Below are 71,940 nucleotides of genomic sequence, written 5' to 3'. Positions count from 1 at the left end.
GGAGCAGAGGGTGGTGGGGCTGTTCTCAGCCGGGCGGGGAGAAGAGGGGGGCAAGATGGGAGTGAGAGACGAGGAGGAGAGAGAGGAAGGCAAGCCAGGGGAGGGAGTGAGCGGGGTGGCGGGACTGGAAGGAGGGAACGAAGATGGATTGGAGTTTGTTTCATCAGTTGAGCTCAGCGATTCACTCCGAAAGTGGGTGTACTTGGTTTTTGGGACAAGCTCCATAATGAATCTGCAGTGTCAGTTTTTATATCCGCGCAAGTCCACACAGGCTCTAGTGAGTCAATCAAAGTCTCTTTGTCTCAGCATTCAAAGTTTTTCTCGGAAAGGACACACAGCCATCTGTCTGTCTCCCTCAGCGTAAGAGCTGCATCCATCTGTCTGGTTGTCTGTCCTCCACTCATTACCAGGCAGCCAAAACCAAACTGCTTCAAAAAGGGCTTCACCCACAATGAAAGCAGGATGAGAAAAGGTGCAGAGGAAAAGTGGGGTGTCCCAGTTTATGGTCGAGTGCAGATGAAAAAAGTTTTTTAGTGCACCACTGCAGATCATGTTGTCATCAGATCACTTTTAAATCTGCATCACAGTTCATTGTGTTCCCAGGGACTGATGATGACATGGTCTTAGCTCTCCACAAAGAGTTCATCTTAGTGTTTTTGCCATAATGTAAAACAATATCTGTGAGTATCTTGTCCCAGTTTAATAGCCTCTCAGTGAGGGCCAGTTATCCAGCTGTCGCCAGCACCATGGAGAATCAACACAAGTGATTGTCTCTCAACGCCCCCTCGTGTCTTACTGCGCTGAGGGGTGCGCACTTGTACGTGATGTGTTTACATGTGTGTGAGGCAGTATAAACCTTCCCTGCCCACAACACTTCTTAGATTATGTGTGTATGTGTGTGTTGGCGTGTGCACATGTGTGCACGTGTGAAGCAACTCCCCTCGGCAGCTCTATCCTGCTTGACACAGGCCCATAAAAATCCTATTAGCAGCCAACGAGGGGATCGCAAGGGGGCCGCGCGCACTAACACGGCAGCAACACACACACACACACACACAATACACAGCTCCAATTGGTCGATACTACAGCGAGCACCTGCAGAGCTCAATGAAGCCCACTGCTAAAGAAGAGAGAGGAGGCTTACTGATGTATGGCTAGTATCCAACGCAGCACGCTTTCTTTAACGCCTACTTTTCAAGTGCATCGTATTCTCAAACCTTTCATCAGATTGCCCTTTTACTCCCTCTCCCTCTTCCTCCAAATGGTTTCATGTCCTCTCTGAATAGCCCTCGCTCTCTCCCTCCCTGCGTCTCCTTCTTCTTCTTCTCTCCTCTTCCAGATTACTTCTGGCACAGCCTCGTTCCCTTTCTCTGCACTCTTTCCTCCCCTCTCTCTGTCTCCTCTCTTCTCCTGGAAGCCCTCTCGCTTCCTCCACACGATGTACTCTGCCAACCTCTGTCTCTCCAACGCCTCCGCCCTCTCCCGCGCCACCACTTCCTCTCTCCTCTTCCAGATGATCTCTCGCTCCCCCTCACCCCCTCCCTCGTCTGCTCGCCCGTTCTCCAGGCTGTCCTGTTTAACAGTCCCTCTGTCTAATATGTTAATGGTGAGCCCTGTCTTTCTGCCTCTCTAACTGTAAGACTGGGGATGGCTAGAGGCTAGGCATGGTCACCTATTTAGACACCAGTAGAAAACAGAAAGAAAAAAAGTTAGTATTTAAGACTGGGCCAGCAGAGTTGGGCCCGTCCCTGACTGAAGTTCCTGATATGGCTAAAACAAGTGAGGCTGCCTTGGTTCAAGTGTGTTCCATAAAACTGGCCACCTCGGTTGGGATGGGTTTTTTTTCTGGAGCACCATTAGATAGTGGTAGGTTGATTCTGAGATGTTGTCTGTGTCTGGCACAGTGATACACACTGCAGTAGCACGGTGGTGATGTAACACCGGAGAATGTAGGTCATTGGCTGATGACGACTACCGGTGGGCTTGTTGTGATGGTAATGAGACCTGATTGGTCCGGTTTGAACTCCCAACTCAGGGTTCCCTGAATGGTGCCGGAGGCTCATCAGAGTTGAACGTGAACTCGTTCACTCAGCTGTGAATGCTCAGTCGAAACCGATTGATCTCTCCATGCACCTCTCTTCTTACCCTGTAACTTTATTACTGCTTGGTTCAAATAACAAGCCCAGATAGTAGTCAGTTACCTGAGAGAAGAGTGTTGACACAGCCCCATATGATATGAACAAGCCAAGTATTTCGTTGTGGAACCGCTTCCTTCTTTATCTAAGGCAGAGCTTATCAAGCAGCAGGCTAGCTGTCAGTACTACAAACTACTGTGCAAACAGCACATAACACCTCATATTCTGCATAGACCAACCTCGAAGGCAAACAACAGTCTGTTTACGTTAACAGTCTCTTGCAGAGTCCCAAAGCCGCACAAACAAAACAGTCTGGAGCAGTTTGACCTCAGTAGGAGGAAAGGCTGCACCTATAGTCCTGCAGCAAACCTGCTGGCCTACACCCCAGTGCTATTGAGGCACTAGTCATATTTACAATCTGTTGACCTTTACTCCGTCAAAGGGAAGCAAGGTTTACACACACCTCGCCTAGAACACTTACACAATGTTGTAAATTTGGCATCAACGTTTCAGTGATGCCAAGCGAAGAGGCTGATTTTTCCACGCGCTAACATTTCAGAACTTAACTATTTGTGAAGTAAAGCCGGCCAGCTTGTAGTGGGCGCTGGATGCATGGCAAAAGAACAGTCGCCTACACCAGTCTAGCACCACAGAGGGATTGTCTAGCAATTCTAGCTAGTCATCCATCTGGTCTTGTCCGAAAAGCACCATGGAGGATCCAGTCACGCTCACGCACTGCCAGACAGGCTGTGATAATCTCCAGAAAGCTGTAAAGAAGTATGGCTAGAAAAGTCACAAAAGACACCCAGGATTTGGACAATCAAAGAGCATGCAGAACAAACAAAACAGTCTCTCACACCCTTAATTAAACAAGAAATTAGTCTTGAGAGGGAAATAGCACTTACAAAAGGCAAAAGATCCACCATAAATAGACTTGTTAACACTAGAGAGGGAAATCCAGGTGTGTTCTCATACACAGGGCTGCTGAAATGCTGTATGAGCAGAGTTAACCCTCACACTGCCCGAGGATGTTTCAGTGCACAGAACACAGTGTAGGTCAGGTGACTGCAGAGGAGATGACCCTCTACATGAGGAGAAATCCTGAGTCACCTACTCACAGGCAGTAACAGGAACAGACTGTCACAAACATAGCATGCCTAATGATCAATGATTAGTGGCATCGAGGCCAAGCAGCTGCACAGAGTGGTATGTACAAGTGAAGCCAGTAACATAATCTCATTTATCCAGTCATTCCTGATAATGGCACATCAGCTTGACTGATGAAGATGGTAGTTGCCGTTGATAAAGGTGAGATCAGGACAAACCGGGCTGAGCTGAGGCGCCCAAGACGACACACAGGATGGGGAGGGGGAGACAGGTGACCTGAAACAACCCTGAATCTCGGAGACTGCTGAGCTCCGCATAGACAAAGACTGTCTACTAAAGAAAAGAAGTCCCCGTCTGAGAGAGAAAGTCTAAAAACTGCACACAACCACAGACTAATCAAGTCCACTGCTTCTTATCTACTAAATATATACAATTACCTAATGGAACAGCACCAGTTTTAGGAGATAAGATGAGAAAAAACAACTTTACATCTTGTTCTGTCTGGAGCTGCCGCCCGTTGCTATGGCAACAGACATTAAAAGAGATGCCTGCGGAGGATATACACGGAGAAGTCCCGACAGCCGCAGAAATCTTCAGACAAAGAGATAACTGCTTTGTTAAATCACATGGCAGCAATTAGCCGCTGCATCAAAGGCTCCACGTTAGAGCTTCTTTTCTTCCAGCAGGAGGAAAAACGACAGACTCCTAGAAGGATCAATAGGTTTCAGGAAATGATCAAAGTTTGACCGGCGTCGCGCCAGCCATAAAACCCAATCAATGTTGACATCCCATGTCGGCTGCATGCACTGACTCCAACTGGGGCATGTAAGACTGTATGTCTGATATTATTTCAACAGAACAACAATCGCTTTCCTAATAACAGTACAAACAACAACAACAACACTGACCATTCACTTCTAAGAAAAAACACGGATGTTTAGAAAAACTTGCATAAAAACAACCTGAATATTCTGTGCAGCAGCTAACAAAGATAATGATTGTATAACATCCTGCAGAGTGGATCTTATACTCAGAGAGAATAGAAAATCAGAAGTCACAAAGAGAGTCTATATTTACAAAAAACAAAAAAGTCATTCAAACTGTTTTGTATAAAGTGGGTCTAATCAATGTCCCTCAGAGTTCTTTATTTTTTGTTAATGAATGCCAAAGCGTAAATAGTAGTTCCTTTTTTGGTTTAAAAAGCATACAGCTGATAATCCAGGGCGATTCATCTAAAGCTGGGCTCACATGAGAGCCACATTAATGTTTAAACTGCCACAGACTGTCCGGTCACTCGTCCTCTCCTTCCCTTTCCTGGCTCTCTCGTGCGTCCACTCCCTGAAAAAAAACGTGCTTCTGCTCTGATCCGCTCTTCCGCTCGATTAATTCACAAAGTCACTGCCGGCAGCTCCTCTCCATTTATCCTCTCCTCCGTTTGGCTGCCTCCTCCTCTCTTCCCTCCTCTGTCTCTCTCTCTCTCTCTCTTTCAGCAGATGGTGAAAAGCCAGTGCTGCCAGGATGGACAATGGCACTCCTTCATTGTGCTCCTCTTCTCCCCTCACGTCTGTCTCTCATTCCCACTTTCCTTCCACCTCTGTCTGTTGGAGGGACGATCACGCTGTCTGTCCTCCCCTCCTCCCAGTCTGGGTGGGTGATGCTGCCTCCCATTTTCTCTTTTACTGTCTCTCTCTCTCTCTCTCTCTCTCTCTCTCACACACACACACACACACACACGCTAGCGGCTGCTGCCTATGCCCTCCCCACCTCCCATCCTACCTCCTTCCTGTTTCCTCCCCTTCCCCCCACCTCCTCTCTGCAGCCTCAGTCATTTAGCAGTGTACATGTGCATGCACAGCAAGATGCTGCACTCCTGCACATTAATGCACACACTCCAAGGGGAGATGTGGAAGAGGGGGGGAAGGGGAGAAAGCGAGAGAGTGTGTATGTTTGTGTGAGCATGTGTGAGGAGGAAAGGTTGTCCATGTTGGCTATTCAAGGCTCCTCCCTTATTCATGTTTGGTAACCTGAGAAACATAGTGAATGGGGGGGAGAAAGAAAGAGAGGGAGGATGGAGACAGAAAGAGGAAGAGGTTTCACCCTCCCTCCACGGACTGCACAGAGAGTGACATGAGGTCACTCTGTGTAACCTTGATGAAAGTGGACAAATTCACAAAGAGAGAAACCGACTGGCATTCACATCACACATTTTCCCTGTGTTAGTACATGACTAGAGCTCTCTAGGGGGAAAGGACAGGTCATTACCAGGCAAGCACAAAAACAACAGAGTGATTCTGTGAAGGCAGACAGAAAGCAGAGATTCCACAGATTGGACCTGACATTCGAGCGTATCTGATGAGAAGGCAGCGTTGCAGAAAGCAGAGGAAACCACCCATAGAGTGACACAGGAACCCAGCAGAGTGGATATGCAAGGAGTCCTCAAATGACACCCCAAAATACAGTCCCTGCAGTACTGCGTTTGTCCACTGCACCGTCATCATGCTGTCGGAGTAGTGCACTCAGGGACATGAAGGATCAAAAACAGAGAGCTGCAGCAAACAAGAGTGTCGTTCTATCACTGCACACCACATGGTGATATGACTGGAAGTGATTGGTTTGACAGTGATTAGTGAAGGCAGCCCCCACCACCCGTAGCCTGCACCATTGCCTGTAACCAGTGAAACACATGACACACCGTGGCTTAGGGTTGACAGAAAGATAATACTGCTTTCTTTCATTTTTCAAGCGATCCTGAGTTTATACTGAAAATGTTCAGTTCACAGCTTATTTGGAACAAGTCTGATGCCATAATGCAGGACTGCATTAGGTGTACCAAATAACCGGGCAACTGAGCGTCATTAACAGTATCTCACACAAACCGCAATAAATTTACATGCACAGGGCTGCACAATTACTCATGCATGACTACATGCTTAGTCTTTAGTTTCCAGTTTCACAAGGATAGATGTGAGTTCCAACTTTTAAGATCTCTGCTGAGAAAAACTTTTAAATGATAAAAGATGCCAAACATGTCGTAAAAATAGTTTGTTTTCTCAAATCACTGGTAGGGGTGCAACAATATAATGTATCATGCTGAACTGTTTCTTATGAGACTGCGCTTTGTTCAAACTCTGTTGAATAATGCTTCTGTTTTCTGTTGCTGCTGAGAAACCAATCTAAATGGGTCAGGCAAAGCTCCCCTTTTCATTTCAAAGTCTCAAACATCACAATTCAATAAAGTTGAATTAGAATAAATTGAAAATAGAAAATGAGGGCACATCGCAGGGAGGCCTTATTTCATGATCTATTGAAAATGAACCAAACTGTGAATTTTGTGAATTATGACCATATTCACCATATCTAGACAGCTAATTTAGAGCATTTTTACTGTAATCATGCAGCCCTAAAGTTACAACTATTCATTCGCTACAAGACTAGTGTTTAACCCTCCTGAAGACGAGTGGGCTAAGCGATTACTTCCCAGAGGGCTTCTGTAAATTAATCTATCCTTTAAACCTCTCATCAGTCTCTAAATACCATAACGACAGATCTTCATATTAGACGTGAGAGTTTTGACCTTTCGATTTGGCACTACATTGTGGTGAGAAGATGCAAGCCCTTTGCCACCGTGTCACAGTGTGTTTTTTGATTAGCTGGCTGTATCATTTGAATGTCTTACCATATATTCCATTGGCCAACACAGGCTGCCTGTGAGTCTGTAACCCTAAAAACACCAAAGCGCACATCAGCACACTGACTGTGCACACACACACACACACATACACAAACTCAAGGAGCCAATCACAGCGCGCTCTGATGCTGCCCTTGCAGCTACTTGTCTCCCAGCATGCTTTGCTCCCAGGATCAGCTGTGGAGAGGGTCATGGGACCTCCTTGATATAAACAAGCCAGTAGATTAAGCACACAGAGACACAGCATTGACATAAAAGATCGAGCAAGAGTGGGAGAAAGTAACGGAAAGTGAGAGAAAGAAAGAACAAGAGTGATTGGAGAAAGGCAATAATCCAGTGTGCATGTTGAAACACACTCTGTGGAATGAAAGGAATTAACTGAAAGGACAGCATGTGTAGGATGTTTGTGTCTCAGCTTGCCCGACACGAGTTAGTGAGTGCGTGTTTTGTTTCGACGCATGAAGTACGATGGAATAACTGTGTGTGCAAGCTGCAGCTAGTCAGTATTTATTACATGAAACAGTCAGAGACGGCCCGAGACGGAGCTCTGGATCTAATGCACACGCTGCAGGGCCACATCTGCTGTCTGCTGTCTGCTTTTAAACTGTGCATGTGTGTGTGCGTGTGTGTGTGTGTGTGCATGTGTGTGTGTGTAATCTGATTTGACCTGCCTCACTCCTCACCCCCTTACGTACACTAAGCAAAAAAAATAAGCCCAGATGAGTAAGCGGGCCTAGTCACTGACCTTTTCCCTACTGGACCATCGCCAGCCTGAGATGCTGTCTAGCATCAGTTCACATTACGGAGACAAGAGAGACAATGATGAAGACGATGAGTGGAGCTGGGCCAGCGAAGGGAGCGCAAATGACAAGGGAAAACTTCTCTGACTGGAAAAGACGTGCAAACACAAATGTATGTATGGGCGGCAAAACGGCTATCAAATTTTGAGAGTGAACATTCGATTAGCCTGGCATTTAGCAGGAGGCCTTTCTGCTGGTTTCATAGCTTACCACGCACACAGCAAACATGTGAGCTTGCTATTTTGGGTTGTACCAGCCCCCCCCCTCCACCACCCCCTCTAACCACACTCCCACATCTCTATCTCCTTCCATCATTCCCTTCCTGCTACCACTGTCTGCCTCTCTCCACTTACAACTTCCCCCTTGCTATAACTGTTTATGTGTCATAGACAGTGTTGTTTCTTCACTCAAGTCCCCTCCAAAACTTTAATATTAAGTGGCAGCTTAAATGCCTCCGCACACAACCCTGATTCCAAAAAAGGTGGGACGCTGTGTAAAACATAAACAACACAGAATGTGTTAACTTGCTAATTATTTTCGATAAACACTCAATTTGTAAAACTGTTGTAAGTGAAAACAATTCATTTGCAACTGATTGCCTTCTGTGGTTATTTAGGTTTTACACAGTACAAGCTTTTGGGAATCAGGCTTGTTGCATTGTTTTGGTATAGCGACCAAAACTAAGGTACATTTACATTTTACAATCCAAGCCACAGCAGAGGGCAAGCCTTCAAGAATAAGTGCCATCTATTGTATTGACACAGTATCAACAAATGAAATGATATGCAGTCCGATTCGATTTCCACATTAACTATTAACTACTTATCAGATTGAGGTGAACATTAACACAACTCAAGACTTGTTCCTGCTCCAAAAAAAACTGAAAGGAAGCTCTGCAACACTGATGTTATGACAAAATCAATTTCATTCAAAAGTAGATTTGGTAGTTTTTCCATTGCACACGCTGTGTACCACCCAGTATCACACCAAAGCATGTGAAGCACCTGCTGCTCCGCACCCGTCCACCATGTCTGTGTCACGCTCTGCGTCAGCTTGGCGTCAAACAAAACCTTCTCATTCCGCAATTATAGCAATGATAAATATGCAACATCGTGGTTACACTTTCACAATAAAGCTTGCTGGGAAACATTTCAGGTGACGGTTGCGGATTGGTTAGGTTTAGGCACCAAAACTACCCGGTTACATTTAAGAAAAGATCATGTTTTCGCTGCAAACTGCTTCCTTAAAGCAATCAGCATTGGTTTCACACAGGAGTCGTTCCCTGGTCCCCTGTGTGAAAGCCGTGTGTGTACGGTCCACCACTCTACACCGACCTCCACCCCTGGAAGGACTTTGCTGCCTTTTATACTACATTTGTCCTTTGCTACGTCATTATCGGCTCCTGCTGGCACTGCACCTTCAGGCAGACCAGGCAAACCGTCTCACTGACACGCTCTTTTCTAGCGGTGGATCGATGGATCTATCACACGCTTTGCCGTGAGACTGGGCTTATCCACGCCATTTAGGTTATGTCACCTAATTTAAGTTTATCTCGCAGTGTTATCTTTACTGTTATAGCTGTTCAGATGGCAGAGCTGCTTTTAATGCCTCCCGTTTTATGGTTTTATGTTCTATCTACAAAATTAAAACAGAATGCTTAAATGCTGTATCTTAAAAGAGTTATGTCTCAGTATTTGTCGAGCAATTAAATATTTCAATATCACAAGACTGATGAATTTTTAATCTCTAAAATCAGTATAAAGGAACAATCTAGAGCATTAACAGTGATAACAGCTCTGCCAGGGACGGACCAGGAAATTTGGCCTGCTCTGGACTTGATATCGACCAAACCCTAAAGTGAACTTAATTGGCAGAGGAACAACTTCAGTCTCACACCCAACACATTACCCAGGCCAAACAAGGGTGGAGGAGCCCTGACGTGCAAAAAGAGAGGTGACTTCTACAAATGCAATCTCAGCTTTCTGCTTAAAGGGAGATCGGCCATGATAAAGACAAAAGAGACATTTATCAACTCAAAGCCCATGACCCAACAGATTCCTACTGATACACTGCACGCGTCAAAGCCAATATAACGATCAGAGGCTGCCAACGCAGAATCCAAAAATACTAAATAACTCTCACTTCTCATTTTCGACATCACACAGGACGGGATTTTGATGAAACTGCGGTCCACGTGGTTATTTTGCACTCAACCGAGCGGCGCAGGAGGAAACACAGCTGAGGCTCGGCCCCATTGTGTAGGGGTAGAGACGGACAACCACATGCTACGACCTCGAAAACAAACTCCCACAGTTTGTTTCCAGAACACACACACCATACACAAAGGCGAAGACAAACGCACCCCTACACCGGCAGACATACAGACGCAGTATACACATCAGACAAAGACACAGACAAACACATCCTCACATGGACAGACACTCCCACACATTATGTCTTGTCAACAGTCTTGACGTGTTTAAAGCAGCTTAGTGCCTCGCCACTGTGTTTTATCAATAGCCAAGTTTGAAGTATCACAAGGCTAATTCAAGGCCAATATCAGTGCTAACATTCACCGCTTGGGGGGAAAAAAAAAAAAAATCAAAGCTTATTTCTGCAATGACTGTACGTGTGTGTGTGTGTGTGTGTGTGTGTGCGCGCATGTCTGTGGGTGAGTGTATGGCTACGCACACAGGCGCACACACCTGTCACCTGTCAAAGTGAAGCTGTAACAGTCACAAGTGTCACACTGTGCCGTCACTCAGGACTAAAGCTTTCACCGGTGACTGATACGGTTTGAGCAGAATTGGACAGATCCAATTTTAATCAAGTGGATTTTGGATTGCGCCAATGCTGTGATGGAGCGGACGAGATGCTCCGCTTTGACTGACACACTGTGTATCTCCCGTCTGTGTTGGTTTTGTCCTGGTATATATGTGTGCAGGTGTGTGTGTGTGCGCGCGCGCTTGTTTGTCTGGCTCCTGACATGTGTCTGAATCTACTGCCTTTTTTTCTCGGATCAACTGTTGATTGGACCCTCTCTTCCCCACCGTTTCATCAGCGGAGATAACTTCCCCCATATAATATCACGTCAGGGGCTGCTGGTCTGAGCGGTGTGGCTGACTCTGATAAGAGCACTGAGCCCACTTTCTCTCAGTCGCCTCAATCATCCAACATACACCTTTGAGTCCGCTTCCATAAGCCTCTGTCTGTCTTCACTCGTTTGTGGTGAACTTTAACTCTGTCACAGTGACCCAGTTTCAACACATCTGAGGCGACTTTTGCTGATCGCTCTCCATGGATATGCTTGAAGAAATGGTGATGCATGACGGTAAGTTTACCGTGTGATTGTGTTCAACACAAATGTGTTTGTGCATGAGTACTTGTACTATGGTGAGGACTGATTTTTATTTTTTTTTTAACCTACAGAGTGAGGACATTTTTGGAAAGTGAGGACATTTTGGCTGGTTCTCACAACTTCAAAGAGCTGTTTGAAGGTTCAGACTTGGTCTGATGGGTTAGGTCAGATTTAGGTTTAGGCATTTAGTTGTGATGTTTGTCCTCACAAAGACTGCAGTACAAGTACACTGGACTCTGAAGCTTATCTCACTGGACTGAAGAGATTCAGCTTGACTCTACCAGGACACTTTTTGTTACAGATTTTAGGGCTGCAACTAATGATTATCCTTATTAAAAACATCAAAGAATAGTAAACAATCACAACTTCTCAAAGGGGACATTATTCAGAAGACTTGCTTTGGCTGACCAGCACATTCAGGTTCACTGTCATGTAAAACGAAGACGAGCAGAACATCTGTACACTGAAGAGGATGGAGGCTGCAAATGTTTGCATGACAAATGTCTCAAACAGGTAACTGGTTGTCAAAACAGTTGTTGAGTAATTTTCTATGGACTCGTCGATCAATCGACGAATCATTTCAGCTCTGACTCATTTTGAGAACATTGCTGTGTCTAACAGACACGGGTGAGACATTTAATGACCTGTTCTCTGTTCGTTTACAGGGATAGACATGAGCTTGGGGCCACTCAGTTGACTTCTCATCATTGCCTATTTTAAACTAAATACAGCCTTTTAGTGGTGGCTCTTACACCATAGTGTTGCTCAACCGGCAGCTACTGAGACTTCAGCCTCAAATGACAAACGGTGAGAAGTCGTCTGACAGCGGGAGGACAGACAAAGTGAGACATTTCGCTACAGTGTCCACAGCTCAGTCTGAGCATGAGCTACATTTTTACAGTAGCCCGACAGGCTTCAGCGCACGGTGCTGTCTTAATATAACACAAGTTTTCAAAGGCCGGACAATGCTTCCCTGTGGGCACCGCACACACAGAAGGTGAACTATTTCCTCAAACTTCTGAAAAGTACAAGTGACGCACAGCACGCACACAAGCCAAAACCATGCCCCAAAAAAGTGTGGTCAACTTTAACGAGCAACTTACCAGCTCTCTTCCTCCCTTTGCTTCGAGTTGCCCCTCCTGCCCACCAAGTTGTTGCACCGCAAACTTCAGCCTAATTTAACCGAGCGGGACGAAAAGTCGATGTTTTTGTCCGCCAGGCGCCTCACAGCTTTGTTTAACTTCATAAAAGATGACTTTAAACTTCTTCTTTCCTCTCCCCTTCCTTTCCTTCCCTTCCTCCTCCCCCTGCCTCCCCCTCCTCGGCCACGACAGAAGCCACTTCCGCGAACAAATGGCAACGTCATCTGGCCGCGGATGCTGTGTGCGTGTCTGTGTATGTGTGTGTGCGTGCGCGCGCGCGCGCGTTTGGCCCCGTTTTGCACCTGGCCCATTCAGTGCAGATTGCGCAAAAGTAGAAATCCCAGGTTGCAAGCCAAAAACATGAACACGTAAATTACCTTAAATAAATACCACATGCGAACAACATGTTTTGTCCTTCAGTCACCACAAAGACCAAAAGAAAAATCTTATCTTCACCATAACAGCTTCGTCACATTAATGTATTCCTTTATTACTGCTGTTGGGTGTGTGTGATTTATTATGATGTTGTTACCATCGAAATGTACATTTTTAATCATATTTCTAAAGCATACAGCAGTATGTGTACTTAGATGCCAGTTTATTAGGTACAGCTAGCTGAAACTAATGCAGTTAGAGAGAAATCTTACCTTCATGAAGGTGGTCATGTTCGGTTGTGGTTGAAGTTGTTTTGGAGAAGTGTTGATTCAACTCTATTGTCATTTTGGAGGATGTAGTTTGTGGTATTGTTCAACTTTATTGCATTATACAGAGAGGTGTTTCTGTTCTTTAGTCTCACTGATTTTATTATTCGTTTTGTTCACAATAACCAGCTAACTGAATGCATAGTTGTAGTCCTCCACTATAGATGCTTTAAACCATATGGTTTCCTATAACAGCCAATAGTCCCCAGCCATCAGCAGTTTTCATTGTCTGGACACTGATTTTCATACAAGGTCCATACATTTTTACATCCATGAAGAACCATTTCATGGTGAAAAGAGATTAAAGCAACACCTTAAAACCTAAAAATACCAGCAACAGGTGAACTTGCCTTTGAGCAAGGCATTTGATTTAACCCCAGCAGCTCCAGTGGAACTGCTCATGTGCCCCCTAAGCTAGATCTTCATATGCATAATAGACCATTTTTCACAGAAAGTATTTTGACGTGATGCAGAAAGAAAAGCACAGGTGTACATAATTAAATGAATGATGGCTGCATTCCTTTTAGCTGCTCCAGTTTGAGGGTCCTGGTATTGTTCATGCTGGCTAACTGTCACACTGTTTTGTCTTACTGGGACACTTTAATACAACAGTGCCATCATTAATATTATCAGTTACACCTACGCTTTTGCTTTTCAATATACATCATGTGTGAAATAGACCTATCTTTAAATTATGGAAGAATATCTTTGCTAGGACAGAAAGTGGATGAAAAGTTCTGGGAATGACAAAAATAAATATACTCACATTAAGTAAAAACTATTCTATACTAAATTCAGCAATTTTATCTTTCCTAACTTTACATCATTTTATTTCCTTTCCTGGAAAAAAAAATGTTGTAACTTAAACCATCAGTATCTTCTCAAGCAAATGCAGTGCTGCGGAAAAAAAGCAATTCATCTTCCACTTTGTTTCGATATAACCCAGTTGTACGTGCGCCACCCATAGAAAAAACAACCAAACAGCAGCAGACGGTTTAGGTCCTGTGAGGGCTGTCATCGGTCATTGACTCCTCCAGCCAGCAGAGGCAGCAGAGTTCGAATAATCTCAGTATCTCTTTCGATTTGGGCAAAAGAAAAGAAGTCGTGTCTTTGCAGCTGTTAGCATCATTCTCTCCGAATGGAGGTGGTGCAAAGTGGCACCTGGCAGATAGACGAGTTGCGGGCACAATTCGTTCAGCTAAAATTTATCGTATGTATTTTGGCCAAACGACAAATATGGCTGCGCAGTTATTTGTTGATTCTAGCAGTTACTTCCGCGGACACGAAAGGCTGACCTTTAAGACCCACTTCTGTAAACGTGATTGGCTCTCGTACCTCTCGGGAACCCTTTTCTAATGTTTGATTGGACGGCTGAGGACATTATTTTTTGAGTGACATATAGCTGGAAGCGGTCAGATACGTAAGGAGGGCATATGCGGCTCTGGAGTAAGTAATCCCGGGTATAATGAGTTTGCTTACCTAATTCTAAAAAATGTATATTGTGCATTTCTATACAGTTTATGCCAATGAAGAGAAATCGACAGCATAGACAGAACATAAGCCACTATGTAAGTGTATGTTATTTGAATGCTAATGGTCGCTGCTCGTGCCTCTAACACTGGCTTAACGTCAAGTAACCTAGCAAGGAGACGTGCTACATTTTGCTAAGATTGGTCATACAAGTACCTGACACTTTTATTGACCTTAATCCATCATTTGTGATAGTTTTTATGAAGGCGAACGAATGTGCACGAGAGCAATGTCACTATTTCGTCAGTCAGTTAATTTAAATTGTTATAAAGTAGGGTCAAGTGGAGGTAGTAGCATGCTGCTATACGTTAGTTTCCTCTGTCTGTAGGATACACTCTAGGAAGGCTAAACATTAACACACACACACACACACACACACACACACACACACACACACACACAGCTGCGAAAGTACACTGTCCCCTATGACCGCTGCACTCAGCTGGTAGCTGTCCATTAAACCTTTGATCCATTTTCTAAATCCTCAGTTTCTCGGTTCCTCGCAAATCTTAAAAAAGTTTTCTTCACTGCGTGTCCATGCCAGCGAATTTGTCTTCACGCTCAGCATGTTTTAGCATTATCTGCCGGTTCTTAAGATCTGCCTCAGACAACAGACGACACACAGCTTGGCTATCCAGTATTGTTAGTTGTCATGATTTATACAACCTTCTCTGTTATTTCATTTTTTTTGCTTGTGTCTCCTTTAAGTTACTCCCTGCTAGGAGGCTGGTTATGAAGGAGAAGAGGACCTGAACTGTACTGAAACATTTGGGATACTCCGTATGGATTCTTCATGTTGATGTAAGATTCAAAGGGAACTTTACAGATCCTCATAGGCACAATAGGTCATCACAGTTCAACAAAAGGTATATAGAGAACACCTTAAAAAGTAAAGTTAAGATACACTGGATTTTGCTGTATATCATGATAGAGTTGTTATTGACGCAGGAGATTTGTGATGTGAAATTATTCAGCGCAATAACATAACAAACCGTGTCGTAAGCATTTTCCTTTTGTCCTCTAGCTTTGATTTTCCCAAGCTGAGTAGAGCAGCGGTGCGTGTGAGGAGACTGGTGGCTCAGCTCAGCAAAGCAAGCATGTCCACAAACCACCAGGGTTCCAGTCCGTCCTCTGCAGCCAACAGGGATGCTCCCACTGCAGCCATTCTCATCATTGGAGATGAGATACTCAAGGTGACTAATTGTTGACCAGTGCCTCTGGTTTGTTGGACTTTTAAGCTGTTTTTGTACAATTCACAGTAACCCTCTGACAATCCTTGAACAGAGAAATTCTTTGTGGATATAAAAAAATCTGCACACTTGAAAATGCGATTTTATGAATATATACATTCATCAGCATGCGTCAGCTCTGTGGACCGCCTCAGGAAAGACCTATGATGGTTATTTGACGTGGCAGCAGTGCTCAGTTGACATGATCATGATTTAAACATGAAGATTTTGTTTTTGTCCGATGTCGTGTATCACTCTCAAAACATGCTCACTGTGAGTCATTGAAATCACATCAAGCAAGACCTTGGAGTCATTGCCAAGTCTTTGAATGTAACATCCAGCTGACAGTGGAGATACCGAATTGTTACTGAGTGTCTCTTCTCGTCTTTGGTCTCTCAGGGTTACACAGTGGACACTAACAGTGCCTTTCTGACACGAGCACTAAGGAAGCTTGGAGTGTCCGTGCAGCGCATAACGGTCATACCAGACACACAGGAGGTCATTGCCAAAGAGGTGGCCCTCCTCTCAGCTCAGTACACACACCTTTTCACTTCAGGGGGCATTGGCCCTACTCACGACGATGTCACTTTGGAGAGCATCGCCATGGCGTTCCAAGAGGAGTTATATCCTCACCCTGAGCTCTCCCAGCTGGTTAAGGAGTTCTTTGGGGTGGTGGATGAGAGCAGTGCTGCTATGAAACTTGCCATGGTGCCTCGCTCAGCCAAACTCAACTACGGAACTGACCCTCAGACCGGAGAATTGCTCCGCTACCCAGTGGTGAGTGAAAGCAGGATGGAGGGAGATTAGCTTCGTTCTTTCATCAAGCGCCAGTTGTTAAACGCAGTCAATCACTTTGTCATAAAACACTAAATTAGATCAAATTATACAGAGGCTATAAAGCGTCAGTACCCACCGCCTACTCACTGACTCCCTGCACTCTTTGTTGAAATTGATGTCCCAAATATCTGCTGTGCTATGTATTACCTTTTCAGTTGGCTTTTTGGGGCAAATAAAAATTGTTTAGCTGACATAACTCTCAGGAAGATGTTCACTCACAGGCACATAATGTTGTGTCAAGGGATGCATCTGTCTGATACTGCTCACACATTTGGAATTGTACTCATGAAACTTCTCCGATACTACGCCACCCGATACCGCTTTATGGCAATGCGGCATTAACCTCTCGTCAGGTGAGCAGGTGGGCGGAGGAGGAGCAATGTCAGCAGCAACCAATTTTGCAGCAAACATTGGAGATGAACAACATACAAACACGGACTTATCTAGAATTAAAATGAGTCATTAGTGCCAGTAATTACATGATGTAGCTACATAAATGTGTGCGTTCACTCCATTCATGCATACAGTAGGCCATCCTAAACTTGACATTGATTGGACTATAAGACGCTCAGAACATGATTGACAAAGAGCCATGGCTTCCCTGACATACTGAAGTCATCAGATCAGACAGACAGAAAACAATTGACCGCTCTGGTCCAATTTAAGGAAAAACATATTTTACAAGTAGAATAAATAGGACACACAGCAACAGACCTAAAATAGGATAATTAAGAAGACTTTTTTACTGCCTTATAAACTGTATAAACAAGAAGGACATAAGATTAGTTTCTAGACGTTAACTGCCTTAAAAATACATGGTATTTTAAGTTTTGGTTGTTGTAATGAAACATAAAATACACACAGACAGATCGAACCTTTCGGTTCAGGAGAACACTGACTGTCGGGCTCATGCTTTCAGTGTCTGATGTGTGTACCTTCTTCTCCAAGGTCAGTGTGCGGAACGTGTTTATCTTTCCTGGGATCCCATCTCTGATGGAGAGGGCTTTCAGTGGGCTGGAGCACCTCTTCGCTGGGTCAGGGACCAGGTTTCACTCTCATGAGGTAAGCCATCACCATATCTATCATTTCTAAATCCACCTGAATACTGTGTTTTGATAGCATAAGCAAGCTAACTGAACATCTTTTGCGTTAGGTGTTTGTGGATGCAGATGAAGCAGATATCGCCCCTGTGCTGACCAAACTGCAGGCTGATTGGGGCCGGAAGGTGGCTCTGGGCTCTTACCCCAACTGGTTGAGCAACTACCACAGAGTCAGGCTGGTCCTGGACTCCGATAACCAGGAGGCGGTGGACAAAGCCCGGGCACAGCTGGTAGACAAGCTGCCCAAGGGCAGCGTGGTGCCCTTAGTGACTGACCCGGTGTCCATCGCCCCTGCTGAGGTGTACACACTGGCCAACAGCGGTGAGTGGGAGACAGAGGGTGGTGGAAGATTATAGTTAAAGTATGTCAACTTAATATAAAATGAATATTGCAAAGAACTCCACTTTACACAGGCATTGGGAGCCATAAAGGAAGCAAAAAGATTAAAGTAATTATCACCATAAAATCATAGTGGATTATTAAAAAGAATATAACTGGCATGAGACTGAACAGAGAATAGAATGGAGCATCAATAAAATAAGACAAGCAGATATTTTCACTCTGAATTTGACATAAGAATGAGGGATAATTTAGATTATAACTAACTAATTTTAACTACTGTACATTCACTGTAAAACGTCCTGTTGATTTCTTTTTCCCACAGGCACACCGTTGGGTGAGAAAGTTCTGTCTGCGCTGAAAACGATAGAGGCTGCACTGGATCAGTATTCAACAGAGGAAGTCTGCGTCGGCTTCAACGGGGGCAAAGACTGCACGGCGCTGCTGCATCTCTACCACGCAGCAGTGAAACGGTAACAAGAGGGGCGAGGACGATGATTATTTAATCAGGACAAAAGCAAATGACCTGAGAGAGAGGAAAGATGAAAGGGAGATTCAAATGAAAAGAAAAATAATGATGCCACTTCTGCTCGGTGGGGTGTCATAGTAAGAAGTGAAGAAGAAAATGAGTTCAGCAGCAACTACAGAAAAATCTTGGACAAGACAGACCACCGTTTGGACTTTTCTTGACCTGCAGTGAGATGGTGATGAGGATCAATTAAGAAGGAACTTATTTATCTTTATGTTTTTGTATACACTTTCTTATCTCTTGTTTCTCTCCACCCTGCTGCTCTCAGGCAGTATCCAGATGGTAAAGACAAGGTGAAAGCTCTGTACATCCGTATCATCTCTCCCTTCCCAGAAATGGAGAGATTCCTTCAGGACACAATAAAGAGGTGAGCAACCAATCCGTCCTATTGCACACTGTCGAGAAACACCTTTCAAGTCATCGTTTTTTGCAAATTAATTTCATGTGTTTTAATACATAGCAGTCCAGATGGTTGTATATTAAGTTGAAAAAGTCTCTCAGTCCTCTATGTTATAGTACAGCAACTCGTTATTTGGCGACGTGTCTCCCATAGATATGACCTGGAGCTGTTCTCTGTGGAGGGCAGTATACGGCAGGCACTGAGCGAGGTGCAGGAGAGGAAGCCGGAGCTCAAAGCTGTCCTGATGGGAACCCGGAGGAGTGACCCCTACTCACATACACTCACCCCCATGTGTCCCACTGACGCCGGCTGGCCAAACTACATGAGAGTCAACCCGCTATTAGTGAGACACGCACAATATACATAGATACGCTGTCTCATTGTGTCTTGGTGTTTCTCCTTTATCGTGTTTTTCCTGTGTCATGTCAGATCATCCACTTGGAGTAAAAGAAATGAGCTGAAAATCAACAATCGATTCATTCATAATGAATCAAAAATACATCCAAATCACAAGTTAAACTTCAGTTACAGCCAGACACACCTGGTTTTATCTTCAGCACCTGCAGACATTAATTATAAGAATAAGAACCAAGCAGCCCCTCAGTTTCCCCACATTTTTAAAGCTACAGCGTGCACGGTGCTGTGGGAGAAACTGCTTTTTTGACTGGTAATACAAATCTGTTTTCACTGCGCCAGCCAGGCAATTTCCCCTTGTTACACTTAATGTTATTTGTCATCTCGACTGAAGTTCCAGAGTGCAGATCTACAGGGGTGTGAACAAAATATCACAACACCTGCACAGTTTAATGCACATCAACGGGCCTGCAGTAATACTGCATTTGTAAAGCTTTAAATGATATTATGAATAGTTTGGACCCAATATTTTGCCCCTCACACACAAACAAAAAGTAGGTACACCTGCACAATGTAATAGTCAACACCTCTAACACATTCTCAGCAGATGTTTAACATTAAAAGCTTCAGATTCTAGCAGTTATTGCAGGTCTGTTGTGCTGGACTGAACTACATCGTGCAGGTTTTTAATGACATAGTCCGTCTTTTGTCGGCAGAAACCTCCTCTTCCATCTGTTTACTGAAGAGTAGATGCACATGAGCAGAAACACAATGTCACCCGCTCTATTTTAAATTTGTTCATGTGTTTAAAAATGACAAATACTTGTAGAATAGCTGTTAGTGGTTGCACTGTGACAGCCGCAGTGGGACATGTGATACATACACTGCAGGCGGATGCTCAGCAGTTGACCTCATTGCACGATAATTTATGTGTGTGCATCTCAAAGGAATCCACGGAGGATGAGTTCCCCTCAACTGAACTAATCATGAATCAATCACAAACCAATTAAGTTTTATGTGTCCTAACGCTCCGCAGGACTGGACGTATCACGACATCTGGTCCTTCTTGAGGACGTTATATGTGCCCTACTGTATTCTCTATGATAAAGGGTAAGAGTACATGCAATCTTTTCCACATTCTGTACCCTCCACTTGTTCAGGTTTGCACAACGTCACACCTGAATTCTTGGTCTGAGCCCTCTCTGTCCACCTGCAGGTACACTTCACTGGGCAGCATGGACAACACCTGTCGAAATGCGGCCCTGCAGATGGTGGATGGGAGGGGGGTGACGCGATACAGGCCAGCCTACCTCCTGGAGAACGAAGAAGAAGAGCGAAACTCCCGCGCCTGATGCAGTCTCGCTTCTCACTGTGTCACCTGTTGCTGACGGAGCCAGACTTTCAGTACTCAGATCACCTCCTCACTCTGCACGTACAAGTCTGGAAAACCTAACACAGACATTTGATCAAGTCGCCACGTGAATATTTGTAGAAAATCTGCAGAATGAGCTTGTGAAGGAAGTCTGCGTGTGTGTTTCTGCGTGCGCTGTTTGTTTCAGTCTGAAGTAATGGCTCTCTGTGCTGCTGAATAAAACATCAATCTGTGTCATCTTTTTCCATTGTCATGTTACTATTTTAAGAGGAGTCTGGCATACAGATGGCAGTGCGTGCAGGGCTTTCAATATTCCTCTTGATTTATCTTATTCATGAATCCATTTGTCTTGTTTCTAAATCCGATAAGAACAATCTGCCCAGAAAGACAGCCTCCATCAAAGTGTATTAGTAAATAACGTAGAAAGGTTTTCTGTCAAGGTGAGAAAATCAGCTTTGAGAAACTGAGTGCGCAGCAGCACGGACGAACTGCTGAAGGTCAACCAACAGGCTCATATTGATTCATCTGCGTCTCACACTTTATGTCCATAATTGCACAGTGCGACGTGTTTAACTGAGCGTCTCTCCACTGGAAAACCTCCACCCTGGTGGTGCAGTTCTCCTCGCGCACCTCACGGGCGCGTTGTTCTCACTTTTTCCACTTAGCACCCGTGATTACAAAAAAATTACCTCCTCCGTTTCCAGACATGATTGAATCGAGGCTCATCGATCCGCGCTCTCTCTCTCTCCTCCCGCCTGGAGATTAGTCAACGCCGCGCAGAGAGGATCGATACCGGCCGATCTAATAAAGCGGGTCGCTTACGAGGCCACCGCGGGGTTGCGCACACTGTTACACCAGCAATTACCACCTCCAGCCCGGCCCCCCATGCGCCCTAACTTATCTGTCCGGGCTTCACGGCTTGCTTGATTTATTAATAATAACAGTAATAAAAGAGGCAATGAACAGAGGCTTTATAATCACAGCAGAAATGTAATGGCGTGGCTTTGGTGGTGCGATAAAAACACCGGGACATTGTCTGAAATGATGATATTTGTGTGGAAGAAAATTGCATTCCTATAGACTTGCAGTGTGTCTGAGGCGGGCCTCCTTTATGGGACTCAAACTTTGTCCTACTTGAAGGAATCTAATGTAATAATTTGATTTTAGCTGATAAATTATTAAACTTTTGTATTTCAAAGTTGTTTCCTCTGAGTTTATTGTGACTAAGGTTTCTCATTACCTTCTAATGTCTCTAATATTTCTGTCATGTAGGTTTATTGATAAATCCACCAACAATATCTCACAGTATGCTCATGTGTGACCTTTTTTTTTTTTTTTTTTGCTCTTGACCTACATTTGCATGGAAAATAAGTACTCAAAAAGCTACTGTTTAAAAGTACTTTGAGGTACCAGTACTTTACTTGACTGTTTCCATTTTATGTCATTTTATACTTCTAACCCACTATTTTAGAAGGAGATACTGGACTCAATAATCCACTTCTATTTATCTGACAGTTATAGTTATGGATTACTTTTCAGTTTGAGATTTTACCTAAAAACACTCATGATAAACTTAGAAAACCCAATATATTACAAGTACATTGTGAAGGATTACACCGGTAGTTCCCACCCTTTCTGACTTGTGACCCCATCCCTGCAAATACATTTCAGATGAGATGTTAGCTGTTAGGCTACCTCCCATATGGTTTCATTTAGATAACTGTTCAAGGCCCGAGCAAAGATAAGAGAGAGAGAGAGAGAGAAAAACAGGGACATTTGTGTTGCAGAACTTTTTTTTTCTTGTATCCTACCTCATTAATCATGTTCGCACCCCCTCAGATTTATCTTGCGATATTTCCTCAACATAATATAAAGTATTCAAAGCCAGCTCCACCTTGACCGGCTACAACAGAACAACGCAGGAGGAGCTCGGAATGCTTCCTCCACTGCAGACCAGGGATGCTGAGTTGATCTTGACATTTGTATAATATCTTTCTGAAGTTTATTACCTCTGTCCCTCTGTTCCACTGTCTTCCGCAGTTTCATCTTCATCCTCTTTGCGTCCTCTTTGTGTCTGTCACTCCATCGCTCTCACTTGCCCATTTCATCCCTCATGTCTGTTGTGGCTTCAATACTGTATCCAGCTTCTATCAACTGTAGTCATCACACCACTTCCTTCCCCACTGCCTTCTCTGTGTATCAGAAGTCTGGATTTTTGTCCGTCTTATGAATTTCAAAATGATGTTTTGATCGAGTCAGAAAAAACATCTTGGTGACATAGTGAGAGGATATGGGTATTGACTAGGGGCCTAAACGTATCTGGACTAAAATGCTTTTTTTTTTTTTTTTGATGTGGTCGCCAACTGCATATTTATGGATTTATTTGTTTATTTTTTTAATTTCACACTGCTGCGCTTTTGAAACAGGGTCTGTTTGAAATCCACAAAACTGCAAACAAAACATTCTCAAAATTCTGATGCAGCAACTCTTGAGTCATTTGAGACAAAGTGGAACAAGCAGGAATAAAAACAAGTGGCTATTTTTTTCCCTCCTGTGCATATTTGAACCTAATTGGCTCTCCAAAGACAGATTTCAGGTCAGCTGGAGGAAGTATGATCCCTGCCAGGGATAAGAAGAAGCATTCGGTCCATAACTCCTCTGCTGATACACTCTATTGTTCCTCTCCAAACCTCCCAGGTGGGACTCTAAGGTACATCTGAGTCCACAGCTAATGGTGTGTGTGAAATGGACTCAGCATGACTTAAGATCACTTGGTGTGACTTTGTATGAAAACATGTGACAAGCTTTGATATCGGAGTGAACTATCCATTTCAGATGCGAGCCTGCCATGGCGACTGTGATGCTTTTCTCTAAAGGAATATGTTCCTAATCCAATTCCTAAGCAGTTCCTGTAGTGTAAAACGAGACTTGAAGCAGCATGAGACAGCAATTCAGGCGATGTCCTGGGAGGGATGCTTAACACAGAGGATGAATAGACACTCCGTTGTCAGAAAGCATCAGGAGAGAAGGGAGACCTTTGAGTCTATGCAAATTACCAATCCATCTGCATGTAAAGCCAATCGACCAGAACACGGGAAATAGGATGTTCAGTATCAAAGTGTCACACATTAAAAGTGGATGAAAGTAAGAGAGACAGAAAGGAAGGGAGAAAGTGGGAGGGAGAATGAGGGAGGAGGCTGCTTTGCTTGCTGCCATGTGTGACTGACTTAGCTCGTTTGTGTCTGGTTTTGGTGCGTTCAAATAAAAGCTGGTCTCATAATCCTGAGTTTGTCACAGCTCGCAGTCCCGTACACAGAACCAAGACCCCCCGCTCGCAGCCGCACACATGGGATGCATTCAGAAACGCCTTTCACACAGCGGGCTCGCTTTAATATAAAGGGGCCGGGGTCTGTGAAGCATCAGCCGGCGTGCTGAAAACTGATGAGAAAAAAATCAGCTCAGCTCAACTCAACTGGAGCTCGTTTGCACTCAACAGCCATAACTTAAACTTAAACATGATGCAGGGAGTTAGAAAGATGTTAGAAAGGCCCAGCCAATGTCTACTGATCCCTGAAAGATTAAAACTGGATTTGAAGTATTCAGAAAGTGCTGCTATGACTGACACCAGTTTAATGTATAAATCAATGTAACATATCCCATCGATGTTTACCTCTTTCAGATGACATCTTGATCCTCTTTTTAGTGTTCAAAGTTAGCACTTGCAGTGTTTTTCAGAGTGTCCTTGGGTTGCTCTTAAATATGGAAGGTGATATTAATGAATGTGAATGAGAGCACATTGACAGAAACAGGCAGTGCCTCGGTTGGCTGTTGACTCTTGGTTGAGCCTAACATGAAAACACCTTTCCTCCTTCGTCACAATCTGGTCCATCCACATTCACCACAGTTCTTGCCACACACTGGAAGAGCCTGCTTCGTGAGCACACAGCAGAAATAAGTACATTGTTACTGACTGCTTGACTCATAAAGGATGTGAATAAGAGTAGCAGACGTGGATAGTTTAGAACAAACTGTGCTCATACCCCAAGAGGAAATAACAGTCTCACTTGTAAATTAAACAGCACACCAATTCATCAAGGCTACGCAATTATTCAGCGATAATCATCCGAGGCTTTCACAACCAAGAAACAGTGAGCAACGCATGAGGCTATGTGTTTTTTTTTCTGCTTCTCACAGAGCTCCTATCGTAGATGATGCAGTAAATCATTTCATGTAAATACAAACTGTATAAAAAAAAACTAATAGTGTTAAAAAAACAAAACAAAACAACAGATTTCCTCAAAGATCGGTGTGTTGTGATGTGGCATCTTCAGTAATAAATGTGTAAATGCAAATGTGTTATTTCAAGAGACTCATCTATTCCAAATGATTTTCTTCAGCGGTTTTTAGGTGACATTTTGATTCTGCAATTTGAGAACTGATTTTAAATATGTGCTTTTTTTTGAGAGAGAGAGAGAGAGAGAGAGAGAGAGAGAGAGAGAGAGAGAGAGAGAGAGAGAGAGAGTTTGGGGGCTGTTTAATGTCATCATCATAGTCAAACTTTTAAACCAGCAATGATTTACTGTCATAATTAATTAATAAGTCAATAATTATCGCATAATGATCGTAAAGCTGCATCTGTACAGTGACTCTCTATTGATATCTACATGATTCAAGACAAAGTGACTGCTGTTTTAGGTAAAGTGTGGTATAACTATTGACCAGCTCGGAAGGCCATTGAAAATACTTCTAAATGTGTCACTGGGAAAACAAGTGAAGTGAAACCTGCCAGAATAAATAAAGGGGGATATTCCTCTTTTATTCTCAAGCATCTAAAGGCATTTAAGTAGTGGGTCTGCTTGTTATGAGCCACTTCACATATTTAACATCTTAAGTCAGTTTTTCACTCTCCACTGCATGAAGAGTCAGATATTCACCCTTGGAAATATATACTGTATCTGATTATAAAGTGTTGAAAAAGCAGACGCAATATGTGCAAGAGATGGCATTGGTGGAGACTTTAACTTAGTTCTTGATCTTGACACAGTTGAGAGCTCTTCTGCAGGACAGTGTGGTGTTGTACACACACTGAGACGCTACCTCCAGGAGTAAATAACACCCAGTGCTGCTTACAGACACGTGGAAGCGATAAAAACACTTTTCCTTTTCGCAGAGCTTCTGCTTCTGTATGTGATGGTTTTACGTGCAGAGCTGTGGGATTGAAAGGTCAGGAGATTCAAACTGCGGCTCAGTCCCATTTCCTCATGCAAAAAGGTTTTTTGGAGGTAGGCAGATGTGGGCAGTTATGGGCAGAAATGACAAATATTAGATTAGTGAGCTGGAAAGATCAGTGGAGCTTACGTTTTTGGCTGCTAAAGTCTCTAGCTGGCTCTGGCCATCACTCACTCTCACTCATTTAGGGCCCATCTCGGCGAAAACAATCAAAACACAACAGTGAAAGCTGTAAATTAATAAATCCTGAACTGAAAAAAAGCAACATCATAACAAGACCAAGCTTGCCTAGAATAACATATTTAAAGCACAGTTTCAGTGCTGGCTATGTTATATTCTTCTGAAAATGTACCTAATGAATCCTTTTAAGGACAGAATGGTCAAAGAAAGCCAGCCTCGCCTTGGATCACTTATTTTTATGGATGCTGTGACTTCAATAAAACTAATGACCTCACCTTGAGGCACTACTTTACCAAAGTATTCAGAAGGGCACTCCCTGCAACAGGGCACCCTCTCACCTCGGTTCACCTTGAAATATGAATTGTGTGAAATATACACTGGTCAGGAGTCACAACAAGAATGCCGCTACTGATCAAGGTGTTGATTACACGCTGGGAAACTTATTACTGTGAAAATCTTCCTTCCAAAAATCAAGAAAAGGCTTGAGAAGCATGTGTCCAAGACATCCACTCTGTGCCGAACTCTGAAAAGAAGAAAGCACGATGATTTCATTTACTCTTATACAGATAAAATACAGCTTTCTGTGAAATGCATTCAAGTATTTAATTAGATTTTCTCATAAAATGTAAAAGATGACTTGTGAGTATCCCCCTTAAGTATATTATTCAAATTATTTCAATGTAACTATATAAGCATTGTTTGCTTCTATTCATAGCCAGAGTTTTGTATGTCGGAAGATGTAATCAACACGGCAATCTGAGCTTTAAATATTCAGCTGAGGTCCAATTAGCTATAGGCCAACTTGTGGCAACTGAACCTGCTGTGTTGAAATTTGATACAGTGTAATTACAGCATCACGGAAAGGGAGAGCTGCAATATGGATATGCAATGAGGCCTTCTTTTTTCTGTCAGACAGATAGTTAAAAACTAAATTCGTCATCCCAGAAATTGTTTATGATCCCCCAGAAAGCCTCGGACGAAGCTTTGACGTGGGATTTTCATGACCTTCTAAATGCATATATGGCAACATCTGTTCACAATTATGACGTTTGTTTTGGAGGGCGAGCTCAGCTCCGGCTTTACATCGACACACAGCGGACTTGTTCAAAACATCAACACTGTCAAGTGCAAAGATGTTCTGAAAATCTCAGAAATTCCTGCTATGATTGTTCAAGCATTTCCTGTCTGGAACCAAAAATACAACGTATAAAAAAACCCAATATCACACTATTACTAAAAGCTTTGGTTTGTGCATGCTTTTCTTGGGGTAAACAGCCACACAGTTTTCACACAGCTGAAAGGGAAGTGGACACAGTGGACACTGCTTTTTAAGTCCTTTTCCTTTGACACCGGTCTAAAAGTATCCCTGATTTCTGCTGATTTCAGTCTGCTTACTTCATCATTCACTACGGAAAAAGAATGAAAAAATGGGCTTTGGAAATTTCGACGTGAAGGTCAGAATCAAAGGCAGTTCATAACATGCCTCAACAGTGACAAACATGTCATCAGAAGAGATCATAAACCATGAAATAGAAGCATTAGCCCTATTATCCAGGAAATTGCCTTCCTGGCTTCACAAGAGGTTCTACATTACAGCCGACATAAATGGAAATGCATTTACAGCTTATTTGGATGTACACTCCTACATCTAAAGCACAAAACAAAAACATCTCCTCTTGCTCCATCTCAGTTCTGGGTTTACTGGAAATAAATACAGTCACTACTTTACGGTCAATATATTGGTGATGAATCTTCAGGGTCTATTAATATCGGGACTCTATTGGGTGTCTGAGTCTTATCAGACGTTGGCCGTCCATAGATAAAAAAATCAGCTCAATATTCCACTAGGTTGCTCACATTACAGTGGCCTCTTACACCACAAGGTCACGTCAAGTCCCCAAAGTCTCTTTTTCTCCAGACTCCTGCGTATTACACTGGATGTATCTGTCCTGCAAATAAAGTTGCTTGTGTTGTCACCGAGACCTGCGGTTACTTGGAATATCGATACTTTCGAAAATTAAAAGACGATCGACTCGAGGCGTTTAAATGCAATCGTATTTATTTTGTTGTCTTGCCGCGTAAAAAAAAGGCTCAGACTGCAGTTGGCTCTTCACAGAAGAGGCTACATTCTTCACTAAAATGTGAATGCAGAACACATTACATACATACACACACACACACACACACACACACACACACACACACATAAACAAACAAAAAAAAATCCTAGTATACATGATTGCAAAATTCTACAACATCAAAATGATTTAACAAATCTTCAAAAGGAATTTTTGGAAATTAACATGAAAAAACCCATAAAAAAACAACCAAATGGTATGACTGGTGTGATTTACAACATGACGCCCACACATGCAGAGAGGAAATACATCAAGTGCGAACAATGTAGTTTGTTTAAAGGTAGAATAAACTGTAATAAACCGAAGGATTTTGTGAGCTCAAGTCACTTGAATATTGTGGGAAAATAATTAGAGAACTTTATAAATATATAAACGAAACGTCGCCTAATTTCAATGAAATATTCACACCCACATGATCTCCAATTTCAATTAAAAAAAAAATCTGAAAAGTTAATGAACAGCTAATTCATCATGGTATTTTTTTTAAATAACTATTTGGCAAAAAATGAAATTAATTCCACCCTCAAATCATTTAACCTGTGAAACTACATTGCAGCAGAGCATATTGAAAATGATCAGTATTTACACATATATCCAGAATATAAATCACCGTTTGTGTATGCAAAAAAGTCTTTTTTGTCTGTCTTTTGTCCTTAAATACCAGAGATCAGTTCTCACTAAAACATTGAATTATGTAGTTAATATATTTCATTTTGCAGAATATATTAACTTTACAGTAAGACCTAAAATCAAAGATCCTGTTTAAAAAACAAACAAACAAACAGCAACAAAAGGAAGAAAACGCTTATGTGCACAACTGGTTGGTCAAGAGGAGCATCAAGCAATGAGACTCCTCAGTGGTCCGCAGTGTGTATAGTGGAGTGAGAAGAGCTGGTGCTCTCCATTTACCCATAAACCCCTCTGTTCTGTGCTTTAATCTGAAGCAGGCAGAGAGGTGTAGAGGCAGAACAGCAGGGGCCCAATCAGAGAGCACAAACTCTGTCCAAGGTCCCATTTTTACCAAACAGCACCAAAATCTAGTGTCCAGTTTCTGACCTTATGGCAACCCAGTCCAACTCCAGTTAAACCAGTTTAATCCCAGTAGGGGGCGCAGCAGCCCTGCCGGACTATTCCAGAATATTCCTCATTTCTTCTTAAAACAGCAAAACCCAAAAGTTTAACACAGTTATCTTACACAGATGCAAATAAGGCAGTTTGAAATATGTGTCTGCCCATGAAAAGAGACAAAAAGTCACCAGCTAACTGACTGATCTCCAGTCAGTTAGCTGAAGCCACAGTACAGCAGTTTGTGTTGGTTTGGCCACTTTTTAACTGGAGGCAGGCTCTCAAAAAGAAGTAAATCCAACACAAAGCATAGAAAATGAGAAACAGAATGAGAAACAGAGATGAGAAGGAGGGAAAACTTTGTCTGGACAGACTCATTGTTCTTCTGGCATCAGAGTCGGATATGACTCTTATGACTAGCTCTACTTACACAACAGGCAGAAGAGGAAAATAACAAAAAAGGAATCACTGTGATTCAGCATGCCTGTCCCTGAGTCACTGCAGCCCTGTTCTGGAGAAGACACCCGATTCTTTCTGGAATTTCACAGGTAAAAGGCCAGTAGGTAAGTATGTGTCATTTGCGATAGCTTAGCATGGATTGCATTGTGTCATTCACTGTCTGAGCATAGATTGCACTGTGTACTTGAACATCTGAGCAACACCTCCCGATCTGATGGAGAACGGGTGCGAGGAAGTCAGGTAGTCCACAGGATAAGGATGAGGATGAGGAGGAGTGGAGGTGAAGCTGTCCTCAGTGAGCAAACACTACTCCGAGGCATAGTTCCTGAAAGAGAGACGGAAACTTTATGAATGAAATATTTCTGTATGTATGAAATGCCCTGTAAGGCCAAAAGTATGTGGACACAAACATTTGGATCAATTTTCCACAGTTTGGAATCAGCGCCTTAACTGCAGTTTCCAAAAATCATAATGTCTCAGCATGCAGTGATATTGTAGCTAACGGTGTGGCCCCCTAACTTTGAGACAGCAGTTTGTGGAACTGTCCCCTGTCATTGGTTTCTAAGTTTCGGTGCTTAGACATAGAAGAACTTAACCGGCCTACACAAAGCTCTGACCTCAACCCCATCAGGCAGCTTTGGAACGAACTGGAACGCAGACTCGGAGGCCAGGCCTCGTTGGCCCTTTATCACTGATGATGAATCTGTGCAACTAGGTTCAAAATCTGCTGGAAAAACTTCCCAGAAGACTGAAGGCCGTCGTAAGAGACATTGATGGCCGTTGTTTTAGAATGAGATCACATAGTATGGATGTAACCTGTGGATGTCCACATACTTTTGGCCATATAAAGCATTTCCATTTGACTAATTTCTAATACAGATTCATTTTAAATTGGTTTTATGTATGTTCTCATCTCTCGTTTACACGTTTTTCTTGCAACATGCCATATTAGTATGCACTAAAACCGATTCATGCAAATAAACCACATCTGAACTTGAACTTCAGCGAGACAGACGGACAAAAAGACACAGAAATATGACACACAGCACACAGACGCATCATAAGGATGAACTGGATATAAAAAGTTGCATCTCACCTTGTATTTGTTTTGAACCCTCTGATGCTGTAATAGGACAGAGAGGAGAGAGAAAGAGAGAGAGAGAAAGAGAGAGGAGAGAAGATTTAGATTAAGTTGAGGTGCAGAAACAAGTTGCTGATTAGTCATTTTTTCATGCTTAACTTTCTCAATAAAGCTACTGCTTTGTGGAACAAAAGAAGCAAGAAACAGACAAATGACCAGGGGAAGGTATTTACCATTACTCAAAGCCTAACGCCATGAAAAATGAGTACTGACTGGCTGTGCAACCCTAAATATGTCCCCTATGCAAATTCCCTTAAAGGTCGGATAAAAAAAGACCTTGAGAAGCATGGCAACAGGAAAAGATAGTGTTATGTAAATGAGGAGGAGTAAGAATGATCGAGATTATACAGAGGGGATACAGGAAATGAAAAAGAAGGGGGGAAAAACACAAGAAAATTCAAAATGACAGAGCGAAACCAAGAAGTGGACAGAAGATGAAAGGAAGAGCAGTGGAGACCCGAGTGAGAAAGTACGGTGAAAAAAAGAAGGCTGGAAAGATTGAAACAAGGTCAGACAGAGAGAAAAGGGAGGGAGAGAAAGAGACGGGACAGGGGGCTGTTTGTGTCTGGGCGTCACTTTCTCAGCAGGGGGCGGACTAAAAGGAAATAATGGAAGGAAGGATGGAGGGATGGTAAGGATGAAGGGATAGGGAGGGGTGGGAGAGCTGCTGAAGACATGAAGAAAAGGGGGGAAAAAAATACAGGTAGTGAGACTAAAAAGCGGAAACGGTTAAAAACCCCACAGAAAAATAAACCGCTGTGTAACATCGGCGAGAGAGGACAGACGGGTCAGGAAACGGGGATGAGGCTGCACAATTGCAGCTGTTATTAAATCGATCTACGGCCTTGAACCCACCTCTGTCACTGCAACCCCGAAGACTCACACAAGCATGCACACACACACGCGCGCGCGCACACACACACACACACGTATGGAGGTAAAGTGTGTATTGATGTCTCCAGGAAAACTACCACCTATCCACATCCCACAGCGATTGACTGAGATTATGAGAGAGGAAATGGGACACTCCAAGCTCATCTGTTGCAGAGTCACACAGAGGGAGAAAGGATTTATTAAATGAGGGCTTAGCAGAGAAACACCGTTTGTCTGTACGATCCATCTTGTACCTGCAGGTCTCTGCAGCAACATGTCGCTCCGACAGACATGAGCCACTAAATTACTCTCAGGTTCGGTACGACTAACGACCATCGAGGGGTTAACGAAGCATTAAATAGCGTGCTGGGTCTGGGCCTCTCACCGAGCTGGTGTCTGTGCTGATGTGTGTCTGTGTGGCTGAAATTGTGAGCGTTTGCAGGGCAAATAAAAGCAAACAGAGATGAACAGCACGCAAACATTTCACGCTCCTAAATAGTGCGGCCGAACTCGCGCAAAACAGAACAAAGATCAGGCTCATTTTTAATAGAAAAATGTTGCATCGCGGCTGTCTACATATGCTTTAATGCAATTTAATGAGCTAAGAATATTTATATTAATAACCGTCCTGTCAAGTTTAAACCGTGTTGATAAAACAGGAGCATAAAAAGTGCAGAATTCTATCAATAAAGCTTTTTAAATCAATTAACAAAACTTGGAAAATGATGAGAAAAAACAGGTTATATCACTTTAACTTTGTCTCGTCTTCAGCACGTTTTTTTACTGTGGATATATGATGAGGCAAAACATTCTAAAAAAACATTTTCTTATGTTAATTATGATTATATTTCAAATCAGACGTCTAAATCACTTGGGTAGAGGAAAAACTCTTTGCTCAACAGTATCAATTAGCGTGTGTGTAACGCCACGCCGCTCATCGAAAACTAAAACGTTAAATGCCTCGTGTTTACCCAGCTGTGTGTGAGATGTGTGTTTTGATCCGGCTATAATCACATCATCTGTGCAAAAACTGAACATTGAGGAGACCAGTTTGTGTCAACATCATAATTTTGGTCATGGTGAGCTCCGCCACAAAATGGCGTCCATGGTGGTGTGACTGCGAGAACAGAGCCGTCTCTGCACTGCAGTCAGAAACATGCAGCGTGTGTAACTGTACATGCACAACCATGGCTAAATGTGTGAGCGTGTGCATGTGCATGTGCATGTGCATGTGCATGCCCGTGTGTGTGTTTGTGTGTGCGCGTGAGCGTGCGTGCGTGTCTCCAGTCGGCAGAACGCCCCACTGCAGAGACAGACACCGTTCCACCATCCCACCTCTCCTCTCATGCCGCCATTTTACACACGCAGGAGCTAATGCTAACCACCCTGACTGCTAGCACATCACTAAAAATGAAATCTGAAACAAAAATTGCGAAAAAGAGAAAAAACGGCGAACGAAAAAACGCAATTCGCCGAACCCGGTTAACGTCAATTTTTGAGTTTCGAGTTCGGGATCCGAGAGAGCTCGGTTGGGCAAAGCGGTGTGTGTGTATGCCTGTGTCCCGAGTTTTGTCCTTGTGTGTATCGAGTTCAGAGGGTACAAAGGTATTTGTGAGTGGAGGGGGTAAAGGAGAGCAGCGATGTAAGAAATTGCACCCCCCTCCCAAAAAAAAAAAAAAAAAAAGGAGAAAGAAACTGGGGGAAATGGTGAAGCCCTGCAAACTGAAATGAATGCAACGGACTGCTCACAGCGGGACAGGGGCAGAAAAAAGCGAAGAGCGACGGAGAGAGAAAGGGAATCAATTAGAGAGAGAAGGAAGTTGGTCTATAATGGTTTCTCACAGTAGGACGGCTGAAAAAGAGAAAGGCAGAGAGGCAGAGCGACAAGGAGAACACGAGAGATAAACAACAGGAGGAGTTTTATGGAGAAACTGCAGCAAAAAAGAAAAGAAAAGGTAAGTATGGAGCGAGAGGCGAAGCGAGCCGGTGAAAGATGCAATAGAGGGCTGCAGGGCGCCGGAGATTTCACATGACACCAGTCTGCTGATGCCGATTCAGAGCCTTGTTTTCTGATGCAACACGGGCTCAAGCACCTTTCAGCAAAGCTGCTTCTCTGGCGTGATTCGTGACAGCGTTGTGTTCAAATAAACATCACATCGCTGCGCCAAAGAAACAGAACCAAAGCCGAAAAAACCAAAACACGCTTCACAATGCTCCCAACAACAACCAGGATGGGGAAATGAGCAAAGGCGCGCACACACAGGCACACGCACGCACACACGCGCACACACAGGATGTCATTAGGAGCTCCCTGCGTCACTGAATCTGTCCTGCCTGCTTTGCTGTGTTCTTGGGTTAAATTAAGGCGTTAAACACACACGTTCACACACTGGAGAGGAGACCGAGGGACTGGTGAGCGGTGGCTGACCTTGGAGCAATGACAGCGTACCTGATGGACCCTCTCACTGTCACCACTCTGTCCTTCAGACCAGTGTAAATCAGGTGTGTGTGTGTGTGTGTGTGTGTGTGTGTGTGTGTGTGTGTGTGTGTGCTTGCTGATAATTAATTCAAACACCCACAACAGGGCATCCCCTTTTAATCACATGGGCTGCTTTCGGGAAGAGAAAAAAAAAAAAGTTTGGGGAGAGAAGAAGAGAGGGAGGTGCACGGTTTGAAGTTTAGATAAGAGACGAGATGCAGCTGAAGGATGTGAGGCTGCCATCACCGAGGGCCACACACACACACACACACACACACACACACACTCAGAGTACACAGACACGGTGTGCCCTGCTGCCATGCTACCTGTCAGATAAAAGGCAGCCTGAGCAGGAAGGAACCAGAGAGTATGTGAGGTGTTACCACAGGGAGCAACACAACAACAGCTGTGGTAAACCGCCACTAATGGACAGTCACACAGAGAGAGAGAGAGAGAGACCCTCTGACTCTCCTTCATCTCCTCCCTCATCCATCTCCTTCACTCCTCTCTCTCCGGCCTCATATACTCTCGTCCCAACGCAATCGCCGCACAGCATGTGCTCGACAAAGATGGAGCGGAGAGCGACGGGAGTCGGGCCACTAACTGTACTGTGGATATGGAGATACAACAAAGAGATAGAGAAGACACAGGGAAGGTGGAGGAGGTGGGATGAGGAGGGGTGGAGTCAAGGTGGGGGCGGGAGGAGGAAGTGTAAGAGACTGCCATGGATGGTGCCTAGATTAGTTTTGCTCCAGTAGCGAAAGATCATAAAAAATGAGGAAGGGAGGAGAGAGCTGAGGAGACAGAGAGAAGGGGAGGATTAGTGCCACTTCAGGAATGACAGAAGACTAGAAAAGAAAGAGCAGGAGGCTGGAGCGGAGGGAGGGGGGAGTGAAAGACAAGGAGAGGGAGATCCTGAAATTTAGTCGGGATTAGTTTTGGTTAAGGAACAGGATGAGAAGGAGAGAGAAGAAAACGAGGACAGGAAACAGCAGCTGGAAGTATGTGCATCTTTGTAGGCTGAAGTCTTTTTAATGTGAAGTAATGGGCTCCAACAGTAAAGTCAAGTGTGTGCGTGCGTGTCTCCCAGCCTGCATAATCCAGGTGATTTCAAATATTTTCATTATTTCCAGCTCAGATGTGTCGATCAGGGAATACTGTCAGAAGGTCATGACTATATTAGCATTTTCTCGCTCAACAACTATCTGTGGCCTTTCTAATTAATGACAGCAGGATAATTAACATATAAAAAAAGCCATCAGCCTTCACTCTGCTAATAACGCAGCAAATTACTCCCTGTCTCGCACCGGAACAGTGGTGGCATTTAAGAATTCATTCGAGACGGATGGGGCTCCTTTTATTCCGGTTTTTAAGATTTTTTTTTTTTGTCCTTCACACCACAAATTTAATCAAGGCGGCATGGTTGGGAGGTATTTGTTAGAAGATATGTAGGAATTCAGTGAAAGGGTCTCACGCACATGCGGAGACGCACAACCTTGCAGCTTTCCTGGAAAAAGTGTGTGTCAGCCTGGGACAGCCCCACAAGCCCCCTTGCCCCCCCCCCCTGCAGATAGCACTAGGATGGGAACTGGGACAGACGTCTGAGACACGCATATGAGGGCACGCACACACGCAAAGGCCTATAGACCCATGCAGGAGCGCACAAAAACACCAAGTGTGCAGACACAGAAAAATGGTTATACATGCAGACACACACACACACAGACACAGACACAGACACAGACACAGAGACACACACACACACACACACACACACACACACACACACACACACACACACACACACACAGCAACAACTGTACAGGGATTCCCACAGTGACTGGGCAACATTCCCAACCGGAATGGGCAGCTCACTGGACTGGAAGACTAACATTACTCCAGGCGCACTCTGGATTAGATCAACGCTGGGAATTTCACACTGGGACACAGAGATGGAGAGTGGGAGAATGAGGGAGACAAGGAGGTATAAAAAAAAAAGAAAAGGAGGAAAGAATAGAGGGGAGAGGAGAAGAGGAGAGATGTGCTTTAGAGAGAACTAATGCTTAAAAAAACCCTCAATCCAATTAGGTTTAAAAGCCGACGTGGAGTGGAGAGGAGAGTGGAGTTCATGTAGTTTTTAAAAAGCATCTCATCTTACAAGGTTAAAGATAATACAAGATCGTGAGGGGTGCAGATGCATTTAGTTTCATTGATAAAAGTGGAGAATTTGAGCATCTGAGTTATTGAAGAAGAGGAGGGAGTAGCAGTCTGAACATCATGCCATGCAGCCCTGATAGCAGGGATGAGAGAGGCAGACAGGAGCCTCTTGGTGTACAAAGGAGAAGGATGAAAGGAAGAACAGATGAGAAGAGGAGTGCACTCACTGGGCTCACAGCACACGGTGACACGCAACTTCATACATGGCAGAGGAGGGCCTTCATCTGAGGGCAGAGCTGGAAAAAAAACAAGAAGAGAGGAAGATTTAAGCACGCTACTCATCCATTAAACACAACAAACAGTTTGCAACCATACATTTGCATATGCTGAATGAAATCTTTCCATCAGGTCTACTCTTTGAGGACTCTCTTGGTACTTCTTCAGAATTCCCATGACACCAGAAGCTGAACAACAGCGAGGTTGTTTTCCCGTTTCTACCATATCAATACATGATATCAGCAGAAAGAATTACACCGAAAGAATTCTCCCTGTGTCACAGAGACAAACATACCTCACGCTTATTTGCACAGCTAAATAAAAACAATAGAAAATACAATTGAGGGAGCAGCCATAAAAGAACGCGTCTGCTCCCATATCAATACTGATCACGGCTCGCGCGGGAAAACATCAGCTGCATTACCTGTCAGGTCAACACTGTGTTTGCAAAACAAATCTGCCCGGAAACTGCAGTTAAATGGGTTTTTTTTTTTAGCTGAATTATTCACAAACAGCTGCTAACTCAACAGGGACCCACCGCACAAGCTGAGTGTATGATCGCTAACAGTCTGTCTCACTTTGTACCTGCAATTTCAGGATACAGCACAGAATGGAGGTGTGACTGTGTTTTAAAATGGGAAATATCTTCTCATCTGGATGAAAATAAGAGCTGCAAATACATGAAACGCAAGCCAACTCCCACCACACCACAGGTCGGTGATGTTGGACGGTGAGCTGATGTTTACTCCAGAGCTCTGACCCTTGGACCTGAACTTAAAGCCCCCCTCCATTCAAAAATGAGTTTTCGCTAATTGTTACTTCCCTTGAATGTCTGACCTTCGCTGTGCAGAGGTTTCACATTCATCTGAGCTTAAGGCGTGCACGATGCATGAGCAGGATTCTGTGACATGGCAACTAGTTTTGAAGCTAATCGGGATGCAGTGTGTAACTCACACACGCGTGATGTGGAAACTTGAAGTCTCCGGTACACAGAGACACTGAGAATGGACTTTTCAGTGAAGTGAGACAAACTGTATGTCCAGCAGTTCAATTTATTTATTTTCCATTTTCATTTATTTTTTTCCATTAGCAATATTATTTTTTAATTGTATAGAATGTGTATGTATGTATGTATATATACTGCTACTGCTAGCTCCTGTCTGATACTGGATTTTTCATTGTGAAAGAAGTAGTAGTAGTAGTTTAGTTTTTGTTATTGTTTTTAAGAATTTTTCTATGACTTAAAATGTCTTGAAGGGATATTTTAAAATTTGTTTTGTCAAACTATTTCCAAGCTCAATATTTCTTTTTTACAGTTTTAACATCGTGGTTGCACTATTCCTATAGACTCCTATTAACAAGGTGTCCCTCAGTTTTTGGTGTCCCCTGGAAACTTTTCTGTATTTGTTTGTGTTCCTATACGCGGTATGTGTTGTAATATTGGTAAATGCACTTGTGTTTAACTTATTTGTAGCACGTCTTTAAAAAGGCAGAGTGTGTGTGTTGTCAAAGGCGTTTTATTGACTTTCTTGCGTTCTGCTAAGTCGCAGGGCTCTTTGGGACAATGTCCTTCAAATGGTTCCGCGTCAGGAGCAGCTGACTGTCAGATGATGTCAAGGTGTTTCCTGTTTGTGGGATCCAGACATGCAGAACGTGTGGGTGTTGGTCAGAAGACCCAGAGACAGTGGCTTGTCAGTGTCATAGTCTGTGGGAGCCACAGAGAGGAGCTGAGCCCAGCTCAGACTGAGCCAACTAATGCCATTAGTGTTTCTAATACTATTGTACTGTTCTCCCGGGCTAATGCCATTATAGTGTCTCCAGTGCTGAGGGCCCATTCAGCACACAAACCCTAGAGCCAGACATTTGGACCAACTTTACGCCTTATCTTTGATGTGGACAAAACACACACAATCGCTCGGAGCCCGATGTGGCCCGACCAGGAGGGGGGGGGGGGCTCCCATTGTTGCTTTTCTCTGAACTGGCCTGAACAACCACAATAGCCCAGTGTGTGTGCGTGTACATATATACATGTGTGTGTTCGGCGTGTGTGTGTGTGTGTGTGTGTGTGTGTGTGTGGAACCGCTCTCTCATGCCCTCACAATGCTCCATTGTCCCATGGACCGCAACAGTAATTTATGTAAAGATTCTTTCTTTCCCTTCGTCTCATCCATCCCTTTTCTCCATTGCTTTTGTTGCTCTCCCTTTTCTTTCTGCAGTGTGGATTCCTCTCATCTGGCCTCTCCCATCCCTTTCTCCCCCCTCTCCCCCCTCCTGCCCTGTACTGTCAGACTGTGTCCATCTTTTGCTCTTTCTCTCCCTCTGTCACTCCTCCACGCTCCTCTACCTCCGTCTGCTTCTCTGCCTGCCTTTTTTTTCCCTCCCTCACTGTCGTCCCGTATTGATCTCCATTTCTTCCTCGTACACTTTGCGGTGCCTCCGTCTCTTTGTTGTCACCCTTCCACACCACGCATTCGCTTGACTCTCTCTCTCATTCTCTGCCTTGTTTCATGTCCTCCCCCTCTTGGTCCGACTGACACCACAAGTTGTAAAAAGTCAGAAAAAAGTCAACTGATTTTAAAGCCACTAAGCCATCTTCTGTCCCTCTCTCCCTCCCTTTTCTCCCTCCAGTGGTTTCACATAAATGAGTGAGGGGAGAGGAGTACAGGACAATGTAAGGAGGAAAGGAGAAATTGTGTAACGGCCTACAGGTTTAAGAAAAACATTCATGTTATAAGATGCCGTTTGCCAACACTCAGAGCCTCATAAAAAACACGCCAGCTAAAGCTGCTCTCAACCTCCTCATCCCTTAAAAAATGTAGTGCTGCCTGGCCACCACACTTCCTCCAACACAGGTGTGCATGCAGTTTGTGATGAAGTGAAACATCACATATTTTTCTCTTTTTGAGTTGTTTTACTTGGCTTCCAGCTCACAGAGCCTGAAGTGAATATTCATTGGTTCACTAAAATAGAATTTTCTCACAAAGAAATAAGGGGTAATGCACTTTGCATATTAAAAACACATCCTTTTAAGCCCTGTATTGATGTTCAATTCCCAGCTCTTCTCCGTCAATACCGCTTGAGCGTCTCGACAATCGGAACAACAGAAAATTTAATCTGCAACTTCTTTGATAATCAATTGTAATAATCATTATTAATAAGATGTCCTAATGAGGCAGATTCTCTTCGTCTTTGCTGTTTAACTCTTCGGGTGATTATTCTCTAAGGATAGGATATCAAACAGTTTTAGCTGTTTTCAAAGATTGAACTTAGATTTTTGCTTATTGAGTCATGAATATTTAATGTTACAATGAAATAATTAGGTTTTTCAAGCACTTGAAGTAATTTTTCAAGCAAAAAATTCCAAGCATCACCTTCTTTCAGCGTCTTAATTGTGAAAATTGGCCACTTTTGTTTGATTTCTGTCATAGTAAACTGAAAGCCTTCGTGTACTTGACCATTAGTTGGACAAAGCGAGCAATTTGAAGGTGTCATCTTTGGCTTTTGGCAAATGTGACAGACATTTTTAGCTATTTTTGATACTTCATGGAAGATTAATTGATTCCTTCAGAAAATAACCTACAGATTAATTGATAATCAAAGGGTTAAATATCAAAAGTATATTAGTTGTCAGATATTTCACCAAACTGTGTTATTTTTAGCTTATACAAAACTTTCGTAAGGCTGCATGCTTAAAATAATAATAATAACAATCTACGAATCTGCACCAAAACCCAAGTATTATTTTGGTACTTTATCAAACTATTTCAAATGACACCCAGTTCTACTTGAGACACACTTGAATCTCTGAACACCCAAGCTAAATGATGCCCTCCACACACACAGAAACACACACAACCTTGTACTCACAGCTGTAGTAGTAGTGGCGCCCTGGCAGAAACTCAAACCCTAGCGAGAAGGGGGTGAACCTTTGGATCTTTTCAGAGAAGCGCACTGGTCCAAATGGAGCGTAGGGGGTGTTACACTCCCACCTCTTGATGGCCCCTCTGGTCTCCACGCAGCCCTGGAAAGACGCCTCTCCCACCAGGTAGAGGGCCAGCGTCTCTGGCGGCCCGGAGCCCAGGGTCCCCTTGTTGGGGTAGTGTGGGCAGTAAATGTCCAGGTAGTCGTTCAGATTCACCTGGACGGACAGATCTCCTGCTGTTAACCTGGAAAGAAGAACGACAACGACATGAATATTTCATGTAATGATTACACAGGGTAATACATGACTGAAGGGGAAAGAGAGGCGGTGATTAAAGCGCAGACGGAGGGAGAGACAGAAGACAGATGACAGGTATTCCTAATTCCTCTGTGCCTGGAGGAATGTGGGTAGTTACAGCAGATGGATAGTTCATCAATATTACACATAAAGATTACACAGGGTGATAAAACAAAGTTGTGCACGTCTTAAAGAATGTTTTAGGAATTGATATATCACAATGATACCATGTTACTTCCTCACCAGCAAGGGAGCAGTGTTGAGCGACAGCTACAGTAGAGAGAACAACAATTCCTCATATGCTAATTAAGACCAGTGAGGGGAGTTCAGTGTAAAATAAACCAAACTCCCTCTGCTTTCCACTCTCTCTCTCTCTACACTGTGCAGATATACACAGACGTGTACAAACTTATGCGGACGTGCATGCGCATGCACAACGACATCTTCAGTCAAGGTTGACTGGCTTTAGGCATAACAACAACTCTGGACAAGACAGCATCATTAGAACAGAAGAGCTGCATAATGCATGCTCCTTTAGACTGCAGAGTCTGGTTTCTTGTCAGGTACACAGTCACATATGTAGAAACTAATATGGAGAAAGAGAAGATGAGAGAAAGATTGAGGGAAGTGGATGCAGGATGGACTGAGAGGCAACTGTAACATGAAGGAATCACGAGGCTCTGTATGAATAACAGCATGAAAAGACAAAGCAGGAGACAGTACATGAGGAGAGAAATGTGTGACAAATGGAGGGAAGCAGTGTGAGTGATGGAGTGGCATGAAACAGGGCCCAGATGAAGACAGAAGGAGACTGATGAAAAGAGAGCTGTTGAGATGTGTTAGAACAGAGAGGTGAAAAAATGAATAAGAAAAGCCAAAAGAAGAGGAAAGTTGGATGAACAGGTGAAAAAAAAAAAAAGCAGAGTAAAGAGAAAAGAAAGTAAAGTGTTTTAATTAGCGACCCCAGAGAGTCTGAGTGCAGACACACAGAGAGAAGAACAACGGAGTGGAAGAAATAGACGAGACGGACTTTAATTGGTCTCCTCTTCGCATGGAGTGCAGGAGAAAAGAATGAGGGGCAGAATGTGGCTTGGGCAGAAGGTTCAGGTCCATCAGTGGGAGTCTTTATAGAGGGGTGACAGAGCGGAGGAGAGAGGAAGGGAGTGCTGGGAGGCAGTGAAGGGGAACATGGGAGGGGGAAAACGGAGAGTGTGGAATGGGGAAAGGAGCATGGTGGTGGATGGCAGAGCAGTCTCAAGTTAAGTAGGCGGACAGAGAAGAGACCAAACAAACAAATGAGAGGAAGAATGATGTGAGTGTGGAGAGAAAAGCAAGAGGAGACAGAAGTGATGAACACTGAAATGAAGCAGATAGACGTGACAGGAAGCAGGAGACTGTGATGTTCCAGCAAATCTGCAGAGGGTACCAAAGATGGATGAAGCAATGAGAGGAGAAATGACGAGAGACCGTCGGAGAGGAAAAACTGAAATAGAAATGTGCGTTTTGTGTTCACTCTGAACCTAAATGTGGGGTGCAATGGTGTATATTTCTGGGTGAGATAATGGAGCAGAAAAGCAGGAAAGAGTGTGTGTGTGTGTGTGTGTGTGTGTGTGTGTGTCTCATGGTGATGCAGGTGAGACCCTGGAGGCAGGTCTCACCAAAGCCGCTTCCTGTTCAATAGCTAGCACGCAGAATTGGCGATCTATCAACGGGACAGGACACCATCGATCAGGATCCCTCGCTCAGGACACACACATACGCACACACTCCCCTGATCAATATCCCTTCTGTGAATATGTGTGTGTGTGTGTGTGTGTGTGTGTGTGTGTGTGTGTGTGTGCCCATGTCCGATATCTCTATTACCTGTGTGCACTAATTACAGTCGAACAGAGCCATTGTGCTGTAAAGAGAACACAAAAGCCAGTGTAAGTGTGTGCGCACACGCTTACACACACACACACACACACACCAAGGCGCACACACACACACACACACACACACACACACACACACACACACACACACACACACACACACACCCCAAGGTGCGCACACACACACACACACACACACACACACACACACACACACACACACACACACACAGTTACTCTCCGTACTACCTGTGGTGATTTCCAAGGCTTCTCGGAGGCTAAGAAATGTTTACTTAGGTGCACCAGCTGTGGAAGTGCGCGTGTGCAGGTGTGTGTGTCTGTGTGTGTGTATGTAATAATAGACGTGTGCTGTGTCAACATGCTGCACCCCCTGCTATACACGTCATTCACCTCAGGCTTCTTCTGCACTGCTCAAGTCCTGCCCCCCCCCCCCCAACAAAGTCCTGCCCCCCCCTCCCAAACACCGATTTGCATTCCTCCTCACCCTTTTCCTCTCCTCGATCTCCTCCCTCATATTTCCCCACTTTGGATGACATGCACTCATCCCCAATCTCTTGCTTCAGAGGGTGCAGCTCCTCCTGCTCGTCCTCCTATTTCTGACTCCCCTCTATCCAGCATTACTCCCCCCCCCCCTCCTCCCACAAGCCTCAAACCTCGGCCTGCGCCATATGTACGCCAGCAATTATGGAGACGGTGTGCTCCACTGATGTCAAACTGTCAGCCCTCTTTTCTATACTCTTCCCTTCCTCCCGGTCTCTCTCTCTGGCCCTGGTAGACTTGGGTACGCCCTAATTACACTCCGCATCCTCCCCTACTGCCAGCCACCATGCAGCAGAGTGGTGACAGCACAGGGGCATCATGGGAGCTGTGGGTGTGAAAGAACAGAGTGCTGGTGCAGCCTATCAGCGGGAGAGTCCTCTGGAAGCAGAGGAGAGGATTGGTTTGGTCCCGTGCTGGAGCAGAGGGGAGAGGGCAAAGCCACAGAACAGCGTGCGTGCACGCACACACTCATGTGCATTTTAGCACATGTCGGCGTGATTACACACACAAACACGCATTCACACACGCCAGCATACACACGCGAAAGACATGAAAGTACTTCATGAGAATAAAACATGTTCTATCCCCCAAGCCAGAGGGTGATCAGTGACACCCTTCTGAGGACTGGTGCAGGCTCTTGGCTGATAAAGAAAAATCTCACTGAGGAGCCGAATCAAAACCAACACGCTGGGCTCTTCAGTGGAGAACTTGAAAAGGCAAACATTTCTGTTTTTTTGTAATTATAGGAAATCACATTCAAAAAATGTAACATAAGCAATGCCCCCCCCCCCCCCCCATGTGTGTTGTGTTAAAGAACTTGCACATATATACACATGTGTGAATATGAGTGTGCATGTGTGTGCAGTTATAATGAAATGCAGGGGGTTACTGTGGCAGAGACCTTTGATCCTTTAATATGAGAGAATAATTAAAGGAGCAACAATCCCACAACACGGCTTCAGGAATACAGAACAGATACTTGATCACGCACAGCAGCTGCATACTATGCATACTGAATACATTTAGGCACTTAACGCAAGTGCTGCACATAAACATGGGGGATAAAAATATTCTACTACAATGAAAATGCTAATAACATGCTTACACTGTGCTATGCATCCCAAATGAATCCCGAAAACGTGTATTGTAGATACTGTAGTTTTAATAAACACTTGCATGCTTGTGACGGTACGCTAACCAGCTCGCAGTAAAAGTCTGTTGGCTCCTTGTAGCGGCGATGGGAGGCCGAAAGGCTTGCTGGAGCCTCAGTTCTTCCGTGGTCAATCACAGCAGGGTGATGGCTAACTGTGGTCACTATGCTGACTGGGCACAGCATGCTGTGGTCACTGTGCCTTGGCCGGACATAGCATGACACAGCTTCAGCCTCTACGATGGGAGCTAGAATAACACTGAGATGATATGGGAGGATCTGTGGTTCTCTTTTGGCGGATGACTTCATGAAATTATATCGTTTCGTGTTTATTGATGGGTAGATGTCAGGTGAGTCATTAATATCAATGAATACGATAATGTCAACTTTGTGTCATACAGACATGGTGGTTGGCTTAGTATTCACAGCTGTTAATCCATCTCATCATCGTAGTGGCCCAGTCACACCAGCATTTTTTAACAGTCGCATTTCAGACTGAAATCACTATGCAGAAATGGAAAACTGCAAATCAGACGATTATCGCTACTGTTATCAACCCAGTGAGCTGGCTAGTGCTAGCATGCTGCTGGCTACCTCACCAGCCAAAGCAACCTGCCAGCCAGCCCCGCACACTACATCACCGACCTTCAGGCCCCACCTGTTTTGTGGAGACATCACGACACAGATCTGACTAGAGAGGGGGAAAGCTGGAGGCAAACAAAAGCGAAAATTTCTCGAATGCGAGCACACCTAAACACTAAAAAAAGAAAAGGAAAAAAAACCTGACGCCGGGCAGGTGAATAAAAGCAGCCTTTGGAAGCCTTTCATGGGAAAAACAGCTCTATACTGTGGGGAATAATGGATGGAAAGTATGAGAGAAGTTTATGACAAAAAGAGCCCAAAGACAGTCCAGGAGGACAGAGGGAACAAGGCAGAACTAAACTGGGAGAACATTCTTTCCTTGAGGTCTCTGAAGCTTCAGTGACCTCGTGCTCCACAGGCTATCCTATCTTCACAGGAAGAAAGAAAAGGGATCATACAGCTGTAGTGCAGAGAATGGCAGGTAAAGAGAGGACTTCATCTGCACCACTTCCAAGAATTTGCATGGCTCAAACCTTTGTTCCACATTTCCTCTCTCCTACTCAATCTTTTTCTGTGTGGATGTAAAACGGAGGATGTAACCCTCCCCCCCCCCCCCCGACACACACACATGACCATTAGCTGTGCCCCCCTCCATGCCCATACAAAGCCATGCTGAGTCCAGAGCCCAAACCCCAGTGTTGTGTCTAACCTGGTGCTTACTCCCCTCAACGCGCACAAACAAGGATTTCACCCCCCACCTCTGACCATCTGGGGCCCCCCACCAACCGGCCTGCCCAGCTGGCCGAAAAATCCCTTTACCACCCCCCTTCCAACCACACACCCTCAAGACTAGATTCTCAGTGTCATCAAACTGTAGCCAGAGACGGTGATCAACCAATCCTCACAGAGAGGAAAGAGGGACTTAAGGGGAACAAGCTGTTGCTCTTATCTGCTCTTTCCTGTTTGGTATGCCTGTGTGAGTGTGAGGCTGAGTGCTTCCTTCAAGGTCAGCAGGAAGTGTATCTCTCCTCTACACCAGACCCTTTGCTTTCTTTGCAATGACTCCTAATCTCCGAATGTGGATGGTATGCAAACGTTCCTCTGACTTTTTCCTTCTCTTTTCGTCTCCACTCGCTGAAGTCTGTGGTTTTTCTCTGCTCCGAGCTCTGAGCACACACACTGTACTAATATGCACTAGGATCAGGGTGGCTAAACAGTTTCCTGGGGGAAGCCCTGTCCCTTCGGACAAACCTAACACCGATGTCCTCATAAGGGTAGAAGGAGACGAGTACAAGTGCACACACTGCTTGCAAAGCATCAATATGAATTTGGTCGTAAGTGCTGCCCACAGTGGCTTTAGATATATGTGTATAACCTAGATGAAGTGATTGGTTGCACCCTTCTTGCCCTGCAGGCTCCACTGAATGACCACAAGGCACAGGGCATTCAAAGTGTGTGGATCAGCAGGCTGCCTCGTGGACCCACATTCCCTATCAATTTACAGACACAGATAAAACACTCAGATATACGCACAAACACACACACCTGCTGCTCCAGGCCCTAAAGGATTCCAGGCCTCAGGTGACGACAGACCCTATTTTCTGCCTGTTATGGCATATGTCCCCCTGTGTGTGTGTGTGTGTGTGTGTGTGTGTGTGTGTATGTCTGTCCATTTTGTGGGACTCAGCAGCACAACAGGATGTATAGCTACGGCCGTCAGAGCTGAGGAAAATTGTATGATTCGGGCCCACGGGACCCATCAGTATGGAAACCAATCCATCGGAACCATTTTGATACGGCTGCAGGTCTGCAGAAACCATCATCCCCCTTTGTGGCAGAGCTGTCATGCATAGGCACCGCTCTCCATGTGTGGTCTGGTCTGATACTAAAATAAGCTTTCCAGTGACTTTTCTGGGAGGTATGAAATTACCGTCCACAATATAAATGGACAAGAGTGCAGTCTTGCAGTCTATGGCTGGCTTATATTTTCGCTGCTTGACCAAAAAACACTGCATGCTGAAATGTTGCCTCAGTATGCCCATGGCAGCATGGAGGCAGCTCAAAGTGTTGTCTGACTTGACTCTCTCACCTGCTCTACGTGGAGGCGGCCATACTTGTAAGAGGAGCGCTAGGAAAAAAGGGCGCAAGGAGAAGAGTTTGGGCTCTCACACAGAGAGTGTCGGGGAAAGTGTGCGGCAGAAGAGACGTGCATGGGCGAGAGCGGATACACGTACGGCGAGGGGTGTGTGAGGGGGTAAATAAGGTCAGACGTGCCGTTGCCAGGACAACAACCAATCTGGAGCTGGGATTGGAGCCAAGCCAATGCCCCACCCATCCATCCTTCGCTCCATCCGTCTTTTTCCCTGCATCCCTCCTTCGGACAGCCTAAACCTCAGAGTAATGAGTGCTCTCCATGTTTCTGCAGTCTAAATGGAGCTGCAGTGTAAATACAGGGCTGATCTGTACAGGTGCCAGCCTCGGATGCATAAACCTCAATATAGCTGCAGTACCTCACCGCTCAGACACTGACGGGACGGACGGAGGGGGGAGCAGGACAGTGACAGCTGTGATGGGTGGACACAAAAAGCCATGATTCAAACTATTGATGAAATCTATCACAGCGTATTGCTACAAAGTGGCAGCCGCGCTGATCCACTGTGTCAACATCATTTGTCTCATGTTTATGTACTAACTTTGCTGTTTGGACCCGTCAGCTTTGCACACAGTGAAAGAGCAGATAAGTCCAGCTAAAGAGAGGGTGCAGACAAATTAATGTTGTAGCTGGAGTAAATACCACTAACACAAAGGTTAGTCGTATTGGGTTTGAATGGGAAGGTGGCGTTTGGTCAAGGGGGATGTTTTTTTCTGTTGATTCTAAAAACACGTATCTACAGTGATTTAATAATAAAAATATCATGTACAATATGTGCTGGTTTACAGCTGAAACAGTTACTCAAACTGAAAAAATCATATACATCATATATTGTTGGGATTTAGGCTGCCATTCAGATAAAACAAGCAGTTTAAAGACATCACCTTTCACTATTTTCTGACATCTATCACGCCAAACAATTCATCGGAGAAGCAGATTAACCGACATTCGTCATTTGGTCTTTCCAGCGTGGCTTGCCTGTCACTGTCTGCATCGTACGTCTGCACCAGACTTGTTGTTTCCCCTTCAAATCACAAAAGGCGTTTGTTTTTGTTACAATGTTGGGTAAAGACGATTTGACCACTCTGGAGCTGTCAGCTGCGGTAAAAACTCACACTAAAGTGCTGTTTGTGTAGTCGACAACAAATGCTGCTAATTGGCATTCAACCAAATGCGACCCATCTTTATAGCAGTGTTTGTAATTATGATACATCAGTAAAGTGTTTTTTTCTGTGAGATGGTGCTATCTGTCACCTCACACAATAAACAGCTTTACTAGCAACATTTTATAGTTTTATTCTTTCAAAGTTATTTCATGTGCTGATCACCTTATATATATATATATATTTTTTATTTTTTTTATTTAAACAGAGTCCCCTTGTCGTAGCAGTATGCGCTCTACACCCTCATCTATTATATTAACTATACTTAACTATCTGTGTCTCTGGTCTTTCAGCAAGGCCCACCTGTGTAAGTGGGTTAAGGAGGACATGCCAACAACACCCAATAAAACACACATACGCAGACACACACACACATGCACTCTTCACTGTAGTGAAAAGGGCGCTCGCAAAGCAAATACACTCAGCCAATAAATCAGACCTGGCTTTGAGAATCCATCATTTACTAAGTGGGTCACACTTCTGATGCCATAGACACTCTTGCTTTCCCATTCTTGTACTCTGGTTTTGTCTCTCTCTTTATGATGTGAAGGTCAGTGCTGGATAGGCTGCATACACCATTCACCCCAGGTGTGCGTTCCCTCTCGCTTTCCCTCTGCGTCTGATTATTTGGTGGATGTTAGCAAAGGAATGGCCTGTTGGAGGGCTAGAGACGCCCTTCAGTCACTCAGTCAGGCACACACACACACACACGAACACGAACACACACACACACACACAGGAGCACACACACACAGGAGTTAAGACATGTCAAGGAAACCTGGCCTAATACAGCCAACAGGCCTGAATTATTTAAAGAGAGGGAAGGAGAGGAAAGGAGAAGATGGAGGAGAAAAAGAGGCACGAGAGTTAAGGAGTAAATAGAGTAAGCCGCTTCCTTTCAGTCGCTCTGACTCCTGGTGAACTTATTTAAAAACTTCTATATTGGTTTCACTCCCATCTGCTTTCTTCCACCCCATCTTCAGCAGGGTCTCATTTCCTCCCCCTGTCAGCGTGCCTACACCTTCTCCTCCTCTCTTCCCTCCATTGCTTCTTCCACCACTATTTCACCCACTTCACCCCCCCCCCCCAGTCTTTCTCTCTGTTTATCTAAGCACTTTCACGGTCACTGCTTTGGAATCCCAGGAGTCTAAACTGGCCCCTTCCCTCTCCCTCCCTGCCTCGCAGCCGATCCATGCCTCTCTCTCCCTCTCCATCTTTCTCCGTCACATCGGTTAAGATTCATATCGCTCTGTGCGTCGGGGGTATGGAAGGTCCCCCTTATTCCCCCCTCAAGGCAGCCAGCTTTGTCCTGTTCTAGTCACGCACAGCCACCCACCCGCCCCGCCCTCACACACATGAACACACATGCACACCAGAGGCAGGATGCTTACACTGATGTCTAATATCCATCTCCTCAAAGGAGGGATTCTTTTAGCAAAATCAGTCCATTTGGCATCAAAACTTAAATAAATGTGTCTTATTTATAAACTCACAACAGTATATTCAGTTCCAGTACATTAGATTATCAATCGCTGTACAGCGTGTGGAATAACATTCATGCTTTTAACATTTGGGCTGATATAACTGGATGCCATTCTTTGCCTCAAGGCCGGATGCCCCTGAATTTCTTAGAGAGGCAAGTTGAGTTCCACAACACTGATGAAGGGTTCAGACACAATAAGCGGGAAGGAGGTTTAGGAGCGCAGAGGAAGGAAGTGGTGAGGGTCAAGAGGAGACGTGCAGACGACAGTATCGCACGGGGCGAACAACAGCCTGACACTGGATTGGGATTAACTGATTAATATGGGATTAAAGATGACTGGTCGCTACTTAGTAATGAACCACAGTGACCCAAAATTACAAGATTAACAGGCACGAGGTACAGTGTGGGTGAGTGTTTTTGCTTGATGAGGAAGTCCACTGTAAATCAGCTGCAATGTAAGCAAATGCCACAGAAAAGCCAACTTAGGTTTAGGTATTCAGTGTCTGCCTCTGATGAAGAACAACACTGCTCACAACAATTTTCCGTTCTGAAAGGAAATCCATCAGGGAACCTCCTTAAATGTAAAAAATGTATTGAGTAAGGGATTTTCTGACTTTCATGACTAGGCATTTGTCAGCGGGTGTATTTTTAGGAGAACACACAGATTAATTCTACAATCATAAACACGGAGCGTCTGCTCCAGTGTTTTGAGAAGCGCGCTGCGTACAGGAACTCCATTTCCAGCTGAATAGGAGAGCAATGAGATTCATGAGTTCTCCTGCTACAAGGCCATAGCTATGGAGATTTGGGACAAGGCTATTTCCCCTCTTCCATTCAGCACAAAAATACCACCACTACTCTGGATGCTCTCAGACTGTGAATTACAACCATTTGATCATTTCTGATGAATACAACAAAGCACACTTTTTGACAGTGACAGAGAGCAATTCATTAAAAAAATACAGTTTACATAAAAAAAATCTGTAAAAAATAAAAGAATAAACATTTTCACTTGATGACACAATTTAATAAACTTAGCCTCAACGAAAGGTACATTACACAGTATGTCCAGTATTTAACTTGCTGCTCTGCATACTAACATGTCAGCAGCCTGTCACTGTAGTAAATGGTACAAGGTAACAAGGTACCTTAGATTCCTACAAAAGCAATAACATATGCAGCGTACTGCGATAAAAAGGTGGATACAGTAGAGGCTGAACAGATACCACTCATCTAGCTGCACAACGGCAGATTGATCAAAGAACTAATTCTGGTGAAAAAAAGAGTCCACGTTCACTCAAACTCATAAATAAAAGATTTGATTGGAACAAAATGTTGAGAAAAGAGGAGCGAAGGGCAGAAAAAAGAACAAGGAAGCAGAGAGAAAAAATAGCAGTCGGAGCACCAGGAGACAGAGATCAAGCTGCGCATTACTGCACACCCGAAAATCATGTGGTACTGGTTATTGCTACAAAAATAACACAGCCAAATATGCTGGCACACACTCACACAAACATACACATGCTCGCGTGCGTGCACACACACACACATGCAGGTTTGTACTTCTATCCTTGTGAGGACACTCATTGACATGATGCGTTCCCCAGCCCCTTACCCTTACCATCACAACTAAATACTAAATGCCTAATCCTAACCCTAACCCTGAGCCTAACCCTAACCTAAACATCATTCTAACCTAAACCTTAAAACTGAGACTGACCCCTCCAACAGCCCTCTGAAGGTCTGTCCGAAAGGGTCAGCCAAAATGTCCCCACTCTCAAGGTCTAAAACTCAAACGGATTCTCACAAAGATAGATGTACAAGTACACACACACACATACACACACACACACACACACACACACACACACACACACAAACATACCAAAATCATATCTCATCATCTTACTGTAAGTCTCAAAAAACCTGAGCGCAGGCATGTTTGAATAAGCATATGATACCACATTCCATTCATATTTTGTCCTTTTTTACGCAGCTAAAGCCACCCTACTGAACATGCATAACCATAACCATACATGGTATGCTTAAATAACACACACACACACACACACACACACACACACACACACACACACACACACACACACAGACCTAGACTGGCACACACTGGCAAACCAGAAAGCAGTGTCAGTTCTAAATGGGGTGTGATTCCTAGTGGGACTCTCCCCAGAGTCCGAGCAGCCATGTGTGAGTGTGTATGCAAGCAGAGCAATGGTACTATTAGTACTGCATGTGTGTGTGTTTGTGTACCACACCTGTATACAAGTCTGCGTCACAGAGTGTGTGTGAGCCCCTGTGTGTGTGTGCTGGTAAGGAGGGAGGGGCGGGGTGGGCGCCTCACGCCTGCTTGTGACAGTGATAGTAATACCTGCTGACATGCTTTCTTCCCTCTCTCCCTCTCTCCCTCTCACCTCATCCCTCCATCCCTTGGGGCCTTCCCGAGCTGTTTTGGGAGTTGAAATCTGTTGACTCTTTCCCTACCACCCTCCCCTTAACGCGTTCTCCATCCCTCGCTCCCTCCACTGCAGGTCTAATGTTTTCACAATCTCTGGGGGAGGATGAGAAAAAAGGGAAGTAGAGAGGAAGTGTGTGTGTATTCATATGTGGTGTGTGGTATGTGTATGCCAGCCCAAAAAGAAACAGGGGAGTATATGTGTGTCTTTCACATCACTGGGGGCCGGAAAGTAGGCTGTGCTGCCATACTTCTGGGAGGCAATGCCAAAATAATATTAGTTTTTGTTCCACTACGGAAAAGCCTCCAAAAAAAAAAAATCATATAGCAGATTCAAAATACCTGTGCAAAATCTGTCATGTCATCCATCTCCTCTGGAAATCACAAAGAACAGGATGAAAGGTGTTTTTTTTTAGGAACTGAGAATATTACTTGAAGTGCTCTTTTCAACTATGAGAAGGTAATTCTGATCAGCAGAATCGCTCAGGAAAAAAGTGCCATACACAGAAGTGTACACCCCCTGGACACACACACACACACACACACACCCCTTTGAGATTTTGTTTACCCAAGTGCCTCTTTGTTGTGTCTAGATAAAGTGTGGAGGGGCTGTGTTTCATAGCAGGTTTATTAGTCCATAAAGTTTGTTCTGGTGTGAAGATGGCCGCTCCTAATTTGTCCTCTGCGGCTTCTGGACACACACCATCTCTCAAGACACACCGGACATCCGGCTTTGTGCGCTCGTTCACAAGACAGGTGGATTTTAAATGACCAGCAGAGGACATGATCAGTAAATACTAATCAATACATAAAGGCTGACGAGCGGGCAGGTCAAAGAGAGCAAAGACCGGAGAATTTGTGCAATGTATTTTCTGCTCTTTACTAGTTATTTCCTACTTTTCCTCCAGTGGGTGCAGGCCTGTTATAGAATTTGTATGATTTCATTAAAAAGCAAAGTACATTTTATCCCTCAGCATGCCTTTCCATGGCAGAATGCCATTATTAAAAAAAAGAAAAAAAAAAACTTTCTGTCATTTTTGCCAGCCACTTTGTGACTGGAACAATTATGGACAAAGAACAGTATTAACTACAATCAGGTTCCTTGAGCTGCTGGTTACACACTGACATTGGGCATTATTAAAGCCAATATGCACATTAACCAGAAGTGTGTCACCCACATGCTCACTTCTTTTCAGCGCCGTGTCTCCAAATTTGTGGCTGATCTGACTGGCAACACGGCTGCTGTGCACAAGATTGATTGACTTGTGCAGAACATTCACCAGAGCGCCTTCCTGGCTGCTCACAACGGGGCTCATGTAGTGACCAAAACAAAAGGAAATCATTGTGCAGTGGGAGACTTGTATCAATATGCTTCACAAGTTCCTATGAATAACAAAGAGTTTCTTCACAGGCGTCATCGGGTTTGTTGGGCAAAACGGATGCTCACATCCACAAGCTGTTGTGCTGCTGAACATCATCTATGACACCATGAAGGCAATGTAAAGAACTTTCGGAGCGACTGCCCATAAACACCTTTGAAGCCTTGAGGTGTGATGGCAAACATGTCTCAGTGTCCTCCTGGCAGCGAGGACCTTGTGTGGTACAATAATCCAGGTTTCTGCTACAGCCTTTTGCTCTGCCTGGGTCAATACTAATTCAATTTCTGTCTCAGGGAATTCCCAGGTTGCCTCTTGGCAGGATTTCTGAGCTGAGTGGAAGAGCATTGTGCGAGGTTATATGTACTTGAGATTGTGTGTCTGCCTGTGTCTGCATGCACGTGCGTGTGTGCGTGTGTGTGTGTGTGTGTGTAATTCTAAAACGTGTGTGTTGGCTAAACAACGAGCAGACTGTGTTATTTTGCCAAAGCTTAAGTTGATAGTGTTTCCCACATTTTTGAGTGTACATATTCTCACGCTACAATTTAATTGCTGTTTTGTATGTCAAAGAAATACACAGTTGGCGGGACACCTACAACAATGCCAGCTCATTGTGTGCCATGAATGAATGAATGCGCTCCCGCTCAGCGCTCACCAACAGCCCTTAACGACCATAACCGCCCTCTTCACACACGTACGGCACCAGCCGCCATTTTGTGCCAAAGCCGGGCTGTGCTGTGCCAACCGAGCGGCAGACAACAGTGAACCTCATTTCATTCCACAGCTGTTCCACCCCACTTGGAGACATTCATACAATACAACTTATTACAGCTTAATGCAACCTAATATTGATGTATGTGTGTACACAGAGAAACAGGACGGCGTGGGGAGAGAAATTGGGAAAGAGATGGGTCCATATGCAGTCTAGCGATAATGCGAGAAGCCGGCGATAATATCTGGGTGTTAAATTGGTATCGATTGACTAAATATCCTGACCAGGAGGAGAGAGCGGCCGTCCTTTCATGCTTGTACACCATGTCTGCTCCGACGGCTCCGAGCTGCACTGTGACTATCTGATCCATTTTAATACAGTCATCCTCACCGCTAGGCCTCTGCCCAAACCTCATTTTCAACACAGTGTGCTTGAGTCTTCCTGTGTGTGTGCGTGCGTGTGCGCGTGTGTGTGTGTGTGTGCATATCTCTGCAAGATTAGTTTTGTTGTGCAACTTTTATGTTGGTTTCATTCTGGGGTATAATATGACACTAAACAGTAAAATGGAGGATTACAGATTTCACACAGATATACAGATAAAAAGGAGGCAGCATCAGTGCAGTGGGTAGTAACCTGTAGCCATTTGATTCACCTGAAATACTTCACAAAATGAGGTCACGTGACACTTAAGAGCAAAACACGTGGCTGCACAATTCTCTATCAGCACGCCCCGCCTTTAAAAACCCAAGCATCCAAAGGCAGTAGCACGCCTTTTCCCTCCAACACTTCAGTCACACCTAAAATCAACTAACAAGTGGAAACAAAACAATGACCTATTTAGACGAGAGGCCGGCACAGCGGTTGGTATGTTCCCACAGCCACACACCGCTGGCCGGAACTGAGGATTTTTCCAGTAAATGCCACTTTCACTACTCACTGTGAGTTGAAGAGAAATCTGAAAAAAACAAACAAACATCAATCTAGTAAAAAAAAAACATGAATCACGCAATCACAAATGAATCATAACCCTGAGTGTTTTAAAGTGGCCGGGCATCCTGGTGCATTTCTGGGTTTTGTTTTACCACTGAAATTTATCTCTTCTCAAGGAAACAAAGAGTTCCCTTTTTATGTGAGCCAGCAGGTCTGTTCCAAACACACACACACACACACACACACACACACACACACACACACACACACACACACACACACCTCTCTCGCAGAGCAATTGTCCCACTGAAATGAAGTTCAGCCGACAACAATGGCACCAAATGTCAATTCACTGGCGTACAAATCACTAAAATCACTCCCTCGCATTGTTTTCCGACAGAGATGAAGAAGCTCAAGTGTACACACAGTTAACTCATCCACAGTTTACCTCCAGATAATACACTCAATACCACAAACAAACAGACAAAACACATTTACAAAGACAGATAAGGCACACAATCGCGCTCACAGACGCATCTCTGGATCTCCGCAGACCGCAGCCAGTGAGACAATAGGCATTGACACGGAAAGGGGAGAGAGACATTGATACAGCTAGATGACAGATGAGGAGAGAGAGGAGAGAGAGACAGAGACGTGGAGAGAGAGAGAGAGAGAGAGAGGGAGGGAGGGAGAGATTGCTTTGTTAGCAGGACAGGGAATAAAGTGGTAATTACCTCACTGTGGGTTTGTTGATTATAGTTCAGCCAGGTTCTCCATGTTAATCATTTACCAGGGGAAGACAGAGATTAGTACAGAGACAGACACAAAGAGGAGAGATAGCAGACAGTGCGAGAAATATATTCATCTGCATGCACACGCACACAACACAGAAGGAGTGGGCACAGACAGGCCGACCGGTGAAGAGATAATAAAAAATAAATAAAAAAAGAAATCAATCCAGAAGTATAATCATCTCTTGTGACAAGACACAATTACAAACACTGTCTGCCTTCACTTTACTGTAAACTGCATGTGATCAGATTGTGAGTGTGCGCGAGTGAAGGTATGGTATGCAGAATGTGATTTACTTTGGTATTTAAACTGGATCATTCATGAGCGCACACACAGAAGGAAATGATGCATAAACAGAGCAGAGATTACACGGAAGACTTATGAGGGGTGCTTTCAATAAAGATACAGAAAACCAATACAAATATTCATCTCCCCACGCACCGTTTAAACATGCTTCACTGGCTTGGATCTCACCCCAAGCTTGCGTCAGAAGAGGGGAGAGAGATACAAACAGGAAGAGAGAGAGAGAGAGTGTTCAGAGAGGTCTGGATGGGTTTGGCGTTGGTTAACATGCTTTAAGGTCTGTGTCCAAACTTGCAGAGTGAGTTCAAGTGTGAGCAAGAGAGCGTACAGGTAGGAGGAATTGGTTATGATATTGTTATTTTGCAGTACGTCTCTATGCAAACGGTGAAATCTCCAATTAACACCAAGCTAATCCCAACGTTGTGCAGGAAAAAAAAAAGACAAGAGCAGTCAGGAAACAAGAGTCTAATGTTTGAGCTGTGATCCAGAGGAACTGTTGAAACAAGTTTGCCTCCTGCCATGTCGGATAAGAGGGAAAGCAGTGGTAGAGGTGTGAGCCAGGAGCAAGGGTAAGTCAGAGGACAAGGAAATGGAGTAGCTTATTTAAGGTTCAGGTTTGGGTGACATTTATTCTTATTACAGATGTATGAGCAGCACATATATAGATGGTTAAAGCCTCTTTCAAGGCATTGCAAAAAGAAAAGGAAAAAAAAAAGGTAATTCAATCCTTAAAGTTTTGGTGCTCTGAGTAAACTTTCCGACAGATCTTGAGTGAATTTATGAGGATGAATGTAGCGCAAGAGGCGGACACTGTTGTATCAGCAAATAGGCTGGTCAACTTATTTGGTCCAACAAGTTTTAAAGCACACCATGGTACAGAGGAGGAGGCTTAATATACCAATAAACTAGTCGGAGCCCTCGACTCGGGGGAGAGCTGAGGTATATTGTCAGCACACGTGCAAACACACACTCAAGCTTAAAGCACTCTGGTTATAATATTTTACTAACCTTTAACTGCTCCAGGAAGCAAAAAATAATTTCTCCTCTAATAAGGAACTATCGCTCTGAGAGAAACACTGTAATAAAATCGAGAACGGTCGTAAAACCCTGTTCATAAAATCATAAAAGAGGGCAATCGGACCACTTGTGCCCCACAATGAAAGAGGCCAGGGTATCTGACTCCACCATGTTCAACGCCGACCCTGCAGTCAGTCCATCACTTCCATTTTGGAGGCCCATCTTTCAACGTGGAGGGTGCTAAATGTGTGCCAGTTAAAGTGTTTCGCTGAGCCTTTGTTACAGCCATATTAACCAGCAAAGAGAAGAGCAACAAGGCCCTCCAGTCTCCACTTCACTGCCCCTGCTTCATTAAAACCATAAATCTAGATGTCGAAGGAAAGGTGATAGCCAGAGAATGTCTTCTGTCATCTATATTAAAAGGAGCCTGTTTGCTCACCAGCTACAGTTATGTTAAATACGAGCTGATTCTCTAATGTGATGTCTGGAACAGCAGCTAGCTCCTCTTTAGCTGCTTTTCCAGTGTCCAGGATAGCAGGAATAATGAAGGCATGAATAAACTGGTCTCAATTCTTGGGCTTTCAACTCTCTTATTAGTTCAGCATTCATCAGTAACATTTTACAAAAGAAGGATGGGCCAACAGAAACGAGCACAAGGGCCATGTCAACAACACTCTGCCAATATAGTCCAGTAAATTTAAGCCACAATATGTAAACCTACATACAGACATGAGGCAACATTAGCATAGATTGTAAGTCTTGATTCTGGCAGCCTGGCAAATATGAGTCCAAATTTCTCTCTTTTCTGAGTCTAAGACATACTTTGTTCTCCACCAACTCCTGAGGGAAATATCTGGCTCTTTAGCTGTTAAATGCTGCACTAGTTGCTAACTTTGCCCCTCTGCTGTTTGGTGCTGGGCAGGTAGCTCACAGTGGGTTTATAGGAGCTATTTTGCTATCAACAATGCTGATGAAAGCATTGAAACTGAACCAAAACAGTGAAGTTCCTGCTGTTAAACCAGTGTCAGATGGTAATTCTCTTGTGAAGCATCCCCTTTCACACTACATATCACCCGATCCATTGTTCATATAAAAATAACGGATTGGAGAAGCTTAAAGCAATGGACCAAACTAAACAAAAAGCCAAATGCATTTATGTATTTTGTAATCTAGAATGCCTTTTGTACCATGAGCAATGAGTGGAACCCTGGAGTCTGCGGTGTAGCGCCAAGCCAACAAAAGCACCGCTCTCCTGTCCCTGTGCTCCTTTTCCTGCACCAGGCTGCATTTACAGGCCTCAGGACAACCTGGCTGCCTGGCAGCTAATAGAAAATATGGTATGGGAAAATGACTGAAACTCAACTAATCACACTGCCAATATCCATCATTGGGCAGGAGGGAGTCGTGAAAGATAAAGGGCGCGAAGGAGGAGTGAGGAGGGGGCGGAGACCAAAAAAAAAAAAAAAAATGAAAAGGAGAGCGGGATGTAACAAGGGAGGTAATGAAGAGTGAGGAGAGGAGAGGAGAGGAGGAATGAAAGAGAGTCCTAGCTGTAAACCCAGGGGATTCTGAACCGGGCACAGCATCACGGCTCTGCTGATAGCTTTGTGATTGGGTGGTGTTGCTGATGAGAGTGATTCTCTGCCACAGTGGGTTACCCTCCGCCGTGATGCTGATGGCATTGTGATTGTGTGGTGTTGCAGCCAACTGTGTGGCCCTGCCACAGGCTGTGACCATTCAACCCTGAATCTCTGGGGAACAAGAAGGTGCTTCCTAATCCTCACAGTGTTCCTCCCCAACACATTTCTGCTGGATCCCAATTACTGGACTGGGTTTTACCCGCCTGGACACACTGGATAGAACCTCAGCTGACTCCAGCACAGGATGAGTCCTGCAGACCTGACAAAGGAGCCCTTGGGGAAATTAGCAGCCCCAGGAGTCATATTTCTGTCACATTTTGTGCATCCACAAATGTAAAATACATGACAAAACTGTGACTGACAAAGTGGTCTCTGTGGCCAACGGCTACTAAGTAAAAAGGTCATTCATCTGAAAGAGTGTTTGGGGAATCGGGCCTTGCAGAGAGCGAGAGTCTCTAAATAAGCAAGTGAGACAATGGCGACTGTGTTATTTTGGGCAGTAGCCCTACTGGCCCTGCAGGTCTTCCACCTCAACCCTTAAATTAGCCATACTAGAACACCTGGATCAGCAGGTGAGCCTGACTCTGCCTTGCTAATGGCCCCAATCAAGCCATTACACACACTCACAAACACACGCGCACACACACCTTCCCATTACCTAACTACATATTCGCACAGCAGCACTTTAGCCTTTAATATACACCTGTGTCCTCAGAATGCTATCTAGGACACTATTCAGAACAAACACTTAAGAAGAAACCCTTACTTCTGGCATTACATAAGTAGCATAATCACTAACTCCAAAACGCAGAGGACAGGTGAAAGCCAGGGTTAGAGTGTAGTCATTGTGATAAAGGTACCTACAGCTGCAGAGGAAGGTGAGATCAGGCCACTGAAATGAGCCCAGGACTCCAGAGTTCAGGCTTCGTGATTTAACTAAAATACCTGTCTGATAGCTTATGGGTTAGTCCAGGTTTTAGGTAATCATACCTGCTCTGCTCCCCTCGTCAATTAAGTACACAAGGACGTGATCCGTCGCATAGCAGAGATTCTTTAAACCAACTAAAGCCTGACTCATTTAGTAGGAATTAGTGTGGCAGTTGTGCAATGGCACGGCACTGCAAGTTCAAACCAGCCACGTTTGTTCTGTGTAAAGTAGGCTGAAATGAGCCAAATTTTGCTCTTAACATTAAACCCTCGTTTGGCCCGCAGTGAGAAGGAGAAGGAGGAGAAACAACCTCATTTAGTCCCTGAAAGGAGCGTCATTACGCGCACAGCGTTTTCTCACCTTGTGTTTGTTGAATTCCAATACACGACGTGTCTTTTGGCCACAGCAGCTGAAATTATGTTAAAGAGGAAAACCGTGGCTTTCCAGGCAGGCAGAGCTCCCGGAGTCCACACTGAGGAACCCATGCTGACCGCCGCAGGGGCCGCGGAGAGGCTCTGCACCGGCTGGGAGTGGCGTGCAAATCAGGTGAGGAGAGCCGGCGGCGGAGGAGCTCGGTGAACAACTTTCCTCCAGCAGTTTCACCAACTCATGAACAAACTCAACACTTCTACGTCATCTGCTGCTGCAGTTTTGCATGATGCATGAAGGTAGACAAAGTCCCTTTGAGAAAAAAACAAAAAACAAAAAAAAAAACAGGTTAAATCACAGGCTGCAGAGTGGAAGGTGAGAGACGGTGGAGTTTGTCCATGGTCCGCATGATGGTTTTAGACTGAGATCTCTTCACTGAAAAACAGATTAAAAGAGAGACTAAACCTGACATTACAGGTCAGAGTTTCCAGAATATAGTAATGAGTCAGATTTGAAGTTGAAACTGCCAGCTGGTTTGGCAGCAACAGGCTGCGGAGCGCTGGAAGGGCGGATCCGCGGAGCTGAGGGCGGTGCCGGGGAAACTTTGGACCAATCAGCCCACAAGGGTGTGGTGATGTGCCATACTGTAAGGCACTGTCAAATGCTTGTGAGGTGCGCCGACTGGTGTGGAGAGACAGTCTGTCAGTGCTCCAGTTTATCAGGATCCTCTGTCCTCTTTTCTCCCCCCTGACATATCTGATCTGGAGCTGAATAGTTAGATAAGTTAAACTTGGGCAGCTGGGTGCCTTGCTCATAGGTACTCCATCAGTGAGGTGCAGCTGGTTCACAGAAGGATTCAGCATGGACACTTGCTACTTTATTTCCTTCTTTCCAACCTTCCAGTTTATAGGACTGTATAACTCCAAGTAGGGCAGCATCACATGGTAAAATGAGGCGTTCAGGTACCCGGCACACAGGATCATCAAACAGTGGGGAGCAACACCACAAGTCCCCCACAAGATACATGTTTAGTTCGGCTCCACTTGGCTATATGAGGTGTGTGTGTGCATGTATGTGTGCGTGTGTTTGTGTGTGTTGATAAGTATTAATTCTCTGGTTGTTGTCAGTCGCCCCAGGGGAGGGTGTAGTGACAGTAATCACTACGCCTCCACGGGGAAAGCCACTGGTGGTCCTCTCTAATTATCTGATTCTCTAAGTGTGTGTGTGTGTGTGTGTGTGTGTGTGAGAGAGAGAGAGAGAGAGTAAGAGAGAGAGAGAGAGAGAGAGAGAGAGAGCTTACTAACCCTGCCATTGTTCCAGGACTATCACTCACCCAGACAAAGTTACATTGATAGCTTTGTGTTATTAGCTGCTGCAACTGCACGTTTGGCTATTTCCTCTCTGCGGACCCCCCTCCTCTCTATCTTTTATCGTGTGTATGTGTGTGTGTGTGTGTGTGTGTGTGTGGTTCATGGTGTACATGTACGTGTGGCACTAGGACTCATTAGCTCACTTCCTGGAGGTCCTGATCATTAATTTCCCATGATGCCTCAGTGCTCCTGTGTGGCTAATTTGTCCCCAGCGAGCCAGCCCTCCCTCAGCAAACGTGGAGTAGACCACAGAGGAGTAGCTCGCTCTGCAGGGGTCTCTCTCTCTCTCTCTCATTTTGATTGATCTGTAGGCCCAGACAGTTCCTAACAAATTTTGTAAGAGTGCCAGAGGTTAATAATAATTTGAAAATTCATTTTATTCTCTCTCTCTCTCTCTCTCTGAAAAACCTTTCCAACTTTCAATTTGGAATTGTCTGCAGAACATAACAGTTTAAGTATTCGGTGGCCCTGCAGCTAACTCTTCTGTCTCAGACTATAAATTGACCAGTTTCCCTCCTTGACTCAGATTAGACTGGGGAGAAAAGTGGTCTCATTTACCCCATGGGAGCGGCAATTGAAATCTACAGTTATGATGCACTAAATTAAGAGCCGTGTTGATTGCAAAGCTGATGGATTTCGCACGTACTAATGGTGGTTTTAACTAAACAGGCAGAAAAAGGAAACTTTCCAGCCTCTCTTCACCCTCAAACCCTCTCTGTCGATCTCTTCCTCTTCTTTAATATTTGTTTCAACGCCCGTGTGTCTGCTATTCATCATTATCAGCACTCTTTCCAAAATCTTTTCCCTGTTTTTTTTTTTCTTCAATCTCTATCCATCATCCGTCCTAATCTTCTCTCTCATTGATCTTCTCATTACTGGTCAGATATGTTTTTTCCCCCCATCTCCTGGCACACTTTATCTCAGCAAACATCTTCTCTTATTCCATGGAGTCTAAACCAAGTATTACTCCCTTATTCATGTACATACAGCTCCATCAAAACTTGATCTATGACTGAATGAGCAACAATTAAAGTTTACGTTTGGAAAAAAAAAAAAAAGGTTTTGGTATTATTTAGGAGTTTAACACTCAAAAACTCTAACATGCTTAGTCCTGTGGGTATCGCTTGATCAGGTTTGACTGGCAGTGGCAGCATAAGAAAACAGCACAGCAACTGTCATCACATTTTCATTAAAATATTCCTAAACCATGATTGGTGCACAAAGGTGTGTGACATCACATTTTCCTGTCGGAGCTCCTCCCTCTTCAGACCAGTGAGAAGAGCACAGACAAAAACACAAATGCATACATTTTTTGGGGGGAAAACTGTTCGAACTTTGGCCTCGAATAAAAGCTCGACTCAAGCTGAAGATGGCTCGTGAAAATGTCGACTCGATGTCTGAGCCTGCATTGATTTTCTCCAGTTGTCTGTAACACGTTGAAAGCTAGAAATTATTTCTGTCATTGCTCCAGGTGTGAACTAGTTTTTAGTGTCATTGTCGAGAGTTTAAGTGCATATTTGCAGGGCTGTCTGCGTTATGGGATGTGGTGTAAGACGTTTGAGAAGTGGTGGGCTATTTTTTTCCCATGAGATCTTGGGACTGTGAAGGGCACATTATTTGTTTCATACCATTTCTACATTCATTGAACCATTCAGTGACCCCTTGTGCTCTGTATGGCTTTCAGAAGCTCATTTATTCACATCTGTCACCCATCTGTTTAAATGATTTCTCCTTTTTTTAGTCATTTTGCATTAAATTATCACTTGTTATTTAATGTCATAGGCCAGAGGAGTTTTCAGAATTCGAGGAGGAATATTCCTTTAGGTCCCATTCATTTTTCATTTGCCTTCTCGTCTGGTTTCTTCCTGCTCTCGCTCCCCTCACCATCACTTCTTCTTCTCTCCCCGTTGCTTTTGTACAGTAGTGTCAGTAGCCTCTTAATCCTGTTATCTCCACATATACAGGCTGACACCAAGCCACTCGCCGGAGCTGTAATCAACTACTCTACACACACACTTTTTCTGAAACACACACATGCAGCATGAACACACTGCTCTCCCTATATAACTCTGTCTCTCTTTCTGTCGCACACACACACACACACACACACACACAAACACACACACACACACACTCACAGAGTGGGACTGGCCCCATTCTCCGTCTTCTCTTTAATCCCGCTATTTTTGGTCTCGTACTATTTTGATCGGCCACATGTCTGCATGTTTCATGCACATCTTGGCTTGTCTATCACACATCATTCGAGAACTACTGCTTTCCCATAAGATATCTTGTCTTCGCCTGTCACTCTTCTCTCTATTACCTTTTACACTACAACACATCCTCTTCCTCTTCCTGTTTACACCCCTGCATGTATTTCTGTGGTCCGTGCAATGTTAATACTTTTACTTCACTTAATCAGAGTATTTTTTGTTGCTGGGCTTCATGATCAGCCAGGATTATTGAGCTTTTTTTTTCCTTCGATGGTTGTATGAACAAATGAACTCACTCCCCCCACACACTCACAAAAGAAGCCTTTTCACAGCTCTCTCTTTTCCTTCATCTCTGTCATTTCGTACTTTCTGGAGCTGCCCACCCCACCCCCCCACCCCCACCCCTTCCTCCACACGCCTACTACACTTGTTTGCAACAGGGCCAATTTTATGGGGGTCATCACTTTATTTGTGTGCTTTTTTTCATTCTCACCTTTTCCTTTTGTAAAAGTACACTGTGTGCGGCTCTTGCCTTGTGTGTACCTCTGCTCTTTTCCTCCCCCTCTCTCGCTACGTCTCAGTTCCGTAATTACAGCTCTGGACTCAAGCAGTGATGGTAAATGCTTTTCTATTCCCCTCTCTCCATCACTCCCCCTGAATCTCCATCTTTCTCTTTTTCTCACCAAGCAAATTACATCTTGGTTACTATAGAGACGTGTTTATTGAATGCTTTTTGCCGCACTTTCTTACTTCCCCGTTTGCCTTTCCTCCCCTCTTTTTCCTCAGCTCCACCTGCCTTTCTCTGCGTTGACTCTTTTCTTGCACTCTTGTGAATTGATGGTCATCTGTGTCTTCTCCCTCCCTTCATTTCTCTCTTTTGTCGTCTCAGGAGCCAGTCCAACTTCTGTGGTGACTAATAGTTGCCATTTGCAAAGAAAAGATGAGAGCTGAGTATGTCATATAGATTTTCAATGCAGGAGACAGGGCTATTGTTGTTGCCATGTACTACATGTAAGCAGATAAAGAAGGCAAGGACTCTTTTACGGCATGCACTATCCATTACTATTGACTGTGTAAGTGGCCCCCGCTGAATACAGCACTGAGATGCCAGCAATCTGATTGCATCTCTTCCTTCTCCTCATCATCACAGATACAGTGTCCAATCTGCTTTTCTTTCTCTGTCTGTTGGCTCTTTTTCTGTTTGTTCATCCCTCTTTCAAAGCTGCTGAGCCGATTCTCCTTATGACCCCTGTTTCTATCTTGATAAATGTAGGAATCAAACATAAGTACTCTTTTGGTACTGATGGAAATGTGTCCATATAGCATTGAGAATACAGTAGAAAACTGGCACGCACCCAAAGCTGCTTGCACAGCTCTTCTCTTAGCTGTGATCAGGCAACTCTATTAAATCTATTAAAAGTAACACTATTTAACATTTGCTGGAGAGTGTGACAGAAAAGTGACACTAACGAGACAATGTTAAACGCTGAAAAGTAGTGAAACAGTAGCGCCACTAGAGAGGTGTAAAGTTGGTAAAACGACTGTGACATCAGGCGCACAGCAATATTTATCTAAAGTTTGCTATCACTTGCTAAAATTAGCCACCTTAAGCTAATGGTACCAGGCCAAGTGAGATTGCAGCAGCAAAGCGGTGTGGTGTATCCAACTCAAACTTGAATTTGTAATAGAAGGAATGTGTTATTTCTTCCTTCAAAAGTGAATAATCTTACTTTAAATCAGGGGTCTGACAATTATGAACAAAATTAACAACCTGAATCAGAATCAACTTACTGTTTTCTTTATTGTCTGCCACAAAGCTGTAAAATGGCCTGCTTTCTCTGACCTTGTGACCCCGTGGTTTTCATAGGACAGTGATGATACAGCTGCAGATGATGACACAGGACTGCGGTCTCATTGGTTCTGTGCTGCACAAGCAGTACAAGAGGGCATGTCAGGGCCAAGAGTGTTAGAGGAAGTAAAATGCAACTTTGATTGAAAACACAGTGGTGGTTTATGTCTTCCTATTGATGGATAGCATATATACAGTAAGCCTACAATGTATACAATCTACACGCACTTTCTACAGATGTCTTAATTGCAGACATTTGTCAAAAAGCAGGAAAAGCACAGGTGTTACTAATAACATTAACGAGTATAGTTCCATTTAATTGTCCCAGTGAGCCAGCATGAATAATAGCAGGACCCTGAAACTGAGCAGCTAAATGGAATTCAGCCATCATTAGTTTTATTATTTACTCCTGTGCTTTTCCTACTGTGACATGTCAAACTGTCCTGTGGAAAAAAGCCCAACTGACAGGAGGATATTATGTACATGGCACTGGATAATGTTCTTTCATGTTAGTGTAATTAACATGTACACAGTAAGATGAATAGGTATTACATGGTTCTCATATAGCTTCTTGTGTCTAGACATCTAATAATTTTGAGCTTTTGGTAAATGGAAACAAGAGAAAAGAACATTTTTATGTTTGTCTCTGTTCTTCTTCATAGGTGTGAGGTACGGGAAAAGTAAAATTTTGGTATTGTGATCCCCATTCCTCATCTTGTGCATATCCTGCTCCCATCCTGACTTTCCCTTTCCTGTCTCCTACTTTCTCTCTCCACTGTCCTCCCCCCACCCCTCTCGCAGCATTTGCGGATGATTAGTAGAGTCAGATGGAAGCAAGAGGAGGACACGCGGCCCGCTCTGCATATTCATCTGTCCTTCTGTTCCCTCTATTCACCGGTCTGCTCGCCGCAGTCTCTCTCTGCTCTCTGTCCGCTTTCTCTGTGTCCTCTCTGTGTGCCAGCACTCATCCTCTTCTCCCCCGAACACCTCCACAATTTATCCTCTCCTCTCCCTATTCTGTCCCCCTACTGTACTGCGTCTCCCCCCGCTCCTCCGCTCCATCCCAGATGGACTGAGTGAACCCTCTGTAGTAAAATTAACTTTGAGATGAACGAGGCTATGGCTGTTTGCGCATGCAGTCTGATATTCTGCCAAAAAATGTAGTGAAGGTTATGTCTTGATCTATTTACTGCCAAGACACTCCACTTTTGTGACTTGCAGCTTCTCGATTTATGCTCTGGTGTTTAAAAAGAAACAATTCTTCTCCGTGCCAAAAAGAGATTTCCATTTAAGTACAGCCAAAGAGGAGGTAGCAGGGCAGTCTAGTGTTTGAAGTGACTGTCCCATTACAACACATCGAGGTCTGAACCTCATCAAAGTGCCTTTGAGGAGGACACAAATCCCTCACCTGCTCAGTCATGTGGCTGAATGAATGAATGAACATACATCTTTTTTTTTTTTTTAGCAGCTGTGTGCTTTGACAGGAGAGGCCAGTACATACAAGTGCTGAACTCTCATTTTGTGTGTTTTATAAATACTTGCTTTAGATATCAATGCAGAAAAGCCAGAATGGTGATAATGACACCTTAATGTGAAGTCATAATAGTAGATTTAAGTACATCCACACTTGTAGGAGGATCAAAGCTGACATAAGGTTCCTACAAACAAAACTCCACTGCACAGATTTTCTCACAATAGTTTCACAACTGTGCAAGCCGCAGTTTCAGAGCTTCACGGGTGTGCAGTTCGGTTTAAGAAGTCTGAGTTTGAACATGTGTCCTGTGAGCAAGGGTGCTAGAAGAGGTCGGGAAGGGGCCCTTGTCCCCCCACACTGTACGCCCCTGGCTCACGTTCCTTTAAGTTGCAGATCACTGTATCCCCACTCTAGTGCTAACTTCTATACCTTCGGTCTGGCTTCCTGTTACAGTGCTGTCTTCATGAAGTGTACACATATAAGTGTTATCCCAGTTGTGTCTCTGTGTCTGTAATCTCTGACTGTCACTGTGTGTTTTTGTGGGCAGTGATCTGATGGCGATTTGGCAGACACACTGGCATGTGGTGGGAACTAAAAGCAAGTTAATTGTTCCCTTAGGAAACATTCAAACAGGCCGGACCACTTAGAATTATGGGCTGAGGATAAAAATGCAGATTTTATTTTTTTTCATCCCTGTCAATGACTTTTTCCCCATCGACAATTTTTTCTGTGAGTTATTACTGCGGAATCAGACACTAGCACTGTGTGTGTCTGTGTGTGTGTGTGTGTGTGTCATTAAAACTCCTCTTTACTGCTGTTCTCACATCACAATGTTTGACAGGTTTACAGTGAATACATTTAATTAAATCAGAAACGCATGCATGTTTTCCAATAATCCCACTTCATGCTCTGTAATTAACTCTATACACTTTCACTTAATTGCTCTACGTTGTAAAAGAACAAACAGTGTGCTCAGCCTATAGCTAAGACTACATAATTACCCCGATCAGATTTACCTCAGACACAGAAGACTGAATGAACAGGAGCGTAAAGGTTCTGTTAACAGCTTTCGTAACTCCCACGTGCCGATACGGTGGCTGCTGGTTTGTGATTTGAATTATTAATTGCTGGTTGTTGTCTTATTGCTCGAGGATGTGGATTCTCAGACTGTATCTGTCTGCTGTCTGTTCTTCCCCTCCTCAGAAGATGGGTGAAAGTGATATCTCCTAATGATTGCCCTCTCATTCTCCCCTCGCCCCCCTCTCGCTCGCTGTCTTTCAGTAAATGAGGGAAAGTGATATGGTTCTCTAATGACCAGTGTGAATAATCGCCATCTAAATAAAGGCTCTGTTTGGTGCTAGAAATCTCCCAGCCTGTCTCTGACTATCTGTCTCATCCTCTCTTTAACCCTCCACTGGCCCATTAGCCGATGAACATATACTTCTCCAGCCTTGTGTCTCTCTGCTCATGTCACACCTCTAACTCTACTCTTTCTTATTATCAGCGCTGTGTATCTCATGGCCAAAGTGCTGTCCCTCTTTCATCATTGGCATCATTGGTCTTCTTTTGGCGAAAGTCTCTTTTTTTTTGGTCCCATCTTTTCCTCTATCTCAAAACCAGATGGTCCATTTTTTATGTGCTTGTCAGTTTTCACATCCCCAGTCCATTACAGCTGTTGGGTGTGTGCGTGTATGTGTATTTTTCTCTGCACAGATCAGAGAGGAGCTCAAATTGACATCCATTTCGGCTGCACGTTTAGCTTTTATATCCTCAGCCGGAGTGAACGGTGAGAGGAACCGGAAGACATGAAAGAGTCGGAGAGTGCTGGGGAGATAAAAGAAAAGCACTAGAAAAACCTCACTGTCTGTCTGCACGTTTATTTTGTGCTTACTAAAGTTCTTCTTCTCGCACATTCTCTCTCTCTTCTTTCGGGTGAGGAGGAGCTGAGTTATTAAAACGCCAACCTTTCCAACAAGAGGCAATAAATCAAACTAAATATCCAGGGGAGAGAGAGAGAGAGAGAGAGAGAGAGAGAGAGAGAGAGAGAGAGAGAGAGAGAGAGAGAGAGAGAGAACATGGAAATGAAAAATAGGGAATGGATAAGTCGAGGAGGGGGATTTGATGAGCAGAAGGCTCGGGAAAGAGGGAGAGGAGACGCAATGAGAGAGCGGTATTATAAATTGATGGTGGGGATGAGAGGAGAAGAAAGTAGGGAGGAAAATAATGAGAGTTTCATCCGGACGGTCTGATGCCTGCCCTTGCCTCATCCACTTTGATTACAGATGGACAGGCCGGCCAATCAGGGTTAATTCACCATCGCTGCAAATCAGTCAGTCAGTGAGCGACTGATTTTGAAGGCAACTATGAATGTTTTCCTCAGTTTGTGGCAAATGTGACCTCAACTGAAAAAAAAACTGAGTAATGGACACAAAAGACGTGATGAATAAATGAATGGATGGATGTTAAAAAGCCATTTGCTGTTGTCAGGCCTTACAGGGATGGTGATGATGAACACACGATCGTGGAGGAGATGGATATGGAACTCATCTCCTGTAATAGCACTCAGCCTCAACGTAACTCTCATACAATCGGAACCTGGAAAATTAAGTGGCAGAATATCTGGCCACTGGGTGTGAACAGAAAGAGAGACAAGACACAAACTAAATACAACACTGATTCCAAAAAAGTTGGGATGCTGTGAAAAGCATAAACACAACAGAACTTGCTAATCGTTTCTGACATAATACTCTATTGAAAACAGTACAAAGACAATATATGTAATGTTTGACCTCATCAGCTTCATAGATTTTTGTAAATATCTGCTGCAACGTGTTTCAAAGACGTTGGGACAGGAGCAACTAAAGACTGCGAAATTAGTGGAACGCTCCAAAAACACCTGTTTGGAACATCCCACAGGTGAACAGGTTCATTGGTAACAGGTGATAGTATCATGATCGGGTATGAAAGGGGCATCCTGGAAAGACTCAGTCATTCACAGGCGAGGATGGAGGGAGGTTCACCACTTTGTGAACACATGATTGTATAAAGGAGATTACTACATGAACACATTGTAAAACTGTTGTAAACACAGTTTGTTTGCAAATGATTGCGTCCTGTTTTTATTTCTTTTACTCAGAATCCCAACTTTTTGGAATCAGGGACATACAGACTGAGTAACCTCAAGATTTCAGTTGGGACTGGTGGACATAGACAGACCTGACAACCCGGAGAAAATGTCCGAAATCCCCACACTAATGGGTATAATATATATTCATCATTATGCTGAAGTGGTGTACAAACAGTTAGGATACCAGAAAGAAACATACAAGTTACACAGTACATGTAATAAACTTGTTTTGGGTGTTTCATAAGGTCTTCCTGAAGCTGTCTCACCAATGTTTGCAACTTCTTTTGCAGCTGTGATTAGCTCCTCCAGTTCCTGTGAGCACTGCAGGACAATGTTGTCCATCAACAGCATCAATCAGGCGTTTCTCAGTGTGCATACTTTGAATATCTTTTCTTTTGTCGCTTTTTTTGGCATGAACATAATACATTCTCAGATCCTGCCCACAGTTAGCATGTAGCATAGACTTGGGACATAGCTGTCAGTTTTTCCAGCAACTGAAGGCCGAGATGGAGCAACACTTCCAGCTCCTCTCTGGCCTGCATAAAGACATTAGAGCCAACTTCTTTACCAAGATAAAACTCAAATACCATGCATTTGACACACTCTGAACCCAAAATAAAATTCAGTATTTACTTGGGGAAAGAGCTGACCTTGTCATAGAATCAGCAAAACATGTCAGACCATCTCACAGCCTGAAAGAAAACCAGCAGCTTTCCTTAAGAATCTTCCTCTTTTTTGACTGTTTGGTTCTCCCCAAACGCGACATTACGTTCAGTTCAAAAACATCTCATCCTATCACGCAGTGTATACTCATCTTTTTTTAAAATGATTATTTCACAGTGATTTTCTTATCTTTCAGTACAGCATACGATGTAGTATAGTGATATAGTATAGCTGTACGTACACGGTGTTGTGGATCTGAAATGATTCACCGGTTAATAGATTTAGAGACAGTTCATTCCTGGAAACACCAAATCTCACACTGAGATCCATTTAGTCGCTCTTCTGCAGCTTTCGATCGCGTCACAGGGTTTTCCTGATGGACTTAACTCAGTTATCAAGGAAAAGTAGATGTTTAAATTTCCATTTTCAGAGAATTTTAAGGATTTTATGGACTAAGATTATGTTAAAATTCATTGATTAGTGGCAGAACTGGCAGAAAATCTAATTGGCAATAAATTCTAATAGTGGTTTATTTCCCCTCGTTTCAGCTTCTCCAGTGGGAGGATTTTCTGCTTTTCTGTGTTTCATTTGAGAGTAAGTTGTCTTTATTTTTTTTTTTCTTGCACAACACAAGCAATATGAAGACGTCAGCTTGGACCCTGAGACATTTTGATTTGCATCTTCCTCACTTTTTAAGCGATTTATAGACATTGAATAAAAAGAAAAATGAACGATTCATACATAAAACAAATAATCATTAGTTGCAGCCCCATTGCACAGAGTACATTTAATTGTATATGAGACAGTATTTGTACTTAAGCCTGCTGTGCATTGTAAACCTTGTACACTATGATCACAGTGGAGGCGCAGGACAGAGGAAGCAGTTTGAGTGTGACATTGAC

The 71,940-nt window shown here is 44.1% G+C and overlaps 3 protein-coding genes across 9 annotated transcripts in view; 1 reads left to right on the top strand and 2 right to left on the bottom strand.

Moving 5' to 3' along the window:
- shc1 (SHC (Src homology 2 domain containing) transforming protein 1) overlaps positions 1 to 12,427 on the bottom strand; it is a 19,943-nt gene extending 7,516 nt beyond the window's left edge. The window contains exons 1-2 of one of the 4 annotated variants that reach the window (XM_076736737.1): positions 12,192 to 12,259; positions 6,919 to 6,963 (exon numbers count right to left, since the gene is read on the bottom strand). In XM_076736737.1, the coding sequence (XP_076592852.1) occupies positions 6,919 to 6,930 (12 nt within the window). In that variant the 5' untranslated portion in view covers positions 6,931 to 6,963; positions 12,192 to 12,259. Of the gene's footprint in view, positions 1,411 to 6,918; positions 6,964 to 12,191 lie in introns of those variants that run through there. The other 3 variants (XM_076736738.1, XM_076736736.1, XM_076736734.1) reach the window with 3 other exon arrangements.
- A 1,575-nt stretch (positions 12,428 to 14,002) lies between these two features.
- On the top strand, positions 14,003 to 20,863 carry flad1 (flavin adenine dinucleotide synthetase 1). Of its 4 annotated transcripts, none has more exons than XM_076737953.1 (11): positions 14,003 to 14,377; positions 15,170 to 15,262; positions 15,486 to 15,654; positions 16,090 to 16,467; positions 17,476 to 17,589; positions 17,681 to 17,948; positions 18,292 to 18,439; positions 18,764 to 18,862; positions 19,049 to 19,238; positions 20,286 to 20,359; positions 20,466 to 20,863. In XM_076737953.1, the coding sequence occupies exons 2-11, from the start codon at positions 15,255 to 15,257 to the stop codon at positions 20,599 to 20,601; spliced, it is 1,584 nt and encodes a 527-aa protein (XP_076594068.1). In that variant the 5' UTR covers positions 14,003 to 14,377; positions 15,170 to 15,254; the 3' UTR covers positions 20,602 to 20,863. The 4 variants fall into 4 exon arrangements, with proteins under 4 accessions (XP_076594068.1, XP_076594070.1, XP_076594069.1 ...); XM_076737955.1 differs by having other exon boundaries at positions 14,250 to 14,377; positions 15,184 to 15,262; XM_076737954.1 differs by having other exon boundaries at positions 14,346 to 14,499.
- Positions 20,864 to 28,983: 8,120 nt separating this feature from the next.
- Positions 28,984 to 60,827, bottom strand: efna4 (ephrin A4). The gene is made up of 5 exons (XM_076737704.1): positions 60,334 to 60,827; positions 40,486 to 40,784; positions 36,570 to 36,638; positions 30,789 to 30,815; positions 28,984 to 30,017 (listed from the first exon to the last, which is right to left on the bottom strand). Exons 1-5 carry the CDS (start codon positions 60,456 to 60,458, stop codon positions 29,929 to 29,931), a joined length of 609 nt encoding a protein of 202 aa, XP_076593819.1. The 5' UTR covers positions 60,459 to 60,827; the 3' UTR covers positions 28,984 to 29,928.
- Between the last annotated feature and the right edge of the window lie 11,113 nt (positions 60,828 to 71,940).

The sequence above is a fragment of the Chaetodon auriga genome, chromosome 8, assembly GCF_051107435.1.
Source record: "Chaetodon auriga isolate fChaAug3 chromosome 8, fChaAug3.hap1, whole genome shotgun sequence".
Classification (NCBI taxonomy): domain Eukaryota; kingdom Metazoa; phylum Chordata; class Actinopteri; order Chaetodontiformes; family Chaetodontidae; genus Chaetodon; species Chaetodon auriga.
Note: the sequence above shows the minus strand (reverse complement) of the source record. Positions and strands in the feature narration are given on the sequence as shown.

What these genes read in the sequence shown, in the direction of transcription:
- efna4 (XM_076737704.1), bottom strand. Translation starts at nt 60,458, where the DNA reads ATGGGTTCCTCAGTGTGGACTCCGGGAGCTCTGCCTGCCTGGAAAGCC. An exon ending in TGGAATTCAACAAACACAAG is followed by an intron (nt 40,785 to 60,333) that starts GTGAGAAAACGC and finishes TCTTCTTTCCAG; the next exon opens with GTTAACAGCAGGAGATCTGT. An exon ending in CACCGTGTGCTGTGAGCCCA is followed by an intron (nt 30,816 to 36,569) that starts GTGAGTGCACTC and finishes GTCCTATTACAG; the next exon opens with CATCAGAGGGTTCAAAACAA.
- flad1 (XM_076737953.1), top strand. An exon ending in CCAGGTTTCACTCTCATGAG is followed by an intron (nt 17,590 to 17,680) that starts GTAAGCCATCAC and finishes CTTTTGCGTTAG; the next exon opens with GTGTTTGTGGATGCAGATGA. An exon ending in TACCACGCAGCAGTGAAACG is followed by an intron (nt 18,440 to 18,763) that starts GTAACAAGAGGG and finishes TGCTGCTCTCAG; the next exon opens with GCAGTATCCAGATGGTAAAG.